Here is a 66,473-nt window from a genome sequence, read left to right as displayed (position 1 = left end):
AAATGGCGGTCATTTATCTTGCACGGTATTTGCGCAATCATTTTTCAAACGCCTTTTTTTTGTAAAAAAATGGTTTCATGAATTAAAAAATAACAAAACAGTAAAGTTAGCCCAATTTTTTTGTAAAATATGAAAGATGATGTTACGTTGAGTAAATAGATACCTAACATGTCATGTCACCGCCCTGTCTTTCCACCGCTCTTCCCTATGGGGGATCGGATGAACACGGACCGTATGTCCGTGTTCATCTGATCCAATCTGATCCAATCTGGCAGACGGAAGAAAAAATAGTATTTTCTTCCGTCCGCAAATGCGGATCTGTGCGGAGGCGGACAATTACGGGTGTCAGCGGATGGTCATCCGCTGACACCCGCAATCACATAGGGACCCATGTATGTCCCGTTTTCATCCGCAACGGACGGATGAAAATGCGGACATACGGTCCGTACGTGTGAAAGGGCCCTTACTAGCCGCAATTGCGGTTTTGTTTACTTACGGGTACCCGGGCGTGACGTCATCACATTGCGCCCGGGCCTCCGAAGGTCATAGAGATGAATGGTGACCATCTGGTCACCAGTCATCTCGATGCCTCCCATAAGGCGCACATCGATCATCTCTCCAGGCCCCCGATGGCACGGGAGAGCCAGAAGAAGCACCGGATGGCGGCGGGAGGGGGTGATGTCCCCTCCCACCGCTTATAAGAACGATCAAGCAGCGGAACCACCGCTATGATCGTTCTTATGGTGCGCAGGATCGCCGCTGGAACAAAATGATATCTGAATGATGTCTCTAGGTGCAGGCATCATTCAGATATCACCGCACAAAGTACAGGACGTCATATGACGTCCACCCGGGATAAGAGATCCCCTTTTTGGACGTCATATGACGGTGTGCGGTTTTGAAGTGGTTAAAAAGAGTAAACAGTTGATTGATAATAAATGGCTTCAGCCAAACACCAACCATGAGTGAAAGAAAAGTTTTTGTTATCATTCATATTCTCTGAAAAATGGCCAAGAAATCATAAATTCTGCCAGGGTATGTAAACTTATGAGCACATGAGAATTTTCATCTAGCAGCGATTCTCTATCCTTGTGATCTTACCAAGGCGGGACAAGATAAAAGCATTTCTTGCTGACATCCACACCGAGCTTCATCAGCTTTCCCCATTATCTTTACCAGGTAATTCTACATTAAAAAAAAATCATAAAAGCAGGAAAAGCTCTTACAATGCATCTACTAGTGAAAATTGTTTACATGCTTTGACAGCTTGTCATAATATAATAAGATTTTTTTTTTCCTAGAAGACTTCAAGATTGAATCACAAGGCAGCGACAACAATAATTACAAAGCTGTTGACAAGCTTGATGCAAGTAGCAGTCAACTTTCTCTAAAGAGATGCAAGTTTTACTTTGTTGCCGTCATAGAGTTTCTTGGGAAGCGGCGGTACGCCGAGAAGAACCAGAGTTCGTATTACAATTTGAATTGAATTTTCCAGTCCCCAAGGCTCTCATGTACACCACTAACTCATTTTGCATTCATCGGAGTGGTCTCTGTGCACGGCAGACACCTCTGGGGTATTCCTGGTACCTACAGGCTAATTAAGACTGAAACAGAAATTAAAATCATACAAATCACAGAAACATACCCTTGTTGCAGAATATTGGATCTCAAAAAAAAAAAAATTGAAATGGAAATGTCAGAAATAGCTAATTTATTGACTAACAGTGTTTAGGATTGTACCGCCACCTGTTGGTTATATGTGATACTGCACTGCCTCTACTAAGGCTTCTGTGGTCGAAGGGGGCACTTACCTGCGTGTCTGTGAATTTTTTGTGTCAGTAGTAAAGAATGGTGCACGCGTTTCTATGCAGAGGCCCAATGTCACCTGGGACTTCGCCCAGATGATTGACGTCCTTGAGAAAAAGTTCCCCCCCGCGCCCGCCTATTGCGTAGGCCTATTGCGAGTTTCCGAAAGTAGCCGAACTGCGAATCAGCTTTACACGGCGCCTGCGCACCGACTAGGAGCCGTGTAGAGCTGACTGCGCAGGCGCTGTATAGAGCTGACTCGCAGTTCGGCTACTTTCGGAAACTCCGTGATTCTCGTGACACGCCTACGCAATAGGCGGGCGCGGGGGGGAACTTTTTCTCAAGGATGTCAATCATCTGGGCGAAGTCCTCTGCATAGAAACGCCTACTCCCGCGGGAGCCAGTACCCGGAAGCCGGGTGAAAAATAGCCATAATAAGGTATGTAGAGCCAAAGAAAAAAAAGGCATACTAAACATGGTGGAAGTATAAAGAATATGATCTTATATACATGTTATTTGGGTGAACCTCCACTTTAATTCTTGGTGGCATCGATTCTGTTGGAAACATTCCTCAGAGGATTTGGTTCATAGTTATATGACAGCATCACGCAATTGCTGCAGATTTGTCGGCTGCACATCCATGACGTAAATCTCCGTTCCACTCATTGGATGAGATCTGATGACTGTGGAGGCCTTTGGAGTTCAGTGACCTCATTGTCATGTTCAAGAAACCAGTGGTGAGATGATTGGAGCTTTGTGACATGGTGCATTATCATAATCACAATTAATTTTTGGATAACTTTTTAGAGGGGTGGCACTGTAGCCACACATGTGAACAAACCCCCCTGTCAGAGAACTCACCTTTCCAGACATTCTCGTGGTCGCCTTGGTGCACGCGCGCGCTGACGTGTGTGCTTCGGTGCACGCTGTTGTGCGTGCTGGTTAACGTTTCCCAGACTGCGGACGTGCACGCCTGTGCGCATGTGCGTGCACCGGGCAGTCTATTTAAACTAGGGTTGTCTCGATACCGATACTAGTACCGATACCAAGCATTTCCCCTGAGTATGTGTACTCGGGGAAAATGCTCCGATGCTTCACCCGATTGTCCCTGTATCCTCCTCCAGTTCCCCCATCCGTGTTGCTCTCCCCCTCTGTGCTGTTGCTGTCCTCCTCTGTTCTGCTCTCCCCCTCCATGCTCCGTGTCCCCCCTCCATGCTACTGTTGTCCTCCTCCGTTTTGCTCTCCCCCTCCGTGCCGCTGCTGTCCTCCTCCGTTCTGCTGTCCCCCTCCATGCTCCGTGTCCCCCTCTGTGCCGCTGCTGTCCTCCTCCGTTCTCCTCTCCCCCTCTGTGCTCCATGTCCCCCCTCCGTGCCGCTGCTGTCCTCCTCCGTTCTGCTCTCCCCCTCCATGCTCTGTGTCCCCCCTCCGTGCCGCTGCTGTCCTCCTCCGTTCTGCTCTCCCCCTCCATGCTCTGTGTCCCCCCTCCATGCTAATGCTTTCCTCCTCCGCTTTAAGGGCATGGCAGCAACCTGAAAGGCAATGTTAGCACAATATGTGACACTTACCTGAGAACAAAGCCCTCCAGCGCTGTGCTGGTCTTCCTTCCAGGTTCACGGACTATGGCTATGTGAGTGTCCGGAGCCGCAATGACATCACTCCTGCGCACGTGCGCTGGAGATGCTGTTTATGGCAGGGGACTCTGAAGGGCCGGCACTGATTGGCAGCACTGATGGGCACTGTTGGGACTGCACTGATTATCAGTGTACAAGTCCCTTTTAGGGAAGCCAATTATCGGCTCTCTTCTCCTCTCCTCATGCTCCCAGTGTGAGGAAAGAAGTGCAGATAACCATCTTCTGTTTACATCCATGATCAGCTGTTATTGGACACAGATGATCACATGGGAAAGAGCTGCTCTTTACCTCAATTTGTCATCAGACATATGACGGCGTCCCAGAACTACTTGGCCATGCTGTAGCCATCATTTGGCTATAGCGCGGTCGGCAAGTGGTTAAGTCAGGTGTTGTAATACAACGCATCCACACAACCTGTCAACTGCTCTCTAAAGAGCGACCTGAACGCAGATCCCTCTTTAAGGAGCACCACTAGTGTGAACAAGCCCTAACACTGTCACATCACGCAAATCCTGGATTCTCCTGCCAGCTGAATGGATTGGCGGGGAAGAAAAGGTAAGATAAGTATAAGCTGCTGGCGATTGCGTTATAAAAGTGACCGCATCGATCTTCCCTGTGTGTGCAAAGCTAGGGTTCACTTTAAAGCAGAACCAAACCAACCGATTTAGCCGTTTCCCAAAACAGTGATATGCAAGGCATGCTGTGAATGATAACTGACACAGCTGCTTGTGCTCTCAACTAGACTGTCAAGCCATCACATCACCATGGCAACCACAGATCAAACCGAAGCAAAGATGTCAACTTCCTTGGCTGTAAAGAATAGGAGGGTTTAGGTTTATTTATACATACAAATACCTGTTGACCATCCACTTAGCTCTGGATTTTCACTGGTGCGGCTTTAACCACTTAAGACCCGGACCAAAATGCAGCTAAAGGACCTGGCCCCTTTTTGCGATTCGGCACTGCGTCGCTTTAACTGACAATTGCGCGGTCATGCGACGTGGCTCCCAAACAAAATTGGCGTCCTTTTTTCCCCACAAATAGAGCTTTCTTTTGGTGGTATTTGATCACCTCTGCGGTTTTTATTTTTTGCGCTATAAACAAAAATAGAGCGACAATTTTGAAAAAAATTCAATATTTTTTACTTTTTGCTATAATAAATATCCCCCAAAAATATATAAAAATATATGTTTTTCCTCAGTTTAGGCCGATACGTATTCTTCTACATATTTTTGGTAAAAAAATCGCAATAAGCGTTTATCGGTTGGTTTGCGCAAAATGTATAGCGTTTACAAAATAGGGGATAGTTTTATTGCATTTGTTTTAATTTTTTTTTTGTTTTTACTACTAATGGCGGCGATCAGCGATTTTTTCATGACTGCGACATTATGGCGGACACTTCGGACAATTTTGACACATTTTTGGGACCATTGTCATTTTCACAGCAAAAAATGCATTGTTTACTGTGGAAATGACAGTTGCAGTTTGGGAGTTAACCACAGGGGGCGCTGAAGGAGTTATGTTTCACCTAGTGTGTGTTTACAACTGTAGGGGGGTGTGGCTGTAGGAGTGACGTCATCGATTGTGTCTCCCTATAAAAGGGATGACACGATCGATGCAGCCGCCACAGTGAAGAACGGGGAAGCCGTGTTTACACGCGGCTCTCCCCGTTCTTCAGCTCCGGGGACCGATCACCGGACTCCAGCGGCGATCGGGTCCGCGGGTCCCATGGTCCCGGTCACGGAGCTTTGGCCCGGGTCGCGGGAGCGCACCGTGGGCGCGAGTCCGCGACCCACAGCTGGGTACATGTACAGGACGTACCTGTACGTACATGTGCCCAGCCGTGCCATTCTGCTGACGTATATGTGCAGGAGGCTGTCTTTAAGTGGTTAAATTTGCAGTACTTCAGCGCAATTTTGAAGCCGCAGATTAGTGCGATTTGCACCTCCGATTTTACTGTGGCTTGCGACTTTATTTAACAGAAGGCAATGCAAGTCGCAATGAAATCAGAAAAAAGTAGTGCGGGAACCTTCTTCAAAGTCGCTGCGACATGAGTTATGGCATTTGACTGGTTCCATTGCTGGTAATGGGGTACCACTTGTCATACGGTTTGGAACTGTCAAATTGCATGACAAAACGCACCAGTGTGAACCAGGGCTTAAGGACTAAGCTTTTTCTGGCACTTTTTGCTTGCAAAAATAAACTTTTAACATTGCTTTTCCCACATTAATTACGATTAGAATCGGCTGGTTTTATTAAAAAAAAAACGTCCATACATACCGTTTGCTATATTCGTTCTCACCGCCACTTCCAGGTACGATGCTGGCGGTGGGCATTCCTAATTGATGGACAGGCATCCGACCGACGCATACATCGCGTCACGAGATGCCGAAAGAAGCCGAACGTCGGTGCGGCTCTATACGGCGCATGCGCACCGACGTTCGGCTTCTTTCGGCATCTCGTGACGCGATGTATGCGTCGGTCGGATGCCTGTCCATCAATTAGGAACGCCCACCGCCAGCATCGTACCCGGAAGTGGCGGTGAGAACGAATATAGCAAACGGTATGTACGGACGTTTTTTTTTTAATAAAACCAGCCGATTCTAATCGTAATTAATGTGGGAAAAGCAATGTTAAAAGTTTATTTTTAGGGGAACCACCGCTTTAAGAAACAAGTGTCAGAAAAAGATTTGGACTTTAAGTGGTTAACTTTCTACATTACACACAGAAGTTTGATCTAAGAAGGAAGTTAGTTACAATGTTTCATGTTGTTGCAAACTTGGCAGACTGTCCACATTTTCTTCTTTACACACACAGAAGTTTATCCCTTTGATCTAAGAAGGAAGCATTAGTAATGCTGGCCATACACTCTACGAAAAATCGTCCGAATGAACTTTCGAAAAACGAAAGTTCAGTCGTGAGCGCAATCGATAGTGCCATCGTGTAATGACCGGTAAATCGCTCAGTGGACAGATAATCGTTCAATGGACATATATTTTTTTTCTAACACCCTAGAGAATAAAATGGCAGTCATTGCAATACTTTTTGTCACACCGTATTTGCGCAGCGGTCTTACAAGCGCACTTTTTTTGGAAAAAATTCACTTTTTTTAATTAAAAAATAAGACAACAATAAATTTGGCCCAATTTTTTTATATATTGTGAAAGATAATGTTACGCCGAGTAAAATGATACCCAACATGTCACGCTTAAAAATTGCGCCCGCTCGTGGCATGGCGTCAAACTTTTACCCTTAAAAATCTTGATAGGCGACGTTTAAATAATTCCATAGGTTTCATTTTTTGAGCTACAGAGGAGGTCTATGGCTAGAATTATTGCTCTCGCTCTAACGATCGCAGCGATACCTCACTTGTGTGGTTTGAACACCGTTTTCATATGCGGGCGCTACTCGCGTATGCGTTCGCTTCTGCGCACGAGCTCGTCCGGACGGGCGCTTTAAAAAAAAAATGTTTTGTTTTCTTATTTTTTTTTATTTATTTTATAATTTTTTACACTGAAATAAAAAAAAATGTATCACTTTTATTCCTATTGCAAGGAATGTAAACATCCCTTGTAATAGAAAAAAGAATGACAGGTCCTCTTAAATATGAGATCTGGGGTCAAAAAGACATCAGATCTCATATTTAGACTTAAATGCAAAAAAAAATGGAAATTTTGTCATTTGAAAAAATGACAACAAAAAAAGACGCATGGGCGGGACTGACGTTTTGACGTCACTTCCGCCCAGCAATGCTATGGGGACGGGTGGGGGCCATCTTGCCCTCACTCGCATTACTGAGTGCTTATACTGGGTGACATTGGTGTGGAGGGCCATTGCTGAGCGCTTATACTGGGATGACATTGATGTGGAGGGTCATTACACAGTGTTTATACTGGGTGACATTGGTGTGGAGGGTCATTACTGAGTGCTTATACTGGGTGACATTGGTGTGGAGGGTCATTACTGAGTGCTTATACTGGGTGACATTGGTGTGGAGGGTCATTACTGAGCGCTTATACTGGGTGACATTGGTGTGGAGGGTCATTACTGAGTGCTTATACTGGGTGACATTGGTGTGGAGGGTCATTACTGAGCGCTTATACTGGGTGACATTGGTGTGGAGGGTCATTACTGAGCGCTTATACTGGGTGATATTGGTGTGGAGGGCCATTACACAGTGTTTATACTGGGTGACATTGGTGTGGAGGGTCATTACTGAGTGCTTATACTGGGTGACATTGGTGTGGAGGGTCATTACTGAGTGCTTATACTGGGTGACATTGGTGTGGAGGGTCATTACTGAGTGCTTATACTGGGTGACATTGGTGTGGAGGGTCATTACTGAGTGCTTATACTGGGTGACATTGGTGTGGAGAGTCATTACACAGTGTTTATACTGGGTGACATTGGTGTGGAGGGTCATTACTGAGTGCTTATACTGGGTGACATTGGTGTGGAGGGTCAGTACTGAGTGCTTATACTGGGTGACATTGGTGTGGAGGGTCATTACTGAGTGCTTATACTGGGTGACATTGGTGTGGAGGGCCATTGCTGATTGCTTATACTGGGATGACATTGATGTGGAGGGTCATTACACAGTGTTTATACTGGGTGACATTGGTGTGGAGGGCCATTACTGAGTGCTTATACTGGGTGACATTGGTGTGGAGGGCCATTACTGAGTGCTTATACTGGGTGACATTGGTGTGGAGAGTCATTACTGAGTGCTTATACTGGGTGACATTGGTGTGGAGGGTCATTACTGAGTGCTTATACTGGGTGACATTGGTGTGGAGGGTCATTACTGAGTGCTTATACTGGGTGACATTGGTGTGGAGAGTCATTACACAGTGTTTATACTGGGTGACATTGGTGTGGAGGGTCATTACTGAGTGCTTATACTGGGTGACATTGGTGTGGAGGGTCAGTACTGAGTGCTTATACTGGGTGACATTGGTGTGGAGGGTCATTACTGAGTGCTTATACTGGGTGACATTGGTGTGGAGGGCCATTGCTGATTGCTTATACTGGGATGACATTGATGTGGAGGGTCATTACACAGTGTTTATACTGGGTGACATTGGTGTGGAGGGCCATTACTGAGTGCTTATGCTGGGTGACATTGGTGTGGGGGGTCATTACTCTGTGTTCATACTGGGTGATATTGGTGTGGAGGGCCATTACACAGTGTTTATACTGGGTGATATTGGTGTGGAGGGTCATTACTGAGTGTTCATACTCTGTGACATTGGTGTGGAGGGGCATTACTGAGTGCTTATACTGGGTGACATTGGTGTGGACGGCAATTGCAGAGCGCTTATACTGGGATGACATTTATGTGGAGGGTCATTACTCAGTGACATTGGTGTGGAGGGCCATTACACAGTGTTTATACTGGGAGACATTGGTGTGGAGGGCCATTACAGTGTTTATACTTTGTGACATTGGTGTGGAGGGCCATTACTGAGCGCTTATACTGGGTGACATTGGTGTGGAGGGCCATTGCTGAGCGCTTTTCCTTTATGACATTGGTGTGGAGGGACATTACTCTGTTTTTTTGCTGGGTGACATTTGTGTGGAAGGCCAGTAGGCCACATTCACACCTGAGCGTAGCGTTTTCGGTCTTTTTTTCCGGTGTTTTGTAGCACGTATTCACACGTTTGCATACAGCGTTGTCCGGCGTTTTTTATTTTAGCCAATAGGAAAAATGCTCATCTCTTTCATCATTTGTTGCTATGTTTGTAGATTTTTTTTATCTTCCTGGGTGAATATTCTATTTCACAGAACAGATTAAAGCGACAAAACGCCCGTAGAAACGTTTGTTGTCGCGCTAGACGCTTGAATCAAGCGTTTCTATGGAAATACAAACGCCCAAATCAGCTTCAGGCGTTTCGGAGTGGAGATGTGAACCATCTCCATAGAGAATAATATCTTTTTTCCCCTCTAGCGTTTTATAGCGTCAGGCTACAAAACGCTCAGGTGTGAATGCAGCCTTACTGAGTGCTTATACTGGGTGACATTGATGTGGAGAGCCATTGCTGAGCGTTTATACTGGGTGACATTGGTGTGGAGAGCCATTGCTGAGCGTTTATACTGGGTGAAATTGGTGTGGAGAGCCATTGCTGAGCGTTTATACTGGGTGACATTGATGTGGAGAGCCATTACTGAGTGCTTATACTCGGTGAAATTGGTGTGGAGGGTCATTACTCTGTGCTTATACTCGGTGACAATGGTGTGGAGAGCCATTACTGAGTGCTTATAATGGGTGACATTGGTGTGGAGGGCCATTGCTCGCCTCCTCAGGGTCTCTGTCAGTGGCCATCCCCTCCCCCCTTGTTTCAGTCACAGGTTCTCCTCCCGCCAAAGCCGAAGAGGAGGAAGGGGCGGGGTGAAGTGCGACTCGGTGGGCGGGTTCGCGCATGCGCGCTAGTCTCCCGTTACCCGGGGACAGCGCCGGACAGATTCCCGTGCTGAGTCAGCCCTGCGACCGGGGAGCATAGCTCAGCGGAAAGCAGGAGGGCAAAGCGATGCACCGGAGGAAGGTACGTGAGGGGAGCCGAGACGGGAGGCTAATGGCGGTGCCAGGAGGCGTGTATTCTTGGCCCTTTCCGACATGGAGCGGTGACCGTCCACCACAGGACGGGGCCTGCGTGCGCTTGCAGCTAAGCGCGTCCTATTCCAACGTTATCCTCGCAGCAGCTTTGGACGGGACGGACGCAATGTAAAGCAGGCCCGTGTGTCGGTTATCTCGTGATACATGCCTATTGGTCCGCTGGTTGGCAGGGTAGCGCGGCCATTGGTGCCGGTCCTGACGGTGCTCGCTCTGATAGGCTGCACGTGTTGTCATTCACAGCTGGCGCCTTGTGTATGGTCGCGCTCTCATTGATAGGCAACAAGAGGCTTGGCCACGCCTCGCTTCACTGGATTGGCGGCTTGGCTAGTTCAGTGGATGTTATTGGGCGGCGTCCCTGTACGTTAGTTGGATGACTCAATTTGATTGGTAGCGAGCTGCCCCTGGTAATGGTTACACCAATGGGATCGCAGAAAGGTGTGTCAATAACAAACGGATTGTAACAGTATCAGATATCACATGGGGCTGGTGTACAAAGAGTGCTGCACTGTGTACGGGGCTACAGGGGGCGTGTGCCTGCCCCAGCCCTTCTGTGTGTGGCAGCTCCATGTATATCAGGCCTGCTCCTGTGTGATGAATGCCATGCACAGGCCATTCAATCAAGCAGTCTCTTCTATCTTCTGATCAGTGCTCGTTGGTGCTTCCTGGGATTGAGACATGGCTGCAATATTCAGCAGATCATTGGCTATTGATCACTTCTGGAGCCATTGCGTTCAGTTTTTTACAGTCTAAGGCTCCATTCACACCTTGGCGACACACCTTGGCGACAAAACGCCCGACGCTAGCTACGCTGGAAATCGTAAACGAAACGAAATCGCAGCAAAATACGCCGCGTACGCGTCGTTACTTGTCGCCTAGGTGTGAATGCAGCCTTAATAGGTGGATTGATAAAGTTGCGTTGTATCGAGCAATAGTTTTCAACTGTTATAACACGTCAGTGGCAGTTAAGAGAAATGTGGGGTTAAAAAACCAAAACGACATACTCACCTAGGTGGGTGCAGCTTTGGTCTGATGCTGCATCTCTTTCCCACCACCTCCTATACTGAGAACTGAGCAATCGAAGACCATTGATCACTCAGTTCTTGGTTATCAGAGAGCTGATTGTCAGTAACTGGCTGTCTGCACTGATCCCCCTCACCTGGAGGGAACAGGTGGCTCAGGCTCTCAGCAGCATGCTGAGAGGAGATCTAGCTGTTGGTGTTCTATCAGATTACCACTCCCCATCAGTTCGCGTAACGGAAGTGACTTTCCGACTCCAAAAAAATACTTACTGCGCATGCGCTATGCTTTCCAAACGCTTCACGATCTATCAGAATCCTGCTACCCATCAGAACACCCATACAGACGTCTTACTACACCCAGCTACGTCTTGAATTTCAGAGAAATTTTAGCAATAAGGTGAGTGTATATACATATAGTGTATTGAGATCTGTGGTGCTGTTTTGAGGTTACATTTTGAAAGAAGCTGTAGGAAGGTGGCGCAGGCCATGTTGGTACACGCCGCACAGCGCAGCTCTAAACCTTTAGACCAAGGATATGCAATTAGCAGACCTCCAGCTGTTGCAGAACTACAAGTCCCATGAGGTATAGCAAAACTCTGACAGCCACAAGCATGACGCCCAGGGGCAGAGGCATGATGGGACTTGTAGTTTTGCAACAGCTGGAGGTCCGCTAATTTCATATCCTTGCTTTAGACTTTCGTAAAACAAAACATCCAAAAAGCATCACAGATGTCAACATACTATATTTATATACGCTCACTTTATTGCTGAGATTCAAGACGTAGCTGGGTGTAGTAAGATGTCTGCATGGATGTTCTGTCAAAATTCTGCTACCCGTCAGATCATGAAGTGTTTAGAACACACAGCGCTTTGTAGCGCATGCACAGTAAATATTTTTGGTCATGGGTAGCGGTAATCCAACACTGGTCCAGGCATCTGGGTGGGTACTGACATTTAAAGTAGGTGTAAAGGCACAAGGAAAACATTCTGTGTGCAACAGCCCCCTTAATGCTCACCTGAGCCCCCTCTGCCCAAGCCTCTGTGACATTAACTGATAGTGATCTTTAGCCCTGCTGTCTGTTGAAAATAGGTCACAAGAGTGCAAGACAAACTACACTCCTGTGATCCACAGGAGAAGTACCACCAAACCAGCTTTTTCAGTACTTCTCCTTTAATGCGTTGTAATTTGACCCTGTTCATTTTGAATGGACTCAAATCGGACCAAAGTTGTGCATGCACCAGTTTTGGCACCTCATTGTCACTGGATTGCATGGCTCTTTTGCTCCAATCCAGTGCTGACAAACACACTGCGTTTGTGGTGTCGTTAAGGTTTCCCCCGACACCCGCTGCAGAGCACAAGGGCAGTGCATTTTGAATGCGGTGCAGGAAACATGCACAGAACGCGGATTTCCCACACTGTGTTCTGGTGGGAACCTAATCTAACGGGGGCACAGACCGCAATAAAAACTAACAGGTGTTCTAATCTCTCCACTCCATCAAAAATTCCAAATGAAGACTGGCTTTTAGTGACACTTTTGAAGAGGGAACACAAGGCACCCGTTTCCCCCGTGTTTTTCACCAGGTTACATATTCACACGCCCAGCAACTCCAGCAGCAGTGTTCTATAGTGAGCTCCTGCACACCGGGTTCAATGCCGCAATCTTTTATAAGGATCAGGAGCAAGCTGTTTCTGCCTGGTTTTTCCTTGTTCTTGCAGCCAGCCGTCTGATGTGCACATGGCCCATCATGGTGCAGTCAGCTGCAACCAGGAAGGGACAGTAACCTCCCCCCTATGCTGCACCATGGCTTGTCATCTGGAGGGTCGACTGCAAGAACCAGGAAGAGGGTCCCCCTTGTTACAGGGAGGCTTCTGGCAGCAAAGGTAGGAAATCTGGGAAGTACAGGGAGGTGTTCCCCAAAAAACTATATTAAAAAAAAAAAAAAAACTGCAAGGAGGGTGAAAGTCTGCTTCAAAGCAGGCCTGTGCTGAACCCACAATCACCAGTGTTGTCTTGTAAGCTCCCTGCAGCTAATCTTTTCTGTTTACTGATATACCAGGCCTTCATCTGCATGGCGTGGTGTTGACTATCTTGGTAGAGAATCATGGCTTTGCTTCCTCTTGTCAGAGCTGCCCATTGATGACTGGTGGGGTAATGATCAAAAGGAAGCAGGAGAGGCACAGATCTACAGAATGAACGAAGCAGGGAGATCCTTGCGCTGCAGGTCCTCGGGTACAGCTTTCACTCGAGCAAGGAGAGCAGTGAGCGGCACAGTAGTGACCGCACCAAATCTTCATAGAGTTCACACTATAGACATACAAGTATAAGGCCGTAGGCACAGTAGTATGTCAGGAAATGCACTGCAGTTTTTCAGGAGGTTTTCGGAAATGCTCAGGCTGGTCATGTGAAGTACGGGGGTATTCCTTGTCAATGACATTGGTGCTTTTCTCTGCGTCATTGTATGGCGGGTGCTGGGTGCCGTGGTGAAGCCATGCACTCGCAGGGAGTGGGTTGACCAACACTGGATCAGAAGAAGACCAGGCTGGACCATAGAGTGGGGTGAGTATTGCAGCCAATACGGCTTGATTTGTATAACCTGCTGGGCAGTGATTTAATAATAAGTGGACTTAGTCTTTATGGAGGTTCAGGTAGGTATTTATGGTTAAAAACAAACTTCATTCATTACATGGGTGTGATAGATGAGAATATACTTTGGGTCATAACACTGACCAGAGAGTCTGGGGGGGAGCAAGTATTTGCTGTAGGGGGGTAAAGCGAACCTGTTTCCTTGCCCTAAATGTTTAAAGTACAGGCTTGCTTTAAAGCTGAAGTGTTTTGCATCTCAATGAGCTTTAAGTCCAGGAAGTTGGCACATTGGGGGTTATTTACTAAAGGCAAATCCACTTTGCACTACAAGTGCAGTCACTGTAAATCTGAGGGTAGATCAGAAATGAGGGGAAGCTCTACTGATTTTATCATCCAATCATGTGCAAGCTAAAATGCTGTTTATTTTCCTTGCACGTCCCCCTCGGATCTACAGCGACTGCACTTCCAAGTGCAATTTCAAGTGCATTTGTAGTGCAAAGTGGATTTACCTTTCTTAAATAACCCCCCACTGTGTACTTGTTTGCATCTCATTATACTTCAAACGCATGCGCAAGCAACCTAAACGTTGTTTTTGATGGAGTGGGGAAAGTTTACAACCAGTCAGGTATTTATTACTCTCTGTACCATCATGAGGAAGGTTTGATCTCGCCTCTCATCAGCCAAAGGAAATCGCCCCAATGCATCCCACCTATTCACCAGAACAGGCGACCATTCTGGAAGATGTTCCCTCTACGTTTGCTGTGGTGACATTTCAGTTTTTTCCCTGAACTCTGTCATGACTACTGTGGTCACCGTGACAAATGGTAAAGTTGGAACTCATTAATATTGTTGCAGACAGCAGTCTATGTTTATATTCCAAACGCTAAAAAGGAAAAAAACTTTTGGTTGGAGAGTCCCTGATAAATTGAGAACGCAGCATCAGAAGGTCTGTTCTGTCCCTGGATCCCATTAATGCAGAATATTAGAACATATGGGACAATGTAGTCTACCACTTTACACTTATGGTTTTGGGTTCATTAAGGCCGGGTTCAAATGTGTGAATTGGATGCGAGTTTCCCCCGAATACAATTGGCATGACATGCGAGTGTGACTGACTCTCAATGGAGCCGGTTCACACATCTCTGGGGTGGCCACGGAGCGGATTGTGCGTGTTTTTGGTTTCGAGTTCAGGTGAAAATTCAGGCAAAAATTCTGTGCTGAACCAGTGAAAAGACAGGCATCGGACCCCAGGCACCAACCTGTGGCCACACATGTGTGAACCCGGCCTAAGTTTTACGTTTCAGATTGTGTAAATGGCCATGTATGAAATTTTAGCTCAATTATAGTCAGTGTGTATTGTTTTTTATTTTTTTTTTCTAATCGTACATACATGGTTACTAATTATTTTATTGTTCCTCATAAATATTTAGGAGCCAGAAGGTGTTGCAAGGAGATAGAGATGTTGCAGGTCTGATTCATGTAAGTGGAAGTGCATAATGTACAGTTTCAGGCATTTTGTTGGCATACTATAGAAAGGTTATAAGGTCAGCTTGATGTCAGATTTTTTTTTTTTTTTATGTCACAGGAGTTTACTGTTGAGAAATTGGTACCAGACTTGTATTATGAGCAGCAGAACCGGGGAAAATGGCTAAATTAGGCCCCTTTCACACTGGGGCGGGAGGTGCGGTGGTGGTAAAGCGCCGCTATTTTAAGCGGTGCTTTACCATCAAAATTGCGACGTTATTCGGCTGCTTGCGGTGATGTTTTACCCCCCCCCCCCTTTCTAGAGGCCGAAAAAGGGTCGATACCGCCGGCAATGCGACTCTGCAGAGGCGCATTGCCGGCGGTATAGCTGCAGTTTCCCATTGCTTTCAATGGGAAGGAGCTGTAAACGCACCGCTCCAAAGATGTGGCTAGCAGTACTTTTTGGAGCAGTCCTGCTAGCGCACCGCTCCAGTGTGAAAGCCCTCAGGGCTTTCACACTAGAGAAACAGCAGCCGATGTCTCAGGTCGTTTTGCAGGCACTGCAACTGTCTGTGTTAGGTGACCTGTAGAGGATGCCATTTCTGGGCTTGCCTTTTCCTGGTTACAACTCTGCATAGCTAGTTTTGTGGTTTACACAAATCAGCCACACTATATAGCCAGGCAGATGAACTACATTTTTATGCTGGCCATAGACTGTTCAAAGTCAGCTGATTCCTGCTGAATTGGCTGAAATTCACCATCCAGCAGTAATCGCTGGCTGTGCAGAGAACCACAACTAGTTGCCGCTGACTGCGACCTGACTTTCTAGTGAACAGGGCTGAGAGCCGCAGCAGGATTCCTCCTGCTCCTATTTGCACTGGCCTTAATCGCCAGTGTGTATGTAGCCTAGGAGACTGATGATTGGATGGGTCACTCAGTGGTACTTCTGTTTGGGTCAGTTTGTAACCAGGAATTGCTTCCCAGAACGCAGACTGCTTATGTTCTGGATGCATTCTGCCTTAAGGCTGGGTTCACACTGATACTACACGACTGTTGTACGACTATCATCCTACTTTGCGGCCCTACGTCGGCCCTACATCCATCTGACTTGAATGGACAAGATAAGATTTTTCTCCAACTTTGAGATAGTACAACTTGTCCTTTGACCAATCAAAACATTCCCAGTAACATAAATTATTTTTACTGCTGCTGTTATCACTTGTCTAATGGTTAGGACAAGGATCCTACTTTGATCCGACTTCAATGATAATCAATGGGCTGAAGTCGAATCAAATTTGGACTGACTTGTGTCAGACCAGTTAAGACGGCTCTCATAGGGAAACACTGATTTGCACACGTCATGTGACATGAGCTCCAAATGTCGGAGCGTTTGTCGTACCAGTGTGAACCCGGCCTCAATGTACATAAGGCTAGGTGCACTGCCCCGGAGCAACAGCTGTCATTGTTATAGAGCTTGTCGGGCTACTGGCAGCGAATGAAGCCTTGGGCCCCTTTCACATGGGTGATCTGATCACATCCACTGATCAGTTTTTAATGTGGGCCAGATCAGAAGGTCCATGCATCCCTATGAACATTTGGGTGTGTAAACAGACTTGTGTCCATTTACATCCGCCTACCTCTGGGTCCAATCTGGTCCACTCGCAATCTTCCTTTAGGCAGATTGGATCGAAGGGTAGTCGGGTGTAAACAGACAGCGGAGTCTGTTTACACCGAACCACCCATAGAGCAAAGTGGGCTCTGTTCATGTCTGCTGTGCGGAAACTGAGCGGACTTGGATGTGTCATCCGCCCACTCTGCTCCGATCAGCAGAGGATCTGTGAGCTGTTTCCCTGCTGATCAGAAAGGAATCTGCACCAAGCGAAAGGGGCAATAATCACCAGCTGTGCTGTACAGAGTTGCAGAATCTAAAAAGCGTATTTAGCGATTTGCATGAAGTTATTCTTTAAAATTATGCTTGCTTGTACTCGGTCCAAGTATTGTTGGTGCCTTCATTGCTGCCTGACCTCCCTGTTAAATTTACTAACCACACAAGTAACAAATGCAGCCAACTTTAGTGATGTGAACTTACACTTGTTGCTCTACAATGAGGTGGAAGTTAACAGGAGAGGTAAGTTTTTCTTATAAAAGGTCTACTTTAAGACATAGAAAGTTGAGATTTTTACAGGACCTGTGGTGTGTTTTTCTTTAGCCAAGTTTACAAAGGCTTCATCTTGTAACTGCTTGTCTAAAGATTGGTGTGTACAGCAAGTGTTTCAAAACTTTCAGCAAGCTTTCCCTTGCTTTCCGTGTGGGTGGATTAATGTGGATTCGTTCTGAGACATCACTGTTGCTGAATTGGACCACTGTGATTGTTTCCTATGACAGCTAATGCTCAGGTGGGTTTGTTTACAACTGGCTCAGCTGTCATTGTGATTTAGACAGAGGCTGTGCCTTTCTTTTTCTTTTTTCTTTTTCTTTCTCTTTTATTACATTTTCCAATTCCATATAACATTTAACACAGAGGCTGTGCCTTTTTAAAGTTAAAACACAACCTGTAAAGAATGAATACATTTTAATAAAGGCTTGCAAAAGTAAAAGGTTAGGTATACAGACACTGCTATATGTCGTCTAGGTTTCTTTGGTTACAAAAATGGTATTTAAAAAATAAATAGTCACACCTTTTCCCTCTTGTGAAAAGGGCCTAATTGCTACTTTCTGCGCGCGAAGGTCGCCATGATGGGGGGTGGGGTTCTGGGCTCACAGGAAATGAGTTGAATGTTAACTGGGAGTATCTATTAGTGAAGTACTGTGAACTATTTGCTACTTGTCCCTCAAAGTCTTTTCTTTAGGAAGCTCTGGCTGGCAGTTGCACATTGAAGTCAAGTACAATGCAAAACAAATGGCCCTGCATTGTATGAGAGGACGACAATGTATCGTTCACAACGTGAAGCAGAGGGAGAAGAGCTGAACATCGGAGCGATGGATAATGTAAGTACTACACCTTATACCACTACCCCTAATCTTAAAGCTGAATTCCAGGTATTCCGGCTGCCCTGCTGCACACGGACCACAGGAGGTCACCTTACTTCCCAGGCTTGGTAAGAATTGCATTCCTAAGGAGTATAAGGTGTTTCCTGATTGAGTGAGGTAGAGAGGCAGGGCAGTGACGTCACAAATCTCCACCTAGTCCAACCAGAAAATACCTTGCAGTCAGAAAAATTTGAGACATTTTGTGAATGGTGACCTTGCTGAGATAGTGACCCCCTGCATTGGCTATGCAGCAGGCAACCACCCTGCACGGAACCTTGAAGATTGTGACAAAAACTGTAGCAGTCTCTGCCACAGTTAAAGGGGTTGTAAAGGAAAAACATTTTTTTCCCTAAAATAGCTTCCTTTACATTAGTGCAGTCCTCCTTCACTTACCTCATCCTTCAATTTTGCTTTTAAATGTCCTTATTTCTTCTGAGAAATCCTCACTTCCTGTTCTTCTGTCTGTAACGCAACACCGTAATGCAAGGCTTTCTCCCTGGTGTGGAGAAAGCCTCTTGAGGGGGCGAGCAGGAGTGTCAGAACGCCCACTAACGCACAGCTCCTTTCTCTGTCTGCAAAGTAGAGAGTGCCCTGACTTGCCTGCTCGCCCCCTCCCCCCCTCAAGAGGCTTTCTCCACGCCAGGGAGAAAGCCTCGCATTACTGTGTGTAGTTAGACACAAGAACAGGAAGTGAGAATTTCTCAGAAGAAATAAAAACATTTAAAAGCAAAATGGAAGGATGAGGTAAGTGAAGGAGGACTGCACTAAGGTAAAGGAAGCTATTTAGGGTAAACATTTTTTTTCCTTTACAAACCCTTTGGGTATGGCATATACTGTACATGCTTTACATCGCTCCAAGCTGGAGCACTGTAACTATGCAATAAAACCTATACCTGGAGTTCAGCTTTAAGCATTTCACCCATGCAGTAAGGGGGTGGTGGGAACTGGGTAGTTGTTGAGCAATTCCTGGAGTTCAGCTTTAGGAGAGCTGCTTAAAACTTGCTAAAACTTTTGCAAATGTTTGCTGTGCACCCTGCTTCTCAGGCCAGTGTTTACAAGATGTTCTGTAGCATTGCTGAGGCACAGCATACACCATAGAAAAGAGTGAGTACATATGAATTCCTTGTTTAAAAAGATTCACAAACCATTTGCTTTTGGAGTCACTGTACAAGAACGGTGTTTAGTATTGTGGTCCTCCTGATGAGGGGGTGGGTTTGTATTGCTTTGTGATTTTTTTTTTTTTTTTCTACTCATTAACTGGACGGGGTCACATTCAGTTCATTATAAGTAATGTGACTAGCAGTGGCATTCCTAATCTCAGCGTGTTCCATAGAGGAATGCTGGAAGCAGTTCGGACGGGACAGAAGATTCCGATTTCTCTACAGACATGGAGCACACAGACAGTTCTGAAAGCGATGGAAATTCCCGGGGACCTGCGCGCATTACACGATCCACTGCAAGACTCAGCCAGAGCTCGCAAGGTAACATTCTCTTTACATGACCTTATTAATTGTGCAGGGAAGTAGTAAAGTGGTTGGCTCTGCTAGGTGTGTGTAGTGCAAATATAATTTAGTCATCTTATTTACATGATGTCATTTCTGTGTTTTGAATGTTTAATGTTCTATGTGGATATGTAGAGCCAAGTTAGAGAAGCAGATAGGTATCTAGTGTATGAAGTTATTAGTCTTACTGCGTAGGCAGCCATGTTGGGCCTAAAGACTGGGGCAATAAAAACACAATCATTCAGTGGAGTGGGTGAGGTGAGTGTGTAAATAACACATCCTGCTGATCTGAGTTTTTGCATGGGTGACCTTTGTCAATGCTGTCGGACCCTGCTTTAAGGAATAAATTTGGCTTTAGAGCATGTTGCATGTTCCTCCTGTATTTGTTTTCATTCAAAGTTTTTTAAGAAACACAGATATACTTTACATACATTTCCAAAAAACATACATAAAAGAAGGAATCACATTTAAAATACAAAAAACATTACATATACATAAATAACTACAATAACAACATGGGTCTATCCTATACCTCCTGATCTTTCATCTCTTTTTTTCTTTTCCTTTCCCTTTATCTTATGTGGTTACCCCGTTCCTCCTGTATTTGGGGAGGAATATGTAACATGTTCTAGCTTCTGTCTCCTCTCCTTCTGCCACCCACCCAGCTGATGTCACTCTCTAAGGGTCCTTTCACACTAGCGGACCGTTCGTCCGCTCATTACAAGTCCGTTAACGGACTTGTAATGAATCCCTATGGGAACGCGTCCGTTAGCGGATGGAGCATCCGCTAGCGTCCGCGTCAGTCGGGATCCGCTTTTCCGAACGGAAGAAACCCTATTTTTCTTCCGTTCGGCGGAGCGGAACTGATGCAGACGGACAGACGGTCCGTCTGCATCAGGTTCCCCATAGGGCAGAGCGGAGCAGAGACAGGGCGGTCCCTGCACTGTGTGCGGGGACCACACTATCCGCCGACAGCTGAGCGGGGACCCCCGCTGAGCCGACGGAGACACACGGAGCGGACCCGGAAACGGTCCGCTCTGTGTGAAAGAGCCCTAACTCATTCACAGAATACAAAGCTGCCTATGAATGGCTGAGCACTGCTTTGTTCCAGGTGTGAGACGAGAGTCTCTTACAGCCGGAACCCAGCACTGTGTACTGTCTATACAGTTGTGCTCATAAGTTTACATGCTGGCAAGCATATGCTTGAGTGTGTTTGATCTCTATAACCTGAGATCCTGCGGTTCTGGTAAGCGGCGCTGATTTATCCATTTCAACTTCAATCGTATTTATTGGCAATTCTTTGATTTATTTTTGGATATATGTTTTCGTTCACCATTGGATGCACGCTTTCTTTCTATATACAGTTGTGCTCATAAGTTTACATACCCTGGCAGAATTTATGATTTCTTGGCCCTTTTTCAGAGAATATGAATAACGCAAAAACATTTTTCACTCATGGTTGGTATTTGGCTGAAGCCATTTATTATCAATCGACTGTTTACTCTTTTTAAATTGTCACATCAGAAACTTGTAGTGACTCTGCACCGGTCTGATACCGCCTTGAATTCTAATCCTGGTTCAAATCGGTGTGACTTTGAAATTGTGCTACTTCAGCGTGATTTGCACTGCTGACTTTTATTGCGGTGTGCGACTTTAACCAAAGTTTATGCAAGTTGCAGGGAAATCTGTAAAAAGTAGTGCAGGAACATTTTTCCTAATTGCTGCGACATGAACTGTTCTATTGCCGGAATGGGGTGTGAATGGTCATGCGATTTGGAATGATAGGATCACGTGACAATTCACACTGGTGAACGGTGGCTAATGGCCCGTACACACAATCAGAATATCGTATGAAAAATGTTGTCCGAGGAAGAATCGTATAATAATCGGATCGTTAGTACATAGCTTTCGAGAGCTGATCATGACAGTTCATCTGATATTCTTTTATCGGACATGCACGAAAATGTTTCTCGTACGATTTTCGTTTAGTCAGTACAGTTGTTGTCCGAAAATACGATACAAATACTACACGTGACATCGCTTCCGATTTTTTGTTTTTGTTTTTTTTCTGTCGTACGAGAATCTTCGTGATTTCTACTTGCGACTATTAAGCGAAAAAAGTTGTACGATATTCGGATCGTGTGTACGGGGCATTAGAGTGAAAGTAGGTCTAAAGGGTGAAGATTTTTTTTATTTTTACCACATTCCATTCTATGCATGAAGGTAAAAAAAACAAAAAACTTTTTGTGCAGCTCCCCTTCATATTTACCAGAGCCTGTTCTCATTCCTTCGATGTGCACGAGAGCAGCGGCTTTCTCATTGGCTCAGACACAGCAGCGGGAGCCATTGTTAATCGCAGGCAGTGAGGCTGAGCCATGCTCTTGTCAGTCGGAGGCTCCATTCACACCTAGGCGTTTTAACGCCTGAAGCCCGACGCTATTGCAGCCTGAAATACGCTGGAGGGGTGATTTAACATTGTTCTCTATGGAGATGGTTCACATCTCCACGCCTGAAGCTCAAAACAAGTCCCTGACCCTTTTTTTTCAGGCGGCTTCGGCGTTCAGCATAGCCGACAATGTGAAAATCACCCCTCCAGCATAAACCGCTGCGTTTTGTCGCGGTAAAAACCGCTGCGTTTTGTCGCGGTAAAAACCGCTGCGTTTTGTCGCGGTAAAAACCGCTGCGTTTTGTCGCGGTACAAAGCGCCGCGCTAAGGTGTGAATGCAGCCTTATGGCCACACAAAGCGGGGTTTGGGAGCGAGCACACACGAGTGCTACCATGGCAAGCGGCGTGTTATGGGGGCACTCCGCAGGGAGAGGAGGCAGGAGCACCAGTGGTGGACCCAAGAAGAGGAGGTTCAGGTCGGCTCTGTGCAAAACAATTACGCAGAGCAGGTATGACTTTTTTTGTTAAAAAAAAAAAAAAACTTGAAGCCACCTGATTTCACTCAGTGGGTTGAATCTTCCAACAAATTGGAGACACTACAAACACTCAACTTAGGACGTCATTGACCAGGTGCTATTCAAACCTCAACCTAATCAAAATAGTCGGTCATATTTGCCTATTCACTATAAAAATCTGCAGTTTGTGGGGTCACCTTTACAAAATACTCACCTCGCCCAGATCCTAGTGATGGTGCCTTTTGTGACGTGTGTCTGAGTCGGCCTCCATTGGTTCTGTAACTGTGCCAAGCAAGGTGGGGAATATATTTTCAGGATGGCTGCCTACGTAGTTCTGCAGACTTGTTATTGCTTAGTTTACACACAGAGCAAGTGATATTGCAGCCGATAGGAACGCTTTTTAATTTTATTTAATATAATCCTGTTTAAAATGAATTGCTTTTAGTTTTAGATTAGTGAGTTCATGTTTGTTCAAATTTTAGTTTTGGCTGAATATGTATTACCCTCCTCTGGGGAGTTTAGCGTTGAGCTGCCGTTCATTAGCAAATTGACAAAGCGGCTTTCTTTGCCATCTAAACTGCACGTGGACAAAGCAATTCATTTTAATTAGCGCCTATGCTTCATACTGTTGTCTTCTTAGGGGAGCAGCTCTTTAACCCTAATTAAAAAAAGCAACCGTGTCTCTTTTTACTTCTGAAATTCTAGCTGTTCTTCACTTTCCTTTCGCTGGATCATCGCAATCCTTCTTTTGCTTTGGAGTGAGGAAATGCAGGGACTTTGTGCTCTGTAATAACTTGCTGGTTTTGGTACAATTCTCCAATGTCGGGATACCTGAATGGAAATTTTGGGGGTTTTTCTTTTGATATATACTACATTAGACTCCCCTTCCTTACCTGGTATAATAATGCCAATACCTACATGATATCTCTGCTATCTGTTGTGTATATCGCCAGCACCTAAAGGGATCTCATGTAGTCATGTGAGTATGACTATCTGACAGTTGCAGAGTAGAGCTGACCTCACGGTTGTTCAGTTTAGAAAATGGAAAAAGTCAGATGGGAGCTTTTCTTTGGATATTCCGACCGTGTGTATGCCCCATCGGACTTTTTCTGTCAGTATTTCCGACAGACTTAAAGCAGGTTCTCAATTTTTCCGTCGGAAAATGCATGCATGCTCGGAAACCGATGCATACTCGAAAGCATTGAACTTCTTTCTCTCGCCTCGTCATAGTGTTGTATGTCACCGCGTTCTTAACGCTCAAAAGTTCAGAGAACTTTGGTGTGACTGTGTGTATGCAAGCCAAGCTTGAGCGGAATTCCGTTGGAAAAACCGGCCAACTTTTTTCAGATGGAAATTCCGCTTGTGTGTACAGGGCATTAGCAGAACATTTCTGCCGCTTTCCAGCGTGCCTGAACATGCAATCCATTGAGCGTACCAGTATACCTGCTGTGTAGAGACCTGGCGTGTCTTGAAATGTGTTTGAGGTATTGGAAATGCCAAACTGCAGCATTGTGTTTTTTTTGTCTGCAAGTAGGATAATCTGTAAAGATAATTGCAGGTGTATATATTTTATATATTATAAACACACAGTAAAGGCCCCTTTCACATGGGTTATCAGGTCCGCCTGTCTGTTTTTCAGGCGGACCTGAACGGACCCTTCAGTCCTATGGAGTAGCGGACACAGACGGATGATGGTCCTGTTTTGATCAGATAGAAATGGACATAAAGAGCAGGACTGTCTGTGTTCACGCTACATAGCAGAGCGGACACAGACCTGTCATCTGCCTGCTCAGCGGAGAGATGGCTCCTTTTTTTTTTTTTTTTTTTTTTTTTTTTTTTAAAGCTGACTCTTACATTCCAAGCTAATTTTGTCAAGCCCTGGATGTATAAAATATCCATACCTGGAATTCCTCATTAAATCAACTGCAGTGTCACCAAGTAGACTTCTGCTTCACCGCCATTTACGTGTCAAGTGCCCACTGATTTCTGGATTATGACAGTTGAATGGAGGCGAGGCTTGACCCAAGCAGAAGTCAAGGCACTGCCATGGTCTAGGATCCAAAGGGAGCTCGCAGGGAAGCGGCGCTAAATTTGAGCACTAATGGAGACTACAACTTTATTTTCACTTTACACTAGGCCAGTTAGTTTACAGTCAATTTAAATACTGTTCTACTAAAGTAGGATTTCCAGAGATACCAATGCAGGGACACATTGTGGTCACTGCATTGACCTACAGATTAGCTCTTTCTTTTGAAAAAGACAATCTGAATACCCCACAATTCAGGTATTGGGGCGCGTGAACAAATTCAGATTTCCTCTGTATGGATTGATTATCCAACACGGGGTCTATAATCATTGGTGTTGGGTTTTCTAGTTTTTAGTTTAGACAGCAGCTGCCAACTGAAGTTTGGCTGCCACTGTGTACTCCCAATGTAATTAACCTGCCAGCCAATCTTGGTGCTCATCGTTAAAATACTAGATTGTGTGTCATATTTTCTAATTGCCTGGAAATATGTAGCTACAGGCTACTCCCATTATTTTAATATGAAACTTGGCATACAGGATAATATAGTTTTATGTTTAGTTTGTAGATTAACACTCATTCCTCATACTCTGCATGGCATGCCTCTAGCTTTGCTTGATCTACTTTCCTCTGCTGCCTTAGTCAGTAAGGATGTGTGTAGTAAAACTAGGTTGTATGCAGTCCACTAGCTCTGTTTTTGCCTGGATGCCCACACACAGTTGAGGTTTTAGTCTTTCTTCTTCAATCCTGTCGGCTCAGTCAGTCACTGACCTTTGCATCCGTTTAGATGGTTACACCACCTAAAAGTAAAACTAAAATTTAGACAACCATTGAAAGTCAAACCTAACTTCTCACCCACTGCTCAACAGATGCCGGAGTGCTGATCACCTCTCTGCTTGAACAGAGCCAGCAAATTCAACTTTGTAGGCCTTTAAAATGAAGAGATCTGACAAAGGAGTAGTGTAGAGAGTATTTTACGTGCCACTTAAAGGGGTTGTAAAGTTTTACATTTTTTTTTTTTTTTTTTTTTTATATATAAATAACAAACGTATACTTGCCTCCACTGTGCAGTTCGTTTTGCACAGAGTGGCCCTGATCCTTGTCTTTTGGGGTGTCTCGGCTCCTCCCCACATAAGAGCCAACTCCTGGGAAGCTCTCTCCCAAGGGGGTTAGCTTGCAGGCGCGCTCCCTTGCCATACAATCGCCGTCCATAGGCGCCAATTGTATGACTCGGCCCTGGCGGCAAGGTCATTGGATGTGATTGACAGCAGCGGGAGCCAATGGCTGCGCTGCTTTCACTCATCCAATGAAGAGCCAGCGGAAAGTAACGTGTGACCGCACCTACGGAGATTTGGGGCTCAGGTAAGTAAAACGGGGGGTGGGGGCGGACAGTGCAAGGTGTTTTTTCACCTTAATGCATTAAAGTGGTTGTAAACCCTTACAGATCACTTTTACCTACAGGTAAGCCTAAATTAAGACTTACCTGTAGGTGCAAGAAATATCATCTTCTAAACCTAGATGCGAAAACCTATCTGCAAAAAATACAGGCACCGATGTCTACGGCGCATGTGCCGTAGGACAACGGCGCAGGCGCACTGAGTGTGCCGTTTCTAACAGCATTCATGCCGTAAAAGGTAGCGCCCGCATGCATGTGCGGGAGTGACGTCATCGCGGGTCCGGCCAGTCACAGCGCCAAAGTCGCTCCGGGAGAGATGGCGGCGACATAGGAGGGGAACGAGGACCGCTCCGGGGGCTTCGATCTCAGGTAAGTAATTCATAATGAGCTAGTATGCTATGCATAAAATGCAAAAAAAAAAAAAAATGCAAGACATAAATACAAAGGCATAATGAGCTAGTGTGCATACTAGCTCATTATTCCTTTGTCTTGCAGGGTGCCCCCCCTCCCCCAGAGGGTCTACTTCCTCTGGAAAAAACATGAAGCTTTACAACCCCCTTTAAAAAAAAAAACTGGGCATTTTTATTTTTTTAAACTAAATATATTATAGTTTTATGTCTGTTTTTGTGATCTTTTGGAAGTGTGATGCCATAGCAGCTGTAAAAAGTTAGGTTGGGAAAGCCAACCCCCTTCTTCAGTAGGTGTCCCCAACCAAGAACAACAAGGCAGGTAAAATGTCCAGACTCATCTGATCACTTGTTCTGGGTTAGTGACTCAAAGTATTAAAGCTAATGGGTCAGCATGAGAGTAACATTTTTAGAAGGTCCATAAATGTTTTGCATGGCAGGTTAACATTACACATTCTAGTTGCTTTTGGGTGGAGTAATCTCTTCACGATCCAGAAAGTCTGTGTGTGTGGCAGTAGGAATCGACGAGCTTTGTTTCTTGCAGTGTTTGGCCCAGGTATAGGCAACATTCCACCTGTAACTGTGGACAATCCTAGATCTTTCAAGGGGTTCCATCACCTCTGAACAGCTTGCCTGTCCCTGGGCTAAACCTGCTCTTCACCTGTTATATTAGCCTGCTAGAATCAGCAGTTTCCCTTTGCAGCTAGTTATGGTCAGGAAGCAGCAGTGGCTTACAGGTCACAATAAGGTTGGCAAGTGAAATTGTGGTTTGTATTAAACCAGATTCCAGTCCGGTTAGCAATCTGCAATCGTTTGGTGCAGAGGAGCCGGCCTACTCCACCCGGAGGGTGACCCGCAGCCAGCAGCAGCCCACCCCCATGACTCCGAAAAAATACCCACTCCGACAGACCCGCTCATCGGGATCGGAAACCGAGCAAGCGGTGGACTTTTGTGACAGAGGTACGGGGGTGCAGCCGGGCCGAAAAGCACTGCCGGAAGCGCGCTCTCTCTCACGCTCTTGTCAAAGTAGATGCACGCTGGCTGTCTGTTTTTTTTTTAGCTGTGGCCCAGTAGAGTAGCTTTCTTTGTGTGCTAATCTTTGTGGTGTGAATCCTGACAAATGCTGACCATCTTCTCTGTCTGTCGCAGATGCTAAAAACGCCGGGGATCATGACGAATCCCCACCTCGCACTCCTACTGGAAATGCACCGTCGTCGGAGTCTGATATAGACATTTCAAGCCCCAACGCTTCTCACGATGAGAGCATTGCCAAGGACTTGTCCATGAAGGACTCTGGGAGTGACCTGTCTCATAGACCCAAGAGAAGACGATTTCATGAGAGCTACAACTTTAATATGAAGTGTCCCACCCCCGGCTGCAACTCTTTAGGTAATTACTTATAGTTGATATTATTCATGGATACAATCGTTAACATTTTGGGCACGGTCATGGGATGATGATGATCTACATCCATAGGCACTATGTGGGATTGTTTACAGTTTATAAATATTATCTGTGCATCCAAAGTAGAGGCAATCTAATACAGGAGGTGTTACTGCTCTGATCACCAGGTGAAAAAATAATGCAGCCACCAATGATTCAAATCTTTGAATTTGTTTATTACTGCTTTAACCACTTGCCGACCGTCTGGTGTAAATATACTGCGGCAAACCAGCTCTTTTGTGCAAAAAATCATGTACCTGTACTTAATTTTGCCAATAGCCACTGGGGGGCGTGTGCCCCCCGAGTCGTGATCGCACACTGATTGGCCATAAGAGGAGCCAATCGGCAGGCACGGCGGGCTGCAATTTCTGCTGGCCACCTGCAATCGCTCCCCACAGAGTCAGAACGGCAGTCTGTCGTTGTAAACAAGCAGACTGCCGTGCTGTCAGGCATGGACACACAATATATGCTTTTCTGGGATTTTATTTTCCAAAAATATGTAGCAGAATATGCCTAAATTGATTTTATAGCAGAAAGTAAAAAAAAAATATTTTTCAAAATTGACAGTTTTTTTTGTTTACAGCGCAAAAAATGCCACCAAAAGAAAGCTCTTTGTGGGAGAAAAAAATAATTGTATTTGGGTGCAACGTCACACAACCGCACAATTGTCCGTTAAAATAATGCTGTGCCATATCGCAAAAAATGGCCTGGTCATTAAGGGGGTAAAACCTTCTGGGGCTGACGTGGTTATTGGCCAACAAGGCCTCATTCACACGAGTGTACCTCTTCATATGTCTACCCATTTAGAAGGACCTTTTTGCCCACATGGGATGCACAGACGTCCCATGCAGTACCTCGCCATGAAGATGGGTATAAACTCTCAGCGTCCTTTTGCTCATTTGCCAACCATCGGGAGCAAGAAAAAGCTTTTTGAAAGCTTCTATTGGTGCCTTCAGAGTTGAGGACTACATGCCTTCATTAATTTTTACATGTTAATTGCACTTTGCTAATTGTCATACACCAGTACCATCACAAAGAAAGGGCTGTTTTCAGAGCTATGATCGACAGTCACGTGATTTGCTGCCTCACTTGCATGATGGTTGCAGCGGGCGGGGCCGTCTCTACACATGACTGCCGATCAGAACGCTGAAACAGGTATATTGCAGCATTCTTTTTTATAAGACCTAGACACAGGGCACATTACATTAATACATAGATACAATGTATGTCATTTTAACCTAGTGGGTTAGCAAATGCTTGTGTTGTCATCACACCGCTGTAGTCGGGACCCCGCTGCTGGACAGCCAATGGCAAGGGTCTGACACCCAGACAGCAAAATGGAAACCCAAAAGGGATCTTGCCATTCTGTTGTAGATGAGAGAAGTATCAAACCCCCAGCACCTTTAGGTAGGTATTGTAACCTGTTGGTTAATTTTTAGTTAAAAGGGCATAAGGGTGGTGAATGATGGGAGCTTAAATTGATAGAAGTCACTAAATGGAACCAATAACCTTTTACTTCCTGACCAAAATAAACCGGTGGTAAATATGCATATTGGTTCTAAAACCCACCTTGCGGTCTGCTTCCAATGAAGAATGAAAGGAAGTGTTTTTGGGAGTGGGCAGCAATGGTGGCTTCTGTTCTGCCATAACAGTTCCCCTTTTAACCTGTTTTTTTTTTTTATCCCAGAGTTCTTCTGCTTCTTAATACTTTCCATTTTCCTTGTAGGGCACCTCACTGGGAAACACGAGAGGCATTTCTCCATCTCCGGCTGCCCGTTATACCACAACCTGTCTGCGGACGAATGCAAGGTAACCTGCTTGTCTTGTTCAGCACCCCATTAGTCACAGCACAGTGTGCGAGGTGAAGGGGTTCGTCTGCTTATACTTGTGCACGTTTCTCAAGAAGGCTGACCTGACCCTCCCGTGATTGCTTACATTTACAGAATTGTGATGAATTTCAGGTGAGAGCACAGAGTCGTGACAAACAGGTGGAAGAGCGGATGCTGTCCCACAGGCAGGATGACAATAACAGGCATGCCACACGCCACCAAGTGAGTGCAGTCCTAATTACATGTCAGAGGGCAGCTCTCGCAAGTCTTTCAGGAATCGCTCTGCCGTTAACGCTTAGTTGTGCTGTCTCTGACAAATCTTTAAGGCTTATTGGCATGTAAAGACTAGCTTGGCCCAAAACTGACTGTTTAATTCCTTTAAGCAGGTTTCAACCTCTTCTGATTTATTTTGTGTTGCAGATAAGCATGTGCTACCTAAGTGCTTACATCTCTGATACTGAGAGATGTAACTGCTTGTTGGCAGTATCCTCATTTGCAACACGTTTTAAAAGTCAGAGCAAAATGTAAAAAATCTCTAGCACATTGTTGCAATACATGCACATTTTCCAGTGTATCCTTTTTAAAAGTACTGCAGTTACAGAAAAATACCAGTTGATATTGCAGCAGTCCAGTGTTTTTAATGGTTTGACTGACAACACGGTGCCTTTGTTGCACTGAAATCCAAGTTCCTGAATTGCAAAACAGTCCCGCTGGCTTAATTCGCAATAGCCTGCCCACACTGTGTAGGGAAAAGGCTCTTGGGAGATGTAGTTCTGGGGAATGTGCCCCTACGTCTAAGAGTGGAGCTGTGGACCCTACAAGAATTTTACAAGCCTGGTGATGTTACAGTAAGTAAAAATGGTTTATTACTAATATGAACAAGGTGAAATCTTAAAAAGCAATGCTGGGACATGATCTAGAGGGGGAGGGAGGTTTGGGTTTCACATATCAATGTTCTGCTAATGAGATAATGACAATAATTTTTAATTGGTGTCAGACATTTTCTCATCCATTGGGGGACACAGGAATTCAGATACAGTGCCAAACTGTTGCCTGCAGACGGATTTGATACTGGAAAACACATTGTAGGCCAGCTTAGAATAACCCCCTCCACTACTTTGCATGCCTCTGTTTTTTTTTTTTTTTTTTTTGCCTGTGTTCTAGGAGGATGGACATCATTGTCGGCTGCTGTAGGAAAAGCTTATCCGGTTTTACTACTTCAGGCGCTGGATTCTGCTTGTGGTGCTTTTCAGGTCCAGAGCTGTGGCGTTGCATTGGCGCTTGCGCTGTTTCTTAAAACTCACCAAGTAGGCCACTGATGGTGCCAATTACTTGTAATTCAGCATATTGGCAGCATCGGCCATCTGCTGCTTCTGCTTTGCAAAAGCTCCAAATTGAACTCCATACTCTGGTCTGTTCCAACTGCCCTCACCGGCCACCATCAGAGTCTAGCTTTGACATTCTCTTGGCCTTAGAACCGATCGGGTGCTACTAAATACCTTTTCTCATCGGCGGTATATATTTACTAAAATAATTGCATTTCCATGTTCTGTGAACTATGGGAGACGACATATAGTGAATGCAGGGTCCTGGGTTTAGTAACAATTGCAGCGATTACTAATTTCAACAAAGGTGTTGCATTTACCAGATGGATTCACCATACATTAGGGGGGGGGGTTAGGATTTGAAATCTAACTGAGTGACTATTACAGGAAGGAGAAATTCTACAGTTGGGAAGTCTGCTCATTGTAATAGGGCTATGCTGGCAATAACACACACACACATTATATATATATATATATATATATATATATATATATATATATATATATATATATATATATATATATATATATATATATATATATATATATATATAATTGTATATATATAATTGTATGCACTGTAAAATCCTTTTTGTGGAGTCCATTGAGGGACACAAATTGGGTTATGCTTCCTTCAGGAGGATTGGACACTGGCAAAAAAAATCTAGGCCAGCTCAGGATAAACCTTCCTACTGACAAAATGTCAACATTTTGTAGCAAAGCAGTACTGAGGGCATGATCATTAAGAGGGTTGGGACTGGTGTCCCTAATGCAGTGGTCATCAACCCTGCCCTACAGGGCCCACTAACAGGCCAGGTTTGCAAGATAACTGAAATACATCACAGGTGATATCATTTGCTGCTCAGTGATGGCAGTATTCTAGACTGCATCTCCCCATGGTAATACATAAAACCTGGCCTGTTAGTGGGCCCTGTAGGGCAGGGTTGATGACCACTGCCTTAATGGACTCCAAGTAAAGGGTTTTACAGGAAATGCAGAGATCCTATTCTCTCTCTTGTCCATTTTAAAGACACAGGTGTTCTTTAAAGCGGAGTTCGACCCAAAAATGGAACTTCTGCTTTTTGGAACTCTCCCCCCCCCCCCCCCCCCCCCTCTCCGGTTTCAAATTTGGCACCTTTCAGGGTGGAGGGGGGTGTAGATACCTGTCTGACAGGTATTTGCCTCCACTTCCGGGAATACAGTACTGCGGTAGCCAAGCCCCTACCCGCAGCCCCGCTGTCTTCTGGGAAACGTGCTGTTCCCAGGAGAGAGCGGGGACCAGTGACGGCACGCTGCTCTACTCGCGCATGCACAGAAGGGAACCGGGCAGTGAAGCTGCAGCGCTTCACTTCCTGATTCCCTCACAAGGATGGCGGTGGGTGCAGCCGAGGGACAAGTGATTGCTCGTCCTTTGGCTGCCGACATCACTGGCGCGCTGGACAGGTAAATGTCCATATTTTAAAAGTCGGCCGCTGCAGTATTTGTAGCTGCTGGCTTTTAAAAAAAGAAGAAATTTTGGCGGAACCTCCGCTCTAAACTTTCGGGACTTCCAAAAACGAGTCTAAATAAGAGGTGGATAACACTGCAAACAAAGGCTTATGGTCCCAAGAAATTTTAGGGATCTGGAAACTGCCTGCAGCTCAGAGTTGTCTGAAGTACCTTGCGCTTGTAGCTGGCACCAAATGATGTCAAAACCTCTATCTGGTAGAACTCTGATCTAGAGTTCTCCTCCAACAGGAAATTCTTGAGATGAGCTTTAATAATGGTCTCCATTACGAGAGTGCGGTGCACCTGTACAGTGTCATGACAAAAAGGGAATTTGGTCATCTTAAAGAAGCAGTGTTTGAGAGGGACTCCCACAGCCTGAACCACACCCAGACAAGAGTGACATTTTTCTTTGGTGAACTGGAGCTTAACCGAAGAACAAACTTCTGACACTGACCAGCCCCCCTTCGTTTTACTCACCTGAGCCTGTTTGTTCCGGGGTTCTCGGCTCTTGATTGGATAGATTGATGCCACTGCAGCCATTGGCTCCCGCTGCTGTCAATCAAATCCATTGATGCAGAGGGCGAGTCAGGCATTCTGTGTCTATGCAAGCAAATGCTGGACTCGGGAGCGTGCCCGCAAGGTAACCCCCAGGAAGAGAGCTTTTCCCAGGGGGTTGAACGATGCGTGGAATAGACACCGCCGGGGGGGTGGGGTCCCCGAAAAGGTTCGGGGGCCACACTGCAAAATTAACTGCACAGTTGAGGTAAGTATGACATGTTTGTTAAAAAATAAAAATAAAATTGCAATCCCTTTAAAGTGAAGGGAAGAAACTACCTTAGGAAAAATGTTCTGAGCCTGCAATCCCACCGCGGCTCTCTTAAAGAGGGGGGAAAAAATGAAAAAAAAGGGGTTCCTTACAGGAGAAGGCTTCAAGTTCCCACAATGGGAAGCTCTGCTTGTTTGCACTTTCCACTGTCACACTTGGCACTTTGTGTACCTGAGACGTAGCAAACTGAGACGGAAGTTTTCGTTACTTCAGATGCCAGCGCATGCACCTTAAGCTGATTCAAGAATCGGTAAGCGTTTAAATTTTTTTTGGGGGGGGGGGGGGGAGATCCACATTAAGACACTCGCCTTGTACAATGAAAACTTTGTGGGTAGAGAAAGGAATGTCTAGAATGGTGCCACAGGTCCTTTTAAGACTGTCCCTCCACCGTCCAGTGGGATGGAGATACGGTACTCCAAAAGCAAGGTTGAGCATGACTGCACTGGAAATTTGCAGTTGAAGAAACGAGCTTCAGCAGAGATGGTCAAGTGAATTAGAGGAGAGGTGATAGGAAAAAAAAATAAGGTAGACTATAGCATAGAACTGCAATAAATTTGTCAATCCTCCTCGACACCAGAAAAACTAGCATGATGATGCTGAAAGAGGTTATCCTGGGCTGGCCTACAGTGTCTTTTGCCAGCATTCAGTTCTTCTGTAGGTGGCAGTATAACCTAAAGGTTTAAAACTTCCTGTGTCCCTCAACAGGCTAGAAAGAAAAATACATTTTTTAACTTCTGAAATCATTTAGGTTGACTAGAAAGGTGTCCAGGTTTACACTATAGGTCATAAAAGGATGACCGTGTGTTTAAAGTGATACTAAAGTCAATTTTTTTTTCTTTTGATTTAAAAAGAACAAACTTGTTATACTTGCCTGCTCTGTGCAGTGGTTTTGCACAGAGCGGGCCAGATCCTCCTCTCCGGTCCCCCACCGGCGCCTCTGGCCCCTTCCTCCTGCTGAGTGCCCCCACAGCAAGCAGCTTTTGATTGGGGCACCCGAGCTGCTGCGCTGTCCATCCAGACACTGAGCCGAGGCTCTGCCCCTCTCTCTACTCATTGGCTCACTGACTTTGACAGCAGCAGGAGCCAATTGCACCACGCTGCTGTTTTAGCCAAAGAGGAGAGAGTGTCCCAGGCAGCCAAGACTATCATGCAACATCGCTGGATCGAGATGGGGCTCAAGTATGTATGAGGGGGGGCTGCTGCATAGTTTTTTTTTTTCATATCTTCATGCATAGAATGCATGACCATAAAAAAACCTTCCGACTTTAGCACCACTTTAAATGTGCCAAGCCCCAGTGTTTTTCTGGGTGACTCTGAAGAAACCAGGGTGACAGAAGTGACGCTAATACTTGTCATTTTAAGGCTCCCACGGAACGTCAACTTCGGTACAAAGAGAAAGTCACAGAAATGAGAAAGAAGAGGAACTCAGGCCTAACCAAAGAACAGAAAGAGAAGTATATGGTAGGATTACAGATGCTGAATTCTGAAAACTGTTTTGCCTACGCTACATAAACAATGTTGCTTATGCTCTATATTTACATTGCAGAGCCTCTGCAATACTGGCTTGGACTGTATTTTTACCCTTTTTAACAGTGTGATCTATAGTGACCTACATTGAGGTTCTGAAAGTTGGAAAGATACAGTTCACTTCAAATGTGAACAAGATTTGGCTTCAGGCCATATCCATCTGTTATCAATATGGCTTCTCTGTTGACAGGAGCATAGACAGAACTATGGTAATACCAGAGAGCCACTCTTGGAAAACCTGACCAGTGAGTACGATCTGGAACTTTTCCGAAGGGCCCAGGCAAGAGCCTCGGAAGACTTGGTAAGCCGTCCACACCCACCTTCCTGTTGTACTGAATGAATGTATGCTTGCCAGGAGTAGTGGGACTTGCTTGATAACTGTATTTATTAAAATCCCAAAACACACCCACCTACCTTCCAGGTAAAAAATGAGAAGCTCTATTCGTTTTAAAAATTATTGTAAAATTTTCATCTTTTACATTGAAATATTGCAGTTGCTGCAATACTCCTTTTCGTTAGTGCTGTCCCAGATTACTTTTTGCTATGCGATCCAGTGCTGCTCCTTTTAAGCCCAGCTACATCCAACCTACTGTGTTTTGAGCCCATGGCTTTAAGAACATTCTCTCTAGCCGTCATCTTCAAGTAGCTTTGGAGAATGCTGCAGAAAACACCACTAACTGCACTATACGGGCATATTCTCTGCAGTATTCAGAACCCACCCAGCACCAGAAGTGGATAAGACATGTCGCATGACTAAACCAGAGGATTATGATAAAAATGTATGTATAAAGATTGTAGAGGGTGGTCAAGTAAGCAAAAAGTTGGCGTTTCCTTACCTATAAGCTTTTAAAGTGTGGAGGAGCCCCACAAAAACATGGAAGACCATACATTCTTCATGCAGATGGTGTTTCTGGTGGGCATTAGAACCCAGTGCTACAAGACCCATTGTCCACTTGATTGACATACCTTCCTTTAGGACTCTTTGGTAAGTACCCTACATTGTCTTTTCAGGAGAAGCTGCGCTTGCAAGGCCAGATAACTGAAGGAAGCAACATGATTAAGACTATAATCTTTGGTCGATATGAGCTGGACACCTGGTACCACTCTCCGTATCCAGAGGAGTATGCACGCCTGGGCCGGCTCTACATGTGTGAATTCTGTCTAAAATATATGAAGAGTCAGACTATCCTCCGAAGACACATGGTGAGCCGCCATCCTTTTGTATGCCTTCGCTACTCAGGGTTTCAGTGAGTTGGAAGGTAGATTATGATTGTGCCATCTTCTAGTTCCCTTCCCTGTGCAATCTGATGGCGTGTGCATTTTTTGTAATAAACATTGCTGCGTGAATGGCAAATGCAGGGTCAGTATAAAGGTATAGAATAGCTTAAAACATTCTTTATTTATTTTGTAGTAAGATGTTAATGCCTCTACATGGCACGGGAGTGCATCTGAAGTTGTCCTCCATCTGTTTCTATACATTGCAGCTTCACTGCAGTGCATATACAGTGAACCTTGGTTTGAGAGTAACTTTGGTTTGAGAGCATCTTGCAAGACAAGCAAAATGTTTTAATAAATTTGATATATAAGCGATGTCTTTGATATAAGAGTAGCGTCATGTCACAACGGAGTATAAAAAAAAGAGGAGCCTCTACATGTAGCAATATGGTTAGATTTAATGAAGGTACAACATTTAGCAATGTATTGCTACACTTAGAGGTGCCTCTCTTCTTCTCTTTTATACCCTGTAAAAATAAATGCTTTGATATACAAGTGCTTTGGATTACAATATTGCTTGCAAACCAAGGGTTTACTGTAAATGTGAATAAAATGGGTTTTGGCGAGCGGGCTAGTTTGATTTGAGCCCTTACTTTTCTTTCTTTCCAACTGGATCCAACATATTTGTAGGGCAATATTGTCCAACTGCTTTCAGTTTTTGGAGTTTCTGTGATTGAGACAAAACGGCATCGGTCTTTGAATCGCCATGTGGGGATCTTTATTACTGGAGTCGTATAATTCTGGTCTAATGCATCAGGAGTTTCAGGCTGGTATATTGGTGGTATGCGACTGTCTCCACCCTCACCTGTATTATTGGCCCTCTTACCTGTAGTACTGCATTCACACATGGTCACCTGCACAGCCAATCCAGCCTTGTCCTTCTGCGATTTGCTGTTTGGATGCCATACACAAGGTTCCACACCACCATGTTTGTTTTCTGGGTGCAGAGAGCCAGCTCCGATGACGTTACCGGTCTCTAGCCTTAATATATTGTGAGGGACAGACCTAAAAGAATCATACATCTAATGACATCAGAGAAAATACTTTTGGAGACCCTGTCACCACTAAAGATGAGCTTGGGTTTGGATCAAACCTGGTATTAAAGCAGTCACTCCAGTCAACTGTGGCCAGGGCATTCCGCACTCCACAGCTACATGTACTGGGCCATATTTGGCTAGGGATGTCGCCACTTTGTGTACATGTAGATGTCGGGAGGAGAACGCCTTGGCCGCAGTGTGGTTGGAAGTGATGGCTTCCTTCAGGGTTGGTCTATACCAAAATTTGGACCAAACCCTGAGCTCATCCTTTGTCACCACCCCTGCCTAACCGTATACAAGTATTAAGGCTGGTTCTGTATTTATCAGTGTAACTCCTAGCTGTGTGGATGTAGCCCTATTATTGTCTGACACCTCAAGAAGTTTTGGAGGCTGTGCTCTCCAGAGACTCGGCTGCACCCCCATCCTGCTTCTGATGTCAGCCAAGGTCCTGGCAGCAGCCAGGGAAGCCTTGCATGATCTGCAAAGATTGTCCATGAAATGCCATTCTGGCTTTATTTTTCAGTTTGGCTCCCCACATTGCTGAAAATGGACTTTAAGTTTTTAATCATCTAGGAGGAGCAAAATTGAAAAATGAAGCAAGCCTGACTTATGGGTATGTAAGTAACTTTATTTAGTATGTTTATCTGGTTATTTGGTTAGGCTGGTGACAGGGTCTCTTTACATACTGACGGCATACATAATTTTTCAGTACCGGTGACTATGAAGAACAATGTTCAGCCATCTTAGTTTGTTTTGTACACGGTTTTATTTTTTAGACTATTGTGAAAGGTCAGCTTTTTTGACTTTCCTTGGGGTTCGAAGAATCTGCTAAAGTATGGTGGGGGGTTTTGTACAGGGATGGCAGATTATGTATATTTTCCTTTTTTTTTTTTGTCACATCCGGTTTATTGTTCTGTATAGTGTCTAATCCCCCAATGTCGCTAGTTGGAGATGAAACCTGCTGGGTTTTCTGTCAGATAAAGGCTCATTTCTAATGCTTGCTTTTTCTCCTCAGGCAAAATGTGTGTGGAAACACCCTCCTGGGGACGAGATCTATCGGAAGGGATCCATCTCCGTTTTTGAAGTAGATGGAAAGAAGAACAAGGTTGGCATTACAGCCGATAGGCTTTCTGTTTTGTAGAACTCCCACTTAGCATTCCCTGTCATTAACCAAGTGTTGTACAGAAAAGCTCATTAGCGCTGAATGATTAAATGCATTGCTGTGACATTTCTGCTTTCAGATTTATTGCCAAAACCTGTGCCTTCTTGCAAAGCTTTTCCTGGACCACAAAACACTGTACTATGATGTGGAACCATTCCTTTTCTATGTCATGACTGAAGCAGACAATACCGGCTGCCATCTTATAGGCTACTTCTCAAAGGTATGATCCTCCTTCCATCCTATGTAGATGAATTGCTCAGTGTTGTGGAATCCAGCAAACTACTGGCGGGATAATTGTAACTAGTCAGAGCGCAGAATGGTGAAGACTCTCCCTGCCCATATGTGACAGTGCTGATTGTTTGAGAAAATGGTTGATAAGCACCACTACAGTCATGTTGGCAGTACGGTAGTGATTGGATCATTTCTTTAATTGGGTTGTGCTTCAACAACTACAATAGGCAGTAGAGAATAGAGGAGCTAGCACTCCTGATCCTTTTTCAGCATGTATAGTGTTCCTGGGCTACAAAGGATCTCCTATCGGATTGCAAATGGGTTCACTGTAGTTTTGGTCTCCCAATTTTCTCTTCTTGGGCAGCAAAGCAGATCACTGGTTGCCTTGAGCCTAGGAAGATGGGCAGTAAACACAATGGCATGCTACCCCCTCCCTTTGCAAAATGAGAAGTCAGTTTTAGCCGATTTAATCTCTGACTATAATAGCACTGGTGTCCGTGATTTCTTTTTATTTTTTATTTTATTTTTATCCACATGCATTTACTGTTAAAAATACATACATTTTAATGGGCCTGCTATTCCAGCACCTTAAAGTGGTTCAAAAGGCTGAAGTTTTCTTAACATTTTTTTGCATTCTATGCATGAAGGTAAAAAACCTGTGTGCAGCGGGCCCCCCCAATCCTTACCCAAGCTCCCTCTGATCCAGCAATGTTCAAATTAACCTCAGCTGTCCCAGGACTCTCCCTCATTAGCTGAGACAGCAGCGTGATCCCATTGGCTCCCACTGCTGTCAATCACAGCCAGTGAGCCAATGAGGAGGAGGCTGGGACAGTGTTGTGGCTCAATGCGTTTTTATAGCAGTGGCTTGGGAGAGAGCATGCAGCAGTGCCCCAGGGCAAGTGGCGTTCTCTGGGGGACACTGCTCGAGGGGGAGGGGCCAGGAATAAGTATACCCTTGGTAACCTGTTACATGTTCCACTCTTTTTTAGGGTATAACATGTAACATGTTCCCACTTCTTCAGCAGCTCGCTGATCCCCTCTCTCTCCTTATGACAGCAGTATGGGGAGGAGTTACCCATACTAGCAGTCACTTCTTTGAACGAAGTGGGGCTTTGCCATGTCATTCATTCAGAGTTCTGTGAATAGAAAGACTACAAGTCCTGACATACTTTTGTGGCTGTCGTAGTTCATTGAAAACTATACGCCAACGGCGCTGTTGAGTGCTCTGGTAGTTCGTTAATTCTTTCTGTCAGTGGAAAACTTCCTTGCCTTATTATTTATGGGCAAACGGCTTACAGACCTGCATGGCACCAGAGATCTGCTGATCGCTGGTGCAATGATTTTCAGGCTCCTCCAAAAAAAACTTTTCACCTGCAAAAATTTTTTTTTTTTTTTTTTTTAAAGGTGAACTTATCCTTTAACTTCCTAATGCTCCCATAGCAGTGTGTACCCAATATTTGCTAAAGTCTTAGATGGAAGGAATTGCTAACCTTCTACGAAACCAGAAAACAAATTCAAGCTGCGTGGATCTGGAATGGTCTTGCTAAAGAGGAACAGTCATTAATATGCAATGAAATGGTTTTTGTTGCAGATTGATGCCTAGGTGTAACACTAAAGGTACTATAATAAACTTGCTGCACTCCTTTTTTTTTTTTTTTTTTTGTTTCCTTTTTTATGGTTTGCTTCAAAATTTCATTGAATTTGGGGTTGACTGACAGTCCAGTATTTGTGAAATGAGCTTATGTGCAGTGCATATCTTCTTCTTTTTTTTTTTTTTTTTTTTTTTTTTTTTTTTTGCACATGCTTTCTCTTTTGATTACAAGATTTTTTTTTTTTTTTTTAAATCAAAGATGTTTATTTAGGAAAAAAAAAAAAAAAACACAGGAAAATCACAGCGAATACATAGCTCATTAACACATCACCGAAACATTCCACCAGTGCAAATAACAGTTCACACCTGAGGCACCGCAGACTCCCAAATAACAGAAGACCTCAGTGCGAGGCCACTATTTAAGAGGCACTAGCCCCACTGGAATACACACGTCCCCCCAAATCATATACAAACGATAAAACCAATGAATCAAACTCCCCACTCTCCGACTGCCCCCCATGGCTGACCACCCCCCTCATCTACCTAAGCAGCCTATCCATGACCAGATCCACCGGGGATAAGCCAGGTGAATCCAACCACGGGGCCCACACTTGTTCAAACTTTCTCGAGCAGCCCCTGTGTTGATAGACATACCTCTCCAATCTTATGGTGTCACCCATTTGAGCAATCCATTCCTTCAACGTTGGAGGATCAACTGCCTTCCAATGCCGAAGGATTAGCCTACGGGCCTGAAACAGAGCTCTCAATATGGCTTGCCTGCTATTGTCGTCCAGTGACGCATCATCTATAATGCCAAGAAGACATGGTTTCGGATCAACAGGAATGCTAGTCAGATAAACTCTGTTAAGGAGAGTCACGACCCCTGACCAGAATAAATGAAGCTTGGGGCACCGCCACAGTAAATGGATCAAGTCGCCATGGTCCCTTGCGCACCTGGTGCAATTGGAGTCTGGCCTCACCCCCATTTTAAATTGTGCTCAGAGTGCATTACACACCCGTCAGACTATGTACAATTGGGATAATCGCTGAGCCACATTCAGGGAGCACAACTGCACTGCCTGAAGTGCCTCCTCCCATTGCTCATCCTCAAAGGCCCCTACGTCCCTCTCCCACTTCGTGGACACCCCAAGTGTAAAGTCAGATTACAAGAGTTTTACTTGGAGGTAGAATGAAATGTAACCAAATGTTTTTTTACTTGCAGGAGAAAAACTCATTTCTGAACTACAATGTGTCCTGTATCCTGACAATGCCACAGTACATGAGACAGGGTTTTGGGAAGATGTTAATAGATTTCAGTAAGTCTTTTTGCTACCATTTGCAGGCACCAACACAAAAGCATTGGTGAACTTCATATTATTTGCACCCATGCTGCAAAGTAGGTGGTGCAATTATTTCATCAACTTTCATTTGAACGGAAGCTTTTTCTTTTTTTTTTTTTTTTTTTTTTTTTTCATTCTCCTTTCTTCTTCCAAAACATTGCAAAGAATTTAAAGCTTTATTCTCTCATAGGCTACAGTATGCCTTAAGGTCATACTGTATAGTACAGAATGTATTTTTTTTGTAGTTAAAGTAATTTTATAACTATATAGAAAACTGTATAGGTTTGGCTGCTTGTAGGAGTGGAGGTATTTTACTCTTTTGACCATCTGCCATAAGCATATTAATTGCCTTTTTTTATGCAGAAATATATCTGCTTTCTCTTAATCAGAGCTACAACACCTTTTGTTTGGCTCTCCTCAGGTTATCTACTTTCCAAGGTGGAGGAGAAGGTGGGCTCCCCTGAGCGTCCCCTCTCTGACCTGGGCCTTATAAGCTACCGCAGTTATTGGAAGGAAGTTCTGCTACGCTATCTGCACACCTTCCAGGGCAAAGAAATTTCCATTAAAGGTAACGATTGCTTGCACAACATTGCATGATATGGGCTGTTGCTACTAAAGTTACATTTATTTGCTTCAGTGATAATGAGTGAACCTTGAAGAGGTTATACTGGGATCATCCCGGTATCTTCTTTTTCAGCCGATGATTCCTTCTCATGTAAAAGCCATCCTAGTAGCTTATTAGCCGCTAGATTGGATTGCTTTTATAGGCAGTGGTAGGGGGTGGCCCGGCGCCTCTCTGAGCTCCCTCCTGTAATTGGAGAGACCAGGATCTAATCCAGCAGTGGCATTTTACCACAGAGCTAGCTGTGAACCGGATGGTCTCCGACCATCTCTATGATCCTGGGATGCTGGAATCTGCGTCATGACCTTCCTTGTGGCAAGTGTAAACCTTTCACATTTTTTGCTGAGCTGAGAATATCTCGTACTTTTCAGAGTAGAGGTGAGAATTGGGGTCCCAGAGACCCCAGATGTCTCCATAAAGGGGACCTGTCATCCCTTATTTCTATCACAAGGGATGTTTACATTTCTTGTAATCGGAATAAAACCGATCAAAAAATTTAAAGGGACAGTGTAATAATAATAATCTTAAAGTGCCACAGAAGTCAACACATGCATAGGTCGCGCTCACATATGTAAATGGTGTTCGCACCACATGTATCACAGCAACCGTTATAGCAAAAGCAGTCATTTTAGCACTAGCCCCTTCTTTAATGTGGCTCAAGGTTCCCTTTTAAAGTGGTATTAAACACAAAAGCTAACCTTTATTATATTGCAGCATTACCAATTCTTAGATGGCGGCATTCATTTTCTAGGCTTGCTTTCTTTTAACCTGGTGATCTAACCAGTAAGTGTGTAGGTCCCCCCCCCCCCCCCCAAAAAAAAAAAAAACAAGCTCTCCAGCTGAATGTATCAGTTTATCACTAACATGGGTTCTTGCAGTGATTGGGGATAAAGGTTTTGCGTAAATAAAAACCAAAGGGAAAAAAGACAATTTGCTGTGACTGCTTATAAAATATTAGCTGGAGTTTGGCTTCAATTTGTTAGTGTATTTAAATGTGCTAATACATTTGACACTGCCCTCCCCTCAGACTGGCAATGCTGCTGTCCAAAGGCCCCTGTGCTCGTTCACCCAGAGTGGGTCCACTCTAATACAGGATGTGGGTTACTGGGCAACTATTGCTGTCACCACATCCAATTATTATATTGCATTTTTGATTTTGGGTTTGGCAAAAATTAGATGGCAAAGGGAATTTTTCAGTACTGGGAAATCTACTCCAGTCTGTTCAGCAGATTGCAATCGCGGAGTAATTGCTAAATTCTTGATTGGTGAGGCTGCCAATATAATATCCAATCATGAACTGGCTGTTCACACCTCTTTTAGTGTCTTAGGAAAGCTGGCCTTTGTGTTGGTTATCCTTATGTTTTGCATAAGTTTTTTTTTTATCCAGTTTGTGGTGTAATTAATCTTGGAATAAAAAAATTGTTGATGAAATCCTTGTACGTTGCAGAAATTAGCCAGGAAACGGCAGTGAATCCTGTGGACATCGTAAGCACTTTGCAGGCCCTACAGATGCTCAAATATTGGAAGGGAAAACACCTTGTACTAAAGAGGCAGGTGAGTACTGTGTGCAGGTGTTCAATCTTCATCGCCATTTTTCTAGCACAGCCTTACTCAACCTTTTATTCTGGATTGTATACCCTTGAAGTCATTTTCAGATGTCAAGGAATCCAGTGGCATACATTGCTTGTTTGTAAACCCTTGCAGATCCTTTTAAGCAACCAGTGGCATACCTAGCTTATTTAATATCCAGTGCAGATAATTTTTTAGTACCCCAACTATTGCCAGTAATACACATGAAATTAGAAGTGGCCAGAAAAGGAATACCTGATAACTGTAAAAACTGCTTAAATGGTGGTTTGGGGAGTCGGGGGCCCCTACTCGAATTTAGAACTGGCAGGAGAGATGGGGCACCCACTCTGATGTTTGACAGACGCTGATCTGAACTATGCAGAAAACCATGTGGTGGGACATCATCCCACCCAAATAGATCAAAATCTTTTGCTGAACCCCAAATGGCTCCAGAATTTCTGTGAAGCTTTTGCATTCTACCACTTCCTACCGTAGGTCTCCTGCCCTTAGAGGATCATACCGTTTTTTTGGGGGGGTTTTTTGTAAGCTGATGTTTCCCTCTCATGTGAAAGTCATCCTAGCAGCTGATTAGCCGCTGGATGGCTTTTACAGGCAGCGAGAGGGGACGTCCCCCCACCCAGTGCCTCTGGGCTCTTCCATGTGATTGGAGAGACCGGGATCTGATTCAGCTATGGCAGGTTACCACAGAGCTAGATGTGGACTGGATGGTCTCCAGCCATCTCTATGATTCTGGGAGGTTGGTAGCGGCGTCTTGACATCACTTCTGGTTCTGACAGATGTAAACCTTTTACTTTTTTTATTTTTACTTTTTATGGAAAGCAGAAATCTTTTTTTTTTTTTTTTTTTTTTTTTTTTTTTTTTTGTGCCAGGATAAAAGACCCCAGATGTTTCCATAAAGAGGACCTGTCACAGCTTATTTCTATCACAAGGGATGTTTACATTTCTTGTGATCGGAATTAAAGTGATCAGTACATTTTAAAGGGACAGTGTAAAATAAAACCTTCCTAAGAGGCCCCATCCCCTCGTTCTTCGCAGAACCAAATGCATATATGAGTCGTGCCTGCATATGTAATCAATGTTTGCACCACACATGGGGTATCGCCACAAACGTTAGAGTGAAAGCAATACATTTCTTTGACGCGTCACCTATGGAGATTTTTTTAAGTACTGTAGAGTTACATGTTGGGTATCTATTTACTTGGCGTAACATCATATTTTATATTTTAACAGAAAATGTGGTTCTATATTTGTGTGTATGGGGGGCATAAAACATTGGCATTGTCCACCTCTTGAGTGTCTTTTGTGACAATGCTTGGATTGGTAATTATGGTTGTCATTCAGTCATTGTGGATTATTTATAAAACGGATCTATTGTATAATATTTAGCATATAAGAATCATTTGTTTGATGTGCCTTGCAGGATCTAATTGATGAATGGGCAGCAAAAGAAGCAAAGAGAAGCAACAGCAATAAGATAATGGATCCTAGCTGCCTAAAATGGACACCACCTAAAGGAACATGAACAGCATGATCTGTCCCACCCAAAACCTCTGCAGTCTCCTGTCACGTCTGTGGATTTCCGGCATGGACCAACACCTCTAACCACAGAAGCTTTATTTCCTTTGGATGTCCTGTGAATCTACCATCTCTTCAGCTAAAGCCACATCTTCATAGAAGTTCCTTCCTGCAATGTGACACAAGCTTTCATACAACTTACAAGCCCCATTCTCTGCCAGCCACAGCGAGGCGTGCTGGGTTTGTAGCTTAGACATTTGGAGTTCAGCTTTTAGTTTTCCTATTTAAAGTGCTTTTTTATTTTCATGAATTGATCCAGATTTCAATATCTTGGGTGTAATGATCTTTTACCTTTAGTTCTACATGGTGCATTTTCTAGAGTTTAGGAGGACATGTCCGTTTTTCTATCAGTTGGTTTGACGCAAGACATGAAATTTAGTATGGAATCTGTCTACAGGACTTCTATTTGCTTTAGAAACTACTGTCATGTTCTACGGTGTCCATTTTAGGACATACCTTCTTACATATGTAGTCTTCCTTTACCTCATCCTTTCTAGCAAAGCCACCACCTCCCTGCTACATTTTTAACAAGCGGGTATCAGAACATCTGTATTACTTTACCTTTTTCCTGTGGTGTCCTAATTTGGCATGGCATAGGGTGCTGCCATTTTCACTTTCTGGTTGGGACTTTTGTAGGGGAAGGGGTTCAAAATATCGTGATCTCACATTCGCTTTGTTGGTATTGCTGGAGCTTTTAATCAGCACAGGCAACTCCCATGTGATTCCCAGCAACTGCGAAGGGAGGTCACTGTTCTCGGAGAACTTTTTAAATCTGCTCAAATGTCCTGTCCAGTTTGTGAGAGCGAATCCTCTGAAAGTGGTAATTTTATGCTAAGATACGCTTGTAGATTTGTGACTGTGTTCCCAATGAGTACAAGTACACCTTCAGTCCATGCTCAGTTTTCTTGGTCAGGGGAGGTATGGCTTTGCTGGGAGTTGCTTCAAAGTTAGTGATATCAAAGAACAGTACTGTCTAATGCGGAGACCACAGCCCTCAGATGAGGGATTGTATCATTTTTATCTTCACAAAGGGGTATCTTAAAGAAAAGCCAAAAAAAAAGCGTACAAGAAAATGTCCATAATTTGCTTCAAACTGATAGATGAACAATATGTATTCCAAAGGTGATCTATTTTCTTAGAGATGGTGTAAATGGCATAAAGTGGTGCTAGTTGGGTCCATTGTCTCTTGCGATAGGAAGCGGAGCTTTCTACATTAGAAGTCTTCTACCTGCCAGTACAAGCATATTTTTATTTTTTTGACAACCTGCTTTCCATGTATCGGGTGTACTTAAAGTGTTACTAAACCCACAACAGTAAAAACAGTCTGTATATGCAGTAAAGCATGCTTGTTATACCCACTGTGGAACCTAAGGGGTTTATCCTCTGCATTTTGTAAAAAGGCTGTATGCACAGATCCTCCCCTTCTTGCATTGTCTCCAAAACATGTCTGGATAAGACAGAGTAAATGGAGTCAGGCTGCACATGCTCAGTTGGGTGTGTTGCTAGAGTAGTAGTTTATTTTTGTTGGGAGGGTGCATGTGATCAGTACAGGGCCTGTCCAGACAAGAGGGTTAGGAGCCCTGCATTCTGATAGGACAACCAGTGCTGTATGAATACTCCTCCTACAAGCTTTAACCAGGCACTGAGAGAAGTCACAAGACTGCTATATACTGCTGATGAGAGAGGGTATTTAGCAGTTTATATTTACTAAAACTATATTGCATTTCAATGTTGTGTACTGTGGGAAACCAGATGTAGTGGATTGAGGCTGCTGGGTTTAGTAACACTTTTTAAGACCGATGTCTATTTCCCCCACTGATTACAATAATACTGGAGGACAGGAAGACATGCAGTGCCATGCTCCTTGCCAATTGTGTTTTTAGGACTGTGTATAAGTGTAATGGGGTTTTCAGCCTCAATCAATTGGAACAATCCTCATAACTGAATCCAAACCTTCTCTCTGAAGTCCCTTGAAGCAAACACTTGGTTTTACACCTGACCATGTAGGCATTGACTATCTTGGCCATATGCCCCTTTTTAAAACTTGGCATCCCCTGCAGTATGTGTTTTGGGGTTTCCTGGCCCGTCATGATTGTATAATTTGGTTTCTGGGCCTATCTGCTACATGCATGGACTTGGTTGGTTGCAAAAAAAAAATGCAGAGGAACATTCTCTGCATTAGAAAGTTTTTGTACTCTTTCCCCCCCCCCCCTGCCCTGCTGGGATCCCAGGTCTTTTACCTTCCACTTGTTCCAGTGCTACAGACTCTCTAGCATTTAACAGTTTCAGGCATTTAGGATCTCTGGCCCCTTAATCCCCACCAGCTGCAGCGGTGGAACAGTGTGAAAATTAGGAAACATGGGCAACTGGAGTGTATAGGAAACTTTCACCTTGAATTTCACACCAGACGCAGTTCCGTGCGCATCTTTTTCTGCACTAAAAATGCATGCACAGTGTTTTCCATGTATTATAATGGCTCTAGTTGGCACCATGCAGCCAGTTTCTGGTGCAGAAACTGTGTGGTGTGAACTAGAGCCATTATAATACATGGAAAACACTGTGCATGTATTTTGTGCAGAAAAAAAAGCACACGGAACTGCGTCTGGTGTGAACTGGCCCTAAAGCAAACCTGTAATAAAGCATGGGGGCTGTCATTACTGACCTCTTCTGAAAGAAAAACACCTTGGCTGTTATGCTGATTCAGCACTTTTAATTCCGTAACTATTCAAGTATACGGAGTAGAAGTTTAATATGACTTTACTGCATGCCGTCTCCAGTTCAGTGCCTCAAAGTATTGAAGCTGAAGGCAGATAGAATTTTCTGACTGGGTGGTTAGCTGTGAGATTTATTTCTCTTACTACAGGTTTCTTTTTAGACCCCCCTTTCACACTGGGGCGTTGGAGGTAAAGCGCCGCTAGTTATACCCGCGCTTTTCAGCCGCTAGCGGGGTGCTTTTAACCCCCCGCTAGCAGCTGAGGAAAGGGCTAATGGCGCCAGTGATGTGGTGCTGATGAAGCACTTTGCAGGCACATCGGCAGCACTGCCCATTCATTTCAATGGGCATGGTCTTTTGGGAGCGATGTATACACCGCTCCTGCACCGCCCCAAAGATGCTGCTTGCAGGACTTTCCCCCCCCCCTGTCCTGCAAACGCACCGCCCCAGTGTGAAAGCACTAAGGCTTTCACACTGGGGTGGCTTGAGAGGTGCTAGTTTTAGCGCTACAACGCCTGAAAAGCGCCCCCCAATGTGGAAGGGGTCTTAGTGATTAGACCTATACATCTGTGCCCTAACCTAGAAATTGGCATGGTCTTTGGACCCCTTTCACACTGAGGCGCTTCTAAACTGCCAGTAAAAACACAGCGCTTTTTGAAGAGCTTTTCAGATGCTTTTGAAGAGCTTTCCATTAATTTCTATAGAGGGGCGTTTTTTTACCTCCCTGCCAGCGCACTGCCCCAGTGTGAAAGCAGCATTCATTGATTTTATGCTTTAAAAAAAAAAAAGCTCCTCAGTGTGAAAAGGATCTTATTGTACATGCTTGTCCAATCCCTGTCTGCCTAGCCATCTGTAGTGTTTAGAGAACACGGGACATCGTTTTATTTAAACTGATACAGTTACCGCTTTTTTTTTTTTTTTGTTTTTTTACATCTTTTTCCTTTTTATTCAGATGCACTGCTGGTAGAGTCAAATATTCCCGATGCCTGTTGATTTCAATTCTCTAGGCCCATTAAACAGGCTACTCCTTTCTATTACAGCCTTGGGAAGGGCATTGAAAGCTTCATGACTGCAGCTCCCGCTTCCTTCCACACATTGAATAGACTCATCAGTATGCAACCTTTTCAAGGACATCCGTGCAATCCTATGGAAACTGTAGATTTTGTAGACAGCGTTCCAAAGCAGCTATTAGCATATTTTACCATTGCTCGTGTCGAGTCTAGGTTAGTCTTGCTTAATAAGATCCAGTAAAGCGTTGTGTATGGCTTGCCGTATCTATTGTCCTATACATAGATCTCTCTCTGTGTGTGAGCTCCAGTGCCCAGATGTAAATCGCGCCTTAATCTGCATACAGGACAGGCTCTATATCTTGTAGATAACACCGTCTGATTTCCATATGGTTAGCTGTGTGTGTCCGTAGACCTCCCCGAGTCCCTGTTATTTACAGTAATCCATGCATTGCAGTGGAAAAACAATAAAGTTGTTAGCATTGATGGCAACCAGTGCATTAAAAATACATGAGCTTCAAGCCGCGTAAATGTCGAGGCGATTTAATCTCTCGCCTCCCCAGTGTACCAGCACAATGTTTTGTTAACAAGATTATGGTTTTTAATTAGTTTCCTTTTTAGTCAACTGTTACTGATCCATCCCATTTTTTAATCTTTTTTTTTTTTTTTTCTTTTTTTACACAACTTCCCATTTGTGTTGCTGCACTTTGGTTATAGTTTTATAAAGCGTCTTCTGCTGAATATGAGCTGTCTTGTTCAATAAAGCAAGCCTGTGCTTTGTCTTTGCAAGGGAAAGGAACTGATTTGCTTTAATGTCCCTCTCTCTGCAGTAGAATATGCTTTTTAATATACTACCCCACTGCTCCATTCAGCCAAGACAATACTTCACATATAGAGGAGTATATTGCTCACTCCTCGCTCTATGTAGAGCACCGGTGATTGGATTTCTCAGCCCTGTGTTATTAGAGCTTACAGAGGAGGAATTCCATCCTCCCTGATGAATGACTGTGTGCTGTGTAGTAATCAAAACTTTACTAGTATGAAGGAACCTTGCTGATCTAGAGGAGTGTCTAGCGCACTCCTCATTCTCTCGTGTACAGCACTGGCGATTGGACCATAATATGGATTTCTTGGCCATGTGTAAGCTCTAAATAGAGCTTACAGAGAGCTTACAGGGGAATTCCATCCTCCCTACCGATTGGATGACCATGTGCTGTGTCATAATTCGTAATCGGGACCTTACTAGTCTTCTAGTATAGAGAAGTATGTAGCTCACTCCTCATTCTCTCGTGAACAGCACTGGTGATTGGCCCTGTATAAGCTCTAAATAGAGTTTACAGGGGAATTCCCTCCTCCTTACTGATGGATGACCATGTGCTGTGTTCTAATTCGTAATCAGAACCTTACTAGTCTTCTAGTATAGAGGAACCTTACTAGTATAGAGAAGTATGTAGCTCACTCATCATTCTCTTGTGTACAGCACTGGTGATTGGACCATTGTAGAGCTTTTTTGGCCCTGTGTAATCTTTTTTTTAAATGGAGCTTACAGAGGAATTCCATCCTCATTAATGGCTAGCTGTGTAGTAATCAGAATCTTACTAGTATAGAGGAACCTTGCTGGTATAGGAGTATGCAGCTCCCTCCTCATTCTATTGTGTATAGCACTGGTGATTGGACTATTGAGATTTCTTGGCCCTGTGTAAGCTCTAAATGGAGCTTACAGGGGAATTCCATCCTCCCTACTGATGGATGACCATGTGCTGTGTCGTAATTCTTAATCAGAACCTTACTAGTCTTCTAGTATAGAAGAAACTTACTAGTATAGAGGAACCTTTCTGGTATAGAGGAGTATGCAGCTCACGCCTCATTCTATTGTGTACAGCACCGGTGATTGAACCATAGTGGGGATTTACAGAGGAAATCCATCCTTGCTGATGGCTGACTGTGTTCTGTCGTAATTCGTAACCCTAACCTTACTAGTCTTCTAGTATAGAGGAACCTTACTGATCTAGAGGAGTATGTAACGCACGCCTCATTCTCTGGTGTACAGCACTGGTGATTGGACCAGAGTAGTAAAGATATTTTGACCCTGTGTAATCTCTAAATGGAGCTTACAGATGAATTCCATCCTCCTTCTTGGTGGCTGACTGTGTAGTAATAAGAATCTTACTAGTATAGAGCAACCTTGCTGGTATAGAGGAGTATGCAGCGCACTCCTCATTCTATTGTGTACAGCACTGGTGATTGAATCATAGTAAATATTTCTTGGCCCTGTGTACGCTCTAAATAGAGCTTACAGGGGATTCATCTTGCTGACCATGTGCTGTGTAGTAATCCGAACATTTCTAGTCTGGCCTTTGTAAAAGCAAAATCTGCTTGGCAGTTATAGGTTGCAGACCATCGCACATTATATTTGCATTGGATGGTAGCTTCACGTAAAGCCTATCGGGGGGGGGGGACGGGACAGAATTTCTCCCTTGCAATGCACTTACAAGGGGTAAATGCAGGTTGATGTTTGGGGGTGCCAGAAAAAGCATGCTTGCCTTACCTGATCACTGCTCAACCAGCAGGTGGCGCTCTCCTCTTATGCACTGGCCCCTCACGTATAGTACATTGCTATGGGCCCAGGCATGCAAAGGGCATTTGACCTCTGGCGCATAGGACAAGAGGCTGCAGGCGTTGATCTAGAAGCTTTGAGGTAACCTAACCAGGGAGCCGGGTAAAAATAAAGTGCTTTTTCAGGCACCCTAGGCATAAGTGACTGTGTTTAACTCTTGCTGTGCTAGCGAGAATTCTTGTTTTCCCCGGAGCTCAACTTTAACTTTTATTTTTACATTTTGTCATCAGCATGTTTTATAACTCGAGGTATTGTAAAAGTTCAGTGCTGTAAACGCAAGATGGATTGTGAAGAGTACAAGACGTGTTTTATGTTTGTACTGGACAGGCAGCAGTGAGCTTTGTGATCCGAGAACTGTTTGTGTTGCCCGTAGCCTCCAATCCGATTCTCCCTTTTTTGGTGGCTCCTGGTACAGTACAGGAGTGCCCAATTGCTGACACTGTTCCTTCATACATGTCGGTGTCTTGACTTCTTCTTTTTTTATTGCACAGTGACTTTTCGTAGTCTTGGATGAATTTCTCATTATATTGTTTTTGCACAGTGACTTTGTAGTCTCACATGAAATTGTCATTCTATAGTTTTTACATAGTGACTTTTGGTAGTCTCACATGAATTTCTCAATATACAACTGAAAATCACTACTTTTTTTTTTATTGTAAATATAAAAAATAGCGCTATGTTCTTCTTTTTTTTTTTTTTATTTTTTTTTTACCACTTGTGCCATGTAACTAGATTTAAAAATAGAAGCTGTATATAAGCAATGTGTTCTGTTGCAGATCTCTAGTCACTCGAGATACTATAGAAGTATGCAATGGTCCATCATCTGTTAGAAAGACCCCCCTCATCTATGTATGCAGCTTAGCTGAGTGCTGCCAGTACCATCAGTTTACACTAGGGGGGTGTATAATATATCAAATACATTTGTGACTAATGTTACCGAAATACGTTTTTAAGACTAATCTACTTTATGAATTACTTTAAGAATTTTTAAAGAACCGCTCCATCTAGTAAAAATTGTTAGGTATTACGTGAGTATTGCAGCACTTTCTTAAAGGGGTTGTAAAGGTTTGTTTTTGATTTTTCTAAATAGGTTCCTTTAAGCTAGTGCATTGTTGGTTAACTTACCTTTTTTCCTTCCATTTCCCTTCTAAGGGCCCTTTCACATGGGGCTTTCCGTGTGCAGGCTCCGCTTTTCTCAGCGGGGATCGCTGTCGATCCCCGCTGAGCAGGCAGATGACAGGTCTGTCTCTGCACACTGTGCAGGGACCGACCTGTCGGAGCGCCGCTCTCCCTTATGAGGGGATCGGATGGCGAGGGACTGTAGAGTCCGTTGTCATCCGATCTGCAGATGGATGGAAAGATAGGGTTTTCCTCCTTCACACTTTTGCAGATCGGAGCAGGTCAGATGTCACCGCTGACATCCGTGGCTCCATAGAGCTGCACGGAGCGCCCGTTCAGGTCCACCTAAAAAAACGGACAGACAGACCTAAACGGTCCGCCCGCATGAAAGAGCCCAAAATGTTTTTTTTTTTTTTTCTTTGTCGGAATTTCTCACTTCCTGTTCCTCCTCAGTAAGCTTGCCCCCATCATCCGAGCCGTTCTGGCTGGGGGTTAGTCGGTGTGCTTGCCCCCTCCCTTGGCACTACATCCCTGCGGGGAGACGCTATGAACCAACAATGCACTAGCTTAAAGGAACCTATTTAGAAAATAAAAAACAAACCTTTACAACCCCTTTATGTAAAGGATTATCTTCTAGAATCCCTGCTAATCTCTGTAACCTCAATATTTATAATGTACAGAAGAACACTATCAATGTTAATATCCTTTTTATTAAAGGATCCCGAAAAGACAGGTAATTTATAATAAAAAAAATAAGTTTCCTGTGTGAATTACAGAAACTTGCTGTATATAAGGTTTTAATTTGTGGGTACAGGGTACTACTATTTTTTTTTTGTTGGCAGGCAGTTGACTTGTATATAGTAAGAATGCAGTGAAAGTACATTACATGAATTATTTCTATGAATTTTTGACAGTTTAAAGGAGTCGACTTGTATTTTTAATGTTGGTTGCCCTTATTTTCTTAACCTGACAGGATGCCTTTACAATATCAATGTATTTTTATGTTGCTCTTTCATCCATATTGTGTTTGGTGTGGTAAATTACTGCTGTTAGCCATGCTGTACTTTGCCTTGCATTCCAGCCAGCAAACACAAACCCCCCCCCCCCCCTTTTTTTTTTTCAATTCAATATATTTATGTGATGCCGGTATTAGGATTGTGCCACAGCAAACTGTTCACACTTCAAAAGTTAAATGACTCTCCCCAGACAAGGACTTCTCAAAGTGCCCCGGTGGTTTACAACGTGGCCAGGAGACTGCACCCTTCATCCCTTTTATCTGCCACAAGCGGGAACAGTCCTGTTAGAGCAAAGATCTTACATGTGCAGCTTTGCAGATTATTTGCACTGGATAAACATATTTTATTTATGTTTTCTGCTGTAGGCTGTTATGTGACTCACTTTATGTTAATATCAGAACAGTATCTTGCCTACTCAATAAAGCATGTACTCTTCTTTCAATGGAATTGTTTGTGGACTTCCCTATTATGTGAATGCAATTATCTTAAAAGGAATGTGATTGTGTTCATATTTTTTTTTTTTTTTCTGTGGGACTAAAAGCAGTAATGTATGTAAAGAAATAAAATGTACATTTACATTTTTGCAGATGAGCCTACAAAGCATTACAACCACGCTCGGATTACAAGTGTCATACCAGGCTCTTGCAGCTGTCTGTCTAAAGAGGTATGGACTTTCGATTGGAGATCTGGAGGAAGTGTCAATGGACGAAGGCTGGGTTCACACTATTGCGAATTGGCTGGGCGTTACCCCGCATCCAATTTGCATGACAGGAGAGTGCCAGTCTCAACTGAGCCGGTTCACATGGCTCTGTGGCGGCCACAGAGCGGATTGCACAGGGGTCCTGTGCATCTTTGGCTCAGTTTCAGGTCCGAATTCAGGCAAAAATTCTGGCCTGATTTGCCCCTGAAATGGAGAACAGAAACAAACCAGACCCCTGCTGTGAGCCGCATCGAAGACAGTGTGAACCCAGCCTCAAAGTGGGGTTATCAATGTACTTTTGTTCCATTTGAGAACCAAGTCTGTCTGCCTAGGTGGAAGATGGGACTTGTAGTTTTCAGATCTCTGCATGATTGGTACGGCTGTGCGGGCAGATCCTTGCCAATATCAAATCCGGACTGCTGCAGGGGAAGGTAACACCCCCCCCCCCCCCGCACACTGTCAGGAAGGAGGCTGTTTTGGAATGGGGTCTTGAGGCAATGTTGACCACGCTATAGCCATTTCTCTTCCGTTCATAGACGGACACAGCCTTCTTTGACAGTAGGGTTATGCTTCTTCCTTCTAGGAGAGTTTAGGCAGAATTTAACAGCACTTAAAGCGTTTAAAACCTTTCCTTCGTGCCGCTCCTCCCAGGGGGCGTGGCTCCCTCAGGCATAACCCACACCCTGCTCTAGGAGCCTCAGTTTTTTTTTTTCTGCCTAACGACAGGAGAGTCGGGCACTCTCTGGAGTTCCTGGACTCTGGAGTTTTTTTTCTTGCAATTTTTCTCGCTTTTATTTGTTCCTGCATTTTTGAATCCTGTGATTCTTCTATCAACAGCCGACTGGGTGACAGGCTGGGTTCTCGACTCTTGTAGTCCCCCCCCATGTTCGGCCATCGAGCGTGTGCCGGCCCTTAGCTCAGCTTTGGGACGTCCACGACAGGCCCCGTTGCTCCAGGGGCGGCCGGGAACTTCGGTTCTAGGGCACGCATATGACCGGTCTCTATGGCTTTGTCAGTGTGTCTGGCCGACAGCCATGCCGTTTACGGACGTTGGTTCTGTCTGGGATACCTCCAGCCGGGTAGTTGCAGGACGGGTAAGTAGTGGCCCCTTACTCAGGTAAGTGGTCTGGCTGGAATGTTCCCTGGGGAGGTTGACTGAGGTTTTTTTTCCCTGCTTTCCTCTCTCCCTCTCCCTCCTTTCCTTTTGGGTAGCGGCTGTGAGGTTTTTTTTTTCTGGGGCTCATATGCACCAGGGACCCGTGTGTGTAGCAGGGCTGTGTGTTGTCACTACATGGGGCTGTGGTGTTCACTACAGGGCTTTTCCTGTGTGCTGGGATGTGATTTTTGTGCTGGCTGTTTGCTGTGTCACTGTCTTTTTTAAATGCTGCGCAACGGCCGCTATTTTACCAGAGCCGCGCTCTATATAGCTCGGCGGCCATTTTCTTGTGGTCCTGGGCTGTTTTCTCAGCATTCGGCGGCCATCTTGCCTTTTTGTTTGGCCTCGTGTGCCGTCTTTGGCGCTGCAGAAGACCGCAAATCTGTCTTGAGGAGAAGACAGACGCAGCGCTGCACGGCTCTCAGCACACCTTGTCCTTCTCAGACCACGCTGCATCGGGAGGGGTGGTGAGTACCAGGGGCCCCCATACTCTGTAATAGCAGCAAGGAGGTGACCAGTGGGGGTTTTTGTCCTGCTTTGCAGGGTGGGTGACACGGCGCTGGCATTATGGAACCTGAACCAGGTACTCCCTCCCCAGCAATGCCTGAGTTAACCCTTACAGCCCCTTCCCCTGCCACATCTGTTGAGGCAATGTCGGCTGTCCTGGGGTCTTTTCTTGCCAGGTTTGAAGCGGCCAGTGCCCGGATGGGGGGTAAAAAGTCGCCCCCTCCCTGAGCCTACGTCTGGGGGATGTCTCTGACGCAGAATCTGACAGTGCTATTGCTTTTTCTGGTTCTGTAATGTCAGAGGATGCGGGCTTATCCCACATGGACAGTAAGGATGACTCTGCTGCAGAGTCGGTTGCTGACAAGCAATTTGTTGGAGCTCTTATTACTACGGTGCGTGAGACAGGAGAGGACTAGGCAGAAACATGTTAAATAGTTAAATACATGTTACATTAACCAGTTCCCGACCCCCGCATGTACATATACGTCCACAATATGGCACGTACAGGCACATGGGCGTACATGTACGTCCTTGCCTATTAGTGGGTGGGGGGTCCGATCGGGACCCCCCCCCCCCCCGCTACATGCGGAGGTCGGGTCCGCTCGGGGAGCGATCCGGGACCACGGCGCGGCTATTTGTTTATAGCCGCTCCGTCGCGATCGCTCCCCGGAGCTGAAGAACGGGGAGAGCCGTATGTAAACACGGCTTCCCCGTGCTTCACTATGGCGGCGCATCGATCGAGTCATCCCTTTTATAGGGAGACTCGATCGATGACGTCATTCCTACAGCCACACCCCCCTACAGTTGTAAACACATACTAGGTGCACCCTAACTCCTACAGCGCCACCTGTGGTTAACTCCCAAACTGCAACTGTGATTTTCACAATAAACAATGCAATTTAAATGCATTTTTTGCTGTGAAAATGACAATGGTCCCAAAAATGTGTCAAAATTGTCCGAAGTGTCCGCCATAATGTCGCAGTCACGAAAAAAATTGCTGATCGCCGCCATTAGTAGTAAAAAAAAAAAAAATTAATAAAAATGCAATAAAACTATCCCCTATTTTGTAAACGCTATAAATTTTGCGCAAACCAATCGATAAACGCTTATTGCGATTTTTTTTACTAAAAATAGGTAGAAGAATACGTATCGGCCTAAACTGAGGAAAAACAATGTTTTTATATATGTTTTTGGGGGATATTTATTACAGCAAAAAGTAAAAAATATTGCATTTTTTTCAAAATTGTCGCTCTATTTTTGTTTATAGCGCAAAAACTAAAAACCGCAGATGTGATCAAATACCACTAAAAGAAAGCTCTATTTGTGGGGGGAAAAAGGACGCCAATTTTGTTTGGGAGCCACGTCGCACGACCGCGCAATTGTCTGTTAAAGCGACGCAGTCCCGAACTGTAAAAACACCTTGGGTCTTTAGGCTGCATATTGGTCCGGGGCTTAACTGGTTAACAGAGTTGAACAGCCCCGCCCAGGGGGCAGTCCCTCCAGACATAACCCTCCTCACTGCAGCTTGCAGCCTCGGTTTCGTTCTGCCTAGCAAGGAGAAGGACGTATGGCTCCCTTTGGGCCCAGCGCCCTGAGGAGAAATTTCTATTTTATTTTACTTTTTCTTTGAAGAATCTTCTTTTAACTGTTGGCTGAGAGACAGGCTGGATAATATAGATCCTTGTAGTCTACTCAGTCAGACCAGCAAGCGTGGGCACACCTTTGCAAAGAGGCTTGGTCTGCCACGCCATACCCTATGACTCCTGGGGGGGCCGGTGAGCTTTGCTCCGAGGTCCACATATGACTGAGCTGTGGTGTTGTCTCACTCACAGTGGACCGGGCCGACAGCTACCTCCATTGCGGTTGTAGTTCTGTCAGGAATGCGTCAGCGAGTCCTCGCTCGGACGGGTAAGTACAGTCCCTGCTTCGGTGGGTTGGTACGGCTGGGGTTCGGGGGTCCCTTCCCCTTTCTCTTGCTGCATTGCCAACATTGCCGCTGTCAGAGGGGGGAGGGGGCCTTCCTGAGGGGACTGTGTTATCTGGCCTGTGTTTTTCTTTTTTGGTATTGGGCTTTCCTGTGAGGTAAAAATCCCTGTGATGAGCACAGATGTTTATGATTATACTTCAGCAGACGCTGACTGATTGGTGACACCTGTAATGATTTTGCTTTTTATGCTGTATCTGTGTCTTATCCTTTAATAAAACAGCCCTAGGAGGCTTTTCCTGTTTAACCACTTGCTTACTGGGCACATAAACCCCCTTCGTTTCCAGGCGAAATTTCAGCTTCCGGCACTGCGTCGCTTTAACTGACAATTGCGCGGTCGTGCGACGTGGCTCCCGAACAAAATTGGCGTCCTTTTTTCCCCACAAATAGAGCTTTATTTTGGTGGTATTTGATCACCTCTGCGGTTTTTATTTTTTGCGCTATAAACAAAAAAAGAGCGACAATTTAAAAAAATATATATATTTATTTTACTTGTTGCTATAATAAATATCCCAATTTTTTTAAAAAAAAACTTTTTTTTTTTTCTCAGTTAAGGCCGATACGTATTTTTCGACGTATTTTTGTAAAAAAAAAAAAATAATCGCAATAAGCGACTCGTTTGCGCAAAAGTTATAGTGCCTACGAAATGGGGGATAGATTTATGGTTTTTTTTTTTTTTTTTACTAGTAATGACGGTGATTTGCGATTTTTTTTTTTTTTTTTGGTCAGGGCTGCGATATTGCGACTGACGTATCGGACACTTTTGACACAATTTTGGGACCATTCACATTTATACAGCGATCAGTGCTATAAAAATTCACTAATTACTGTATAAATGTGACTGGCAGGGAAGGGGTTAACACTAGGAGGTGAGGAAGGGGTTAAATGTATTCCCTCATTGTGTTCTTACTGTGTGGGGGGAGGGGGGTGACTGGGGGAGGTGACCGATGCTGTGTCCCTATGTAAAGAGACACAGCATCGGTCTCCTCTCTCCCTCACAGCACGTGGAGCTCGGTGTTTACACACAGAGCTCCACGTCCTGCTGTGTTTACCGACGATCGCAAGTGTCTGGCGGACATCGCGGCCGCCAGGCACTCGCATCGGCTCCCGAGCGATGCGCCGGACACGTTGTTTCCCCGCTGCGCGCCCCCAGCGGCGCGCACGGGGAACAACAACAGCAGGACGTCCACCCGGCAGTTGAGAGCCGCGCTGTGGACGTCTTTCGACCATAGCGCGGGTCTCAACTGGTTAAACACAGGTCCCTGCAAAGTTACCGTACGGTTCTTTTCCTCACAGGCAGCGCTGGGCAGTCTCCTCCTGAGGGAGTCCCTTGGTTACCCCTGGTCAGCGCAGCAAGTGGGTGAGAGGCCCTGAATAGGGCCCTAGGAGCTTTTGTCTATTTGTATGGACAGGTGTGCATATTATAATCCACACTATGTAAATATTGGAGTCAGTATCTGGGTCCTTCCCCACATGCTGGTGGTGGCAGCAGGTGTTAGCACCTGTGATTCCCACAGAGTTTTTATTGTTAGTCCTGGACACAGTTTGTGCCAGGGTGGGGGTGGACTGCGGGCGGGCGGTAAAAGAGTGCCCCCTTCCCCCGTTATCCCCTGGGAAATGCTCTGTTATGAAGCCATGGACCAGATACCTAGTTAAAAAAAAAAAATCAGAATAAGGCATTTATGGGTGCGCTTTTTACTGCTGCAAGGGACTCTCCTAAGCTGCATAGTGCAGCTGGGTTTCCGCCGAGGGCTCGGTCTTTTTTGAATCACACAAATCAGACCGCTGTGTAGGTTTTTTCCTTCTGTGCCCTTCTTTGATAATTTCTGAAATGCTGAATGAGAAAAGCCGCTGAGGGCTTTTGTAGTCCCTCACCGCCGGGCGGGAACCCCCGCTTGTATGGATCTGACTGATAGAAGATCCGAAGTACTGACCCGTTCCATGTTTACCATGCTGGGGTCTGGCTTGCGGCCTATTGTGGCCACTACACTGGGGTCTCAGTCGGCGCTGGCGCCATTTTTGGGAGGTTTTTCAATTACATTGAAAACTCCCATTGGCGCCCATTTTGTCGTAGCCGCGCTATGGTGCAGCTTACATTGTGCCGGCCATTTTCCTGTGGCCACGTTCTAAACGCTTGGCGGCCATCTTGGAGTAGTCCTGACCCCTAGTGCTGTATACAACTCAGAGTGAGCATTTTGCACCAGACGGTGGAGGAGCACCGACTCTCTCCTGAGGTTATTATGCTAGTGAACCAGCTGGTCCAGGGCCTCATATAGGTCTGTGATGCTTCATTGAATGCTGTGCCCTTGTTATCCAGGGTGTCTGTTTCAGAATGGTTTTATGCACACGGTGGTGTAGTGCTTAACTCCATTACTTGGCAGCGAGAGAGTCATTGGTTCGAATCCGGACACTGACGCCAATCTGCCTGGAGCTTGCATTGTCGCTCCCTGTGTCTGCGTGGGTTTCCTCGGGGTACTCCGGTTTCCTCAGAAGACATGTGTGCATACACCTACATAATATACATACACACTATGTGTGTGTATTATTTAGGGGCAACCCTCCCAGGCCGTCAAAGGCCCAGCTGGGGGACTAATCCGTCCCTGGGTGCATAAGCCGATCACGCAGGCACCCAAATCCTGCCAATGTATGTAGCCTTTCTCTCCCCGTCTCTAGGTGGGAGTGGCGGCTTGCAGGTTCACAATTCGGTGAAACATCCCTGCTCTCCGACCAGTGGGTCTGCGAGGTGGTCTCTTCGGAGTACTAGATAGGGTTTCCTCCTATCCACAGAACAAAGTTCTTTCCTCGTGTCTTCCTCTCCCGGCCCGTCGGTCTGCCTTGGACAGTGTGGGATTTGCTAAGCTGCAGGGTAATTTTACCTTTCCTGCAGGACGAGAGTTTTGGGGTTTTCTATGGGCCTCAGGCCCTAAATACCTTTGTGAACGTCGGGTAGTTCCGCATGGAATCCATTTGTTCGGTGGTAGCTGCGCTCCATCCAGGGGATGTCCTCGGACATCAGGGACGCATACATGCATGTCCCGTTTTGCACATGTCACAGTGGTTTTTTTTTTCTGTGCTTCGTGTTGAGAGAACGGTCTCTGTCAGCCTGTGGCCCTCCCTTTTTGATCTGGCTCAGCACCATGGGTTGCCCTGAGCCGCTGGACTTGCGTGGACCTACAGCCACACCTCCCTGAATGTGTCTGGTCTTGGTAGCTACCCAGGGTCGGGCCTGGCTAGTGCCTGGTGGGAGACCGCCTGGGAATACCAGGTGCTGTCTACTGTTCATTGTCCTACTATTTTAGGCGATCAGGCTATGCCTCTCCTTGTGGTCGACCGATCTGGTTTCAGCCGGACAACGCCGCGGCCGTGGCCTCGGTCTACCATCAGGTGGACTACTGGAGTCGCCAGATGCTGGACCAGGGCGACTGGTCTATGTGCTTGGGGTGTTTCGGCTCCCTTGCAGGAGGTGAGCCTCACAGGGCATGGATCTCCTGACCGCTCGTCTCCGCCGCAAGGGTGTCAAAGTTAGTTGCCAGGTCTAGTGATCTGGTACAGATGTGTCAGTCGCGCTGGTGGCCCTGTGGGGTCTGTATCGGTGATTTTTATTTTTTTATTTGGCATTCCTCCATGTTGGTTGCTTCCTCAGCCACTCCACAGAGTGGAGGCTGAGGAGATCCCGATGATTCTAATCGCTCCAGATTGACCTTGGCACGCTGATATCGGGCGCCTGGTAGCTGAGGCACCCTAGCGGTGGCCAGGGCAGGCGGTGCCTCTGTCTCAAGGTCCCATACTTCCTCCTGTTGTACAGTCACTGACTTGCTTAACATGGTTATTGGAAACCAGACTTTAGGTGACCGGGGTCTGTCTGACTCGATCATCGCAACAGGGCACCGTAGTCTTCTTCCGGAGGATCTACCGTCGCACCTCTCTTGGTGCGAAGGGATGGAGTGATGTCCAGACATACTCTCGGTGTCCCGGGTCCTGCTGTTTTTAAAGCTTGGAGTGGATCTAAAAATTGCTTAAAGCACCATTTGGGGGGCATATTTCAGCCTTGGCTGTGTTCTTTTAGTGGCCTTTTTGCGGCCCGTTCCCTGATGGGTCCCCTTTTTTTGTGTGTGCAGGGGGTTTGTCATATACTTTCCCCTCTTAGCCCATCTCTTCCCCCATGAGTTTTGACTCTGGTGCTCTCGGTTCTTCAACCTTCCTTTTGGAAACAGAGAGATTTTCTCTTGACACTATCTCAGAAGGTGGCCCCTTTAGTGGCTTTTACCTCTGTTAGAGGGGTTTCTGAGTTGGTGGTCTTGGTGTGCAAGCCGCCATGCTTGATCCTCCATAAGGATTAGGTGATGGTGTGCCCGCGACCTTCCCTTCTTCTGAAGGAGGTTTCGGCCTTTCATACGTTGAGCGTGGTATGCGCTTTGCGGGTATACCAGCCTACTACGGCTCAGTTTCTGCGCTTCTGACTCTCTTTTGTGTCGATGTCTGGTCCACAAAATGGCCTGGCGGTCTCGTCGAACACCATTTCTCGGTGGATCAGGCAGGCCGTCATACAGGCCTATGGTCCTAAGGGGCGGGTCCCCCTTTCCGGTCACGGCACTTTTGACCAGGGCAATTGGTGCTTCCTGGGGTTTCCCCCGACATCATGCGTTGGGCTCACAGGTGTGCGAGGAGGCGATTTGCTCGTCCGTTCACGCTTTTCCAGAATTCACATGGTTGCTGTGAGTGCATCTTATGTTTTTTTTTTTTGTTTTTTTCAGCCATTTGTTTTTGCCGGCGGCTGTTTAAAGTTGCACCTGCTCCGTTGAGGAGCTCTGCTTGTTTTGGGGGTGAAGTTAAAATTGGTTTTACTGATATATTTCCCACCCCTTGTTTTTTTTTTTTACACTGCTTGGGGATGTCCCACTTGTCAAGATTTAAGGAGCTGTGTCCGTCCATGGATGATAAGAGAAAATAGGATTTTTTGTACTCACTGTAAAATCCTTTTCTCTGAAGTCCATGGACGGACACAGCTCCCACCCCTCCTTTTTAGGTTTGTACTGCTAGTTACGAACTGAGGCTGCAGTGAGGAGGGTTATGTCTGGAGGGACTGCCCCCTGGGTGGGGCTGTTCAACTCTGTTAATGTAACATGTATTTAACATGTTTCTGCCTAGTCCTCTCCTGTAAACAGGAACATAACCCACTTGTCAAGATTTAAGGAGCTGTGTCTGTCCATGGACTTCAGAGAAAAGGATTTTACGGTGAGTACAAAAAAAACTATTTTCCTTGTGTTCCTTTTGGGACAGTTGTACATACAAGTAATGGGATACACCGCAGGCAGTTGTGTTGCGACCCGTTATGCCTTTGTGGAGGACCTTTTTTTTTTTTGGTAAGGGGGGGGGGGTGTAGGGGGGTTTGGCTGCGAGACCGGTTTTTGGCCAGAGCTCTGGTGTCACAGGCAACGGTTTGTTTTTGCTGCATGAATGTTTCCGAGACCTGCAAGGACCTGGCTGAACAAATAGTTTGGGGTCTTAAAATTTGTCTGAGTTGGTCCTGGTTATGCTTTCCGCCTATACGGTGGTGCTACGCCGCCTTGTGCAGCTTAAGAGCTGGTCTGCGGACTAGTCCTCTAGGGAGGCCTTGGTGATGGCCTTTATGGGTGGACGGCCCTTTTGGGACTTCCCTGAATGGCATCATTGTGGATGCCATGGGTGGTAAGAGCATGCTGTTCCCACAGTCTGGGAAGGGCTAGGGACCCCGCCAGGTCCAAGGACCCTCCCTTACTACCTCCAAGCGTGGTTGTTTTTTTCGCTCGCCCTGTGCGGTGGGGGTAGGTTTTCAAGGTGCCAAGACCCCCAGCACACCTGATCCGCATGCCCAACAAGTCTGCAGGCATTCCTGCCCCCGCGTCTCGGGTGGGGGGGGACTGGCTTTGCACATTCGTGGCTTGGGGGAGGTCTCTCCTCTCCGACCGTTGGGGTTGCGAAGTGGTTTCCTCGGGGTACAAGATAGTTTCTCTCTTGTCTACCAAACAGTTTTTTTCCCCTCCGGCCTCCTCTGTGTGCAATCAGATTTTTCTGTCTATTATGTTATATACTTAAATATCTTAAGCTATATATTCTATATCACTTTATCAGATTTTATTCCACAAGTATCAGCAAGTCCCAAATACCCAATTCCTCTGTTCTTCTAATCTGACAGAACTTGAGCTATTTTTCAAGCAATAATGGGCAGAAATGTGACTCTCTAGATGTACAAAGTTGGTAGAGATATTGCCAAAGACGTGCAGCTGTAATTGCAGTGAAAGGTGGTTCTAAAGTATTTAATACTTTAGGGCACTATAAAAATTTTGGCAGTAATTTGTGATTTTTGTTATGCAGTGTTGCGGCAGACAGGTCAGACACTTTTAATGCATTTTTGGGACCATTTACAGAGCGATTAGTGCTATAAGTATGCACTGATCAATATATAAATGACACTGGCAGGGAATGGGGGCGATCAATGTGTTAACTGTGTTCCCTGGTTGTGTTCTAACTGTGTGGGGGATGTGCTCACTGGAACACCAGAGATCGCTGTTCCTGATCACTAGGAACAGCAGATCTCCATGTTGGCCCATCAGAACAGGAATCCACCTGGCCGGCGGATTAAGAGGCCACTGCTCCCACAGTATCTATTGCATGAAAAGACATACAGGTATGTTATTTCACACAATAGTGCTGCCCTGCCACAGTATATGAGCTGTGGGCGGTCTTAAAGTGGTTTGTGGAAGGTCAGAGAAAAAAAAAAAAAAAGGTACAGCCAGTAAAGGTGAAAGTGCTCAGTAACGCCCCTTTCACACATGGGCGGTGTGCTGGCAGTATAGTGCCACTATACCATTGTTTTTGCCACGATATTCAGCCACTAGCGGTGCAGTTTTAACCCCCACTAGTGGTCGAGAAAGGGTTAAAAAGTCCTGTGCTGGGTGATCCTTCTACCATGGACTTATTACCAAGACCTGAGCAATCCTAAGGCCCCTTTCAGACATCCGCTCTGCCTGTCCGTTTTTACAAGTCCGTTAACGGACTTGTAATACATCCCTATGGGATCGCGTCCGCTAGCGTCTGCGTCCGTCGGGATCCGGTTTTCGGATGGAAGAAAACCCTATTTTTCTTCCGTCCGGCGGAACAGAACTGATGCAGACGGACAGACGGTCCATCTGCATTCGGTTCCCCATAGGGCAGAGTGGAGCTGAGACAGGGCGGTCCCTGCACTGTGTGCGGGGACCGCCCTATCCGCCGACAGCTCAGCGGGGATCCCCGCTGAGCCGACGGAGACACACGGAGCGGACCCAGAAACGGTCCGCTCTGTGTGAAAGAGCCCTTAGGAACCCATTTACACAGCAATGCACAGCTGTCACTCTCAACCACAGCAGACATTCATTTCGTCATGGAAGCCTCATTAATTGCTCCAGGCCGGCAGTTCCCTAGACCAGTGGTCATCAACTCCTGTTCTCAAGACCCACTAACAGGCCAGGTTTGCAAGATAACTGGAATAAATCACAGGTGATATAATTTGCTGCTCAGTGATTGCAGTATTCTAGTCTGCATCTCCCCAAGGTAATACATAAAACCTGGCCTGTTAGTGGGCCCTGAAGACAGGGTTGATGACCACTGCCCTAGAAGCATTAAAGGCAATGCATACCTCCCCAGAAAGACATTAGCAATTACATCTCAACTTTGCTGCTAGATTCACTAGAACCAACTTAAGTGGCAGAAGATTTTACCCCCATCAAGACCAGGCCTTTTTCCTATTCAGCACTGCGCCATTTTATCTGGCATTTGCAGTGTCATGCAATGCTGTAGCCAAATTAAATTTATATCATTTGTTTCATGCATAACGCTCTCTTTTGGTGGCATTTGATGACCACTACTTTTTTTGCGATAAACTAAAAATAAACTTTTGGGGGGGGGGGGGGGGGGGGGGCAATGTACTTCCTACTATAAAACAGCCAATTAAAAAAAATACATATATAATTCTGCTGCTTTCCAGGCTCCCACAGGATGATACACCCCTTCCAACTGCTTTTTTTTGAGACACGTGACCCCCTCAGCCCCGGGTGGTCTTGGGAGCCTGTTACTCCATCATTGCAGGGTCTGGCATGGCCTAGGCTCAAAATTCCCTCCGAAATGCCTCTACTCCTTTGTGGGATACCAGATCATGAGGTTTGGGTATCCAGAGGAGTTGTATATCTTTCACAGGTATAATGCAGTAGTGGCAGTAAGACAACTTAAGATGAGTTAGAGCGCCCCCCCAACTCAATGTTTAGCCGCTACCTCCAACTCCACCACGCACTGGGCACTCAATTTGGCTCCTGATCAGAAACAACCGATATAATATTTGGATCAGAGTCTTAAAAAAAAAAAATAATATACACACACTTTATACTACTACAGGCAGCAATCA

General features: G+C 45.2%; 1 protein-coding gene across 7 annotated transcripts; it reads left to right on the top strand.

Moving 5' to 3' along the window:
- Window positions 1-9,840: 9,840 nt before the first annotated feature.
- KAT7 (lysine acetyltransferase 7) lies at window positions 9,841-46,585 on the top strand. Of its 7 annotated transcripts, none has more exons than XM_040331536.1 (17): window positions 9,841-9,979; window positions 15,085-15,133; window positions 17,968-18,106; window positions 19,482-19,629; window positions 27,161-27,337; window positions 27,527-27,766; window positions 29,547-29,629; window positions 29,782-29,871; window positions 34,651-34,749; window positions 35,006-35,116; window positions 35,827-36,018; window positions 38,143-38,232; window positions 38,369-38,509; window positions 41,334-41,427; window positions 41,873-42,019; window positions 43,521-43,627; window positions 45,084-46,585. In XM_040331536.1, the coding sequence occupies exons 3-17, from the start codon at window positions 18,047-18,049 to the stop codon at window positions 45,183-45,185; spliced, it is 1,881 nt and encodes a 626-aa protein (XP_040187470.1). In that variant the 5' UTR covers window positions 9,841-9,979; window positions 15,085-15,133; window positions 17,968-18,046; the 3' UTR covers window positions 45,186-46,585. The 7 variants fall into 7 exon arrangements, with proteins under 7 accessions (XP_040187470.1, XP_040187467.1, XP_040187472.1 ...); XM_040331533.1 differs by having other exon boundaries at window positions 29,764-29,871; window positions 45,084-46,584; XM_040331538.1 differs by lacking the exon at window positions 27,161-27,337.
- Window positions 46,586-66,473: the final 19,888 nt, after the last annotated feature.

The sequence above is a fragment of the Rana temporaria genome, chromosome 12 (genome assembly GCF_905171775.1).
Source record: "Rana temporaria chromosome 12, aRanTem1.1, whole genome shotgun sequence".
NCBI classification, from domain to species: Eukaryota; Metazoa; Chordata; class Amphibia; order Anura; family Ranidae; genus Rana; species Rana temporaria.
This window is presented reverse-complemented; position numbering and strand designations above follow the sequence as displayed.

Coding starts and splice junctions, on each gene's coding strand:
- KAT7 (XM_040331533.1), top strand. CDS start 18,047: ATGTATCGTTCACAACGTGAAGCAGAGGGAGAAGAGCTGAACATCGGA. Junction 19,630..27,160: donor ACTCAGCCAGAGCTCGCAAG/GTAACATTCTCT, acceptor GTATTAAACCAG/ATTCCAGTCCGGTTAGCAAT. Junction 29,630..29,763: donor TGTCTGCGGACGAATGCAAG/GTAACCTGCTTG, acceptor TTACATTTACAG/AATTGTGATGAATTTCAGGT.